Source organism: Rosa chinensis, chromosome 2 (assembly GCF_002994745.2).
Source record: "Rosa chinensis cultivar Old Blush chromosome 2, RchiOBHm-V2, whole genome shotgun sequence".
NCBI lineage: Eukaryota > Viridiplantae > Streptophyta > Magnoliopsida > Rosales > Rosaceae > Rosa > Rosa chinensis.
Window position 1 is genome coordinate 2,709,763 of NC_037089.1, and position 70,133 is coordinate 2,779,895.

Sequence of the window (70,133 nt, forward strand, 5' to 3'; positions counted from 1 at the left end):
CGCGCAAACAACCGCTCCACGGTCCGTAACAACCCACGGGGAACCTGCTCATCATCACCCTCACCAGCGGGTGAATGGTTCCTGCCAGAACGAGATCTGCGTCCGGGTCTCATTACACCTGAAATTCCCATAACTGAGTTACACCAAGATATTTATACCCATAACAACTATCTTACATACTTGATTAGTACGTCAGCACCAAAGAGTATATGATGGGGAACCGCTGCAGTCGGGCCATCACTCGGGAGGTACTGAATACTATCAAGCATGTAAGACAACTATAAGAAGATATCGGCCACAGAATCTAATAACCTAGTGCTCTGATACCAACTGACATGACCCGACCCAGGAATCACCCCAATTACCTGGATACGAGCCTGCGGGGCCCACGTTAAGCGAAATCCTACAGAAAATTCGGCAGAACCTCCCCTAAATATGGGCTACCCAAAAACTTCACAAACCTGGATATGATTACCACATTAACTTCTACTCAACCTACAATATCATATTTACAATCCAAGCACATATATTACATCCGGAAAGTTCAAATCCCAACATAACCTCCGTAAGCAACCACAATCCGAACAACAACATCCATCAAATTCAAAAGAAAAGGCTTATCAGAGCAACACTAAAACTAAGCCGATATCATACAAGGTAGGTTAAGTAATAACCTACGGACAAAAACGGAAGCGCTGATTTCCAAAGTCCTTGAGCCTGGACGCAATCTCTGCTAATCTGAAATCTGGGCATTTGAAAACGAAGGGCCCAGGGGAAAACATATAAAATCCATTAGAGTGAGTGGACAAAACCGAAACGAGATTCAAAACAAATTATGGTATGCTTCCCCATTTCTCGTTTTAACAAAACCATCATGCAGCTAAACCTTATGAAGTTCCAACTCAATCCTTTTCCAAGAAACTCATTTGATGACTAGGAAGGACTGCTTCCTAGACATCTCATGCCATCGGGGAGGGTCTGCCACCCGATGACGCATCGGAAGGGACTGCCAACCGGAGTAGGAGGCGGTGATTAGTTGGGACTGCCAACTAGCCATAGGTAGTAGACGGGACTGCCGACCAGACTATTACCTAGAAGGGACTGCCAACTAGGTAAGATACGCATGCGCCAAACTGGCCTCCTTGTCAACTGTTTCCTTTTAATCCTTTTCTTTCCATAAAATCACATTTCAAAACTTAATACCATGCTGCATGAATTATTTAAATAAAAATAAAGGTCCACTCACAAATGAGTCCCGCAGCTAACCCTGCTGCCTGCCTGTGTCCTCCTCGCTCGAGGGTTCAGTACGTCCTGCAACAACAACCAAATTCAAGTAGAAATAACCAGAAAAATCAAACAAGAACCCAAGAATTCGAGAGTTACTGTTCACGGTACTGTTCATAGTCTCAAACACCCTCAAATCTTCTTCCACCGATCAAAACGAGCTGCAACAAGGTTAGGAACACGTTCAGTACTTCCCCAACAACCAAAACCCCCAAAGAATCCGGCCGGAAATCGCCGGAAACCGGACATCAAAGCAAAAATCCATTTTTTCCCATTTCTGCAATTCTCCTCATAACTCCAAAACCAAAGCTACCCAAGGCGAAATACTTACATGGCTGGAAGGAGAAGGAAGAGAGGATCACGCCGTGCCCAACCTTTCGTCCTGGGATGGCCGGACGGCGATGGAATCGTCGGAGAGAGAGAGAGCTGCGGCGGAGAAAAAAAAAGAAAAGGGGGGGCTCGGGTTCGTCCCGTTCTCTCCTTCTATTTTTTTTTTTTTTGATTCCTTTACCTTCTCTCTCTTCCCATCTGTTTTTTAAGCCCTCCTTCCACAAATAGAAGCTCACAAAAAAGAAAACCATGCCAAAAATGGAAATTTCTATTTTTGGTCATAACTTTTCCGATATAAATCCAATTTAAAAAAACTACGTGTCCACGAACTCGATTTTTCGTATTCTACGACAATCTCAAAGAAATTTCCTAATTTACCGGACTAAAGAAAAACTCACTCCTCGGTCAACCATGGTAAAAAGTAACTAATAGATACGGGGCATTACATACCAATGGGTCGCGCCATTCGTGCAGAGAGCTCTAGGGAGGGGGAGGAAGCTACCACCCGCAATAGGTGCGAAGAGCGGTTAGCGAGCAATAGCGCAGCTAGAGGTTCCGCTGGCGGGGGAGAGTATGGCGGTGGAGAGATAGAGTCTGCTTGGGTTCTAAGTGATGGCACCGCAGTTGACGAGGAGGGAGGGCCGATGACTGTGGTCGCCGTCAACTATCTGAAGCGGGTGTTCTGCCTGCCCGGAGTGGTGAGGTTGCATCCGCCAACCGCTGATGAGAAGGCCTCCATTCTGCCAGTGGGGCACGCTGCCGTGCATGAGGCGATCTTCCGCTAGGGGGTGACGTTTCCTCTTCTACCAAATCTGCAAATCCTAGTTTGCAAGTTTGGTATCTCTTTTGGGCAAGTATGCCCTAATATGTGGCGGTTGCTCATGGCGCTTAACTCACTATGGCGCTTATCCGGTTGCCAGGGTCCAACCGTGGCGGAGGTGCTACATTTCTACGAGTTGGTATATATGAAGCGCCAAGACTGCAGCGGGCAGGTGAATTTGAGTCGTCGCCAGGGGGCGCCCAAGCTAATCTAGAATTTGAAGGATTCCATGTCTCCCTGGCGGGGGACCTTCTGTGTTGCCATGACGGGGTGGGAATATGATGTCGGGGAGAATAAGGGTCCGCCGTCCCATAGGATTAAGTCGGAGTTCCAACCCATTCGAGGTTGGCAGATTTCGCTGATTAACGTTAGCGGTTCCCACACTGCCTGTACTATTTTCTGACTTTTTCCTTTTTTTTTTTTTTTTTTTTGGTATAGCGGCCATGCGCTTCAACTTGACGCATGAGGAGGAAGTGTCGGGTGGAGAGGATCAGGGGTGTTGGCAGAATCGCAATCTGCTTAACCTGCGGTTGCTTACTGGCTGGGAATTGTTGGTCGACTTGAAGTTGACTCGCGCCGTTGGTAAGTGTCGCCCGCCACATAGCGCGTTTTTTTTTTTTGAAGTGTCAATGCTAAGTTGGTGTTGTTTGTTCAGATTCTCCGTCGGAAAACAAGTCTTGCCGCGACGAGTTCCAGAAAGCCATGGATCGAGCGGAGATATAGGGTTTTCTTGAGGGCATGTATGCCGTTGGGCTGGCGGCTCAACAGAATACCGTTGATCCGCAGACGCTGAGCCAGGAAGAGACTCCGGTGGAGATGCCAATGCCGCATCACTCGTACATTGCCTCCGCCGAGGAGCTGATGCCTGTTGAAGGTATTGGGTGAGGGGATGCCGGCGGGAGTCGCGTTAATCCTGCTCTTGGGATGGCCCAAGAGGCAAGGCCGGCGCGGCGGCAAGGGACCCAGAAAGAACAAGCAGCGGCGAGGCAGGAGCCGGTTACCATTGCTGGCCTGGAGCCGCAGTGTCCGCCGAGGTCCAGGAATGTCGGTGCCGTACGGACCGTCGTGTAGGAGAAAAGGCGGCAAAATGATCCCACTGAAGAGGAGGAGGTGGAAGACCTGGTAACCGTGGGGGTTCGCCCCTAGAAGAATTGCAGCGGGAGGTTACCGTGGTGGTCGGTTGGGAGGTGCCCACTGGCGGTTTGGATTCCTTTTCCTCCTACGTCGACTTTCTGACTGATCCCGAGCGGGAGTTTCTCTTTCACCTGTGTGAGAGGCTCGGGTTCGGCGGGCTGGATGGGACCGTCTTCCCGACGGCCCTACAGCAATCGCTGTTCAGCTCGGCCTTCGGGCACTTGTCCGTGGGGTTACACGAGCTGTTCCTGGCGGTCTCAAAGCAGCCCAAGGTTGAGCGGCGACTGCGGGAGGAGCTGGAAGGTCTCTGGGGGGAGTTGGCGGATGTGCAGGCCAAGCTGGCGGAGAAAGAGCTGCGCCTGACCAAGGCTGAATGTGATGCTCTTGACCCCCGTGGTAAACTGAGCGTTGCCATTGAGCAGCACCTTGAGCGGAACGACAAAGTTAATAAGCTCGAGTAAGACATAGTTCTGCTGAAGGAGCAAGTGGCAGCCAAGGCTAAAAAGGTCGACATCCTCCAGCGGGAATTTTCCACCAAGGCCTCCGAACTGAAGAGGCTGGAGTCTGAGGTAGCCCGGGTGGGTGCTGAGAAGGAGCGCGCCGAGGTCGCCACCGTGGAGGCATTTAAACAATATGCGGATTATCATCGTGCCCTGATAGAGGCGGCGAAGCGAGGTGCTGCCGCCAATCTGGAGCTCCTAAAGCAGAAAGGCGTAGTTGATTGGGTCAAAGCGTCCCAACCTGCGAGGTCATCAAGGCAGCCGCCAGTGCATGCGGAGGGGTCTGCCGCTGATCAAGGGGGTGGGATGCACTCTGGCAGCGGAGAGAGTGGGCATGGGCCTTCGGAGGACTCTCAGCGGACTCCCGTGCCTACTCAATTTGAAGTGTCTCGGACCAATGTGCTGGCGGCACACACCCGAGTGGATGGTACCATCGTGACGCCAAGTCCCACCAACGAAGAGACCGCTGACGCCGAACCTAACAATCCCTAAAGATCGCCAGTTCCGCTAGCTCTTTACATATATTGTGTAATGAAATGCCGCTGAGGCCTCTACATGTATTGAACATTTTTGGGCGGGTAGTCCCGACCCCGAATACATGGAAGTATTTGCCTTTTGAATTTTTCAGTGTAGGATTGTTTTTGATGATTGTGTTGCTTGCATGTTGACATACCGCTAGAGTTTTGTCTTAGGCTTTTGTCGATCAACGAAACATTAAAGGAAATAAAATTGTTCCCAAGTGCACGATGTAGCGGACGTGGTTCGCCGAATATTGTTGGCGTTGCCAGTTAATTCTTGTGCTTTGACTGGGTGACAATAGTTTGAATAATTCCTCGTTTCATTGATAGCTGATAGATCAGGGCTTACAAAAGTGGGGTTGCACCTGTTGAGGGACATGCTTCCCTGCACCTAAACTTTCCAGGGTGATGATTGGTTGGCGAGGCTTAGAAGGCAAAGCCACAAATGTTGTTGGCTGAACCTTTGCCACGCTTTGAGTGACGTGACCAGATGAGCTGCTGCTCGATTTTGAGGTCGTTGTCTTGGACTTGTTCTTCGAGATGACTTGAGTGTTCTTGGAAGTCATTGCTCAAACAGATTTGTTTGGAATCATCTTACGGTGAAGGAGATGAGAGGTAAAGAGGTCCCACCGGCCGTGCCAATTTGTAAACACGAGAATCTGAAAACAAACAGAATACAGACACGTGTACAAAAATAATAATTTTATTAATTTAAGTGCGGGTTACAATCTTTGGTAATCCTCTGATTCTATCTCTGATGATGAATTTCACATGCTTCACATCCATGGTTTTAAACATTTGATCACCGGCCTGAACAGCTGAACTAGATTCCTGATCCTTCATTAATTGTATGTGTACTTGTATACGAAATGTTAAGTGTCTTCGTGGTTTTTGATTTATATAGGGAGAAGGTATCAGCCAGATTTCAGAAGCTATATATTGATGTTAACGGGTCAACGTGAAACATGCAGTCAACCAATAAGAGCTGTCCAGCTGTAATACATGTAGTGGTGATCTGTTGCTGATGCGTATTTACAGGCTGTAATAGCTAGCTAGGGTTTTTTCTTCGTTTTCTTTCAGCTACTATAAATACCTCTTGTGTTGTAATAATTTTGACTACTTAATAGGAAAACCCCTCAGATATTTTATCTGAAGCTCTCTCTCTCTCTGTAAGTTCATCTTCTTCTTCCTTAAGCTTTAAGCTTTCAGATTCATGGCAGCAATGTTATCAATTGAGAGCCCCGCCAAATTACATAGAGATCTTGTACGTGGTATTTGACTTGTGTATGGAATCCAGCAGGAGGATTGTAAGATAGCTGTTGCAAACCTACGGTTTCCATTCTATAGTAAATATTAGTAATTATTTCCAGACGTAAATGAATGTGAACCATTCTATAAAAATATTAGGTCAAAAAGAAAAGGAATCGGGGGAACGCGCCCCACGCGCGAGAGAGAGAAGAAAAGTTTGCTTCATGCGATCTCTCCCAGCCGAACTCCGCCGACGCTCTTGCCGCTGCTTTCCAGTCAGGGAGAGGATGTTGGTCTGAGATTGCAGCGGGTTGAAGCGTGGTCCATGGCTGGAGAAAGAAGGATCTATCTTGGCGTGGGGAGATCGATGTCGATCTGTCCTTTAGGGATCGTGGGTGAGGGCAGACGTGGTGCAGCTCTGGGGTACGATTTTCCGGGGGCCAAACCTGGCGTCAGGGCCGTCCCGTGACAAAGTGAGGCCTAAGGCAAAAGTAAGAGAGAGGCTTTCATTGAAAAAAAAAAAAAAAAGAACCTAAAAGGTAACAATGTCACAAAGACAAGAAGAGAAATTTTCATTTGAAGATCACTCTTCTTGCCTTTTGGGATGCAAAAATGTTGATTAAGTTAGTGTATTTAAACTTTTTGAACAATTTTCTTTCAATAGATAACATGGCTAGTCCATTCAATCTTTCTTGTGACATGGTTGATCGTAAATATGATTTTATTAGTTTCAATTTTGAAAAGCTTCTTTCAGCAGAAGCAACTGTAACAGGAATAGTTAATAGTATTCTATAAGCAATCATGGTATTTGAGAAACAATCACATCTTTGAACAAAGTGCAGAACTTCAATTGGTGTTTCTACTTTTCAATCTAAATCTTTGTTTAGCATTTCAGTTAACAATCTTAATTCTAAATGCAGCTCTGAACCATCTATATCAGAAACATTATCATGAGTAAGAAACTCTTCAAGTTTGAGACACTTTACTTTCAAATCAGTATCAACTAATGACTTTAATTGTTTCACATCACATAAAAAACCAAAAACACTTTCATATAATTGAAATTGTTCAAATCTACTGTGAAGGGAAGATATGGCTTGGTCTACTATATATAAAAAATACTCAGTCCTAAAATGTTGGTTCATCATTTGCATTCTCATCAAATTGTTTTTTTCTACAAGTCCTACGTTTTTCACGGAATATAGGTTCTATTTCCATTTCAAGTGCAATCTCTCTAGCTGAAATCATAGCAGATGTAAATCCATATTCTCTATATTTTATAAAAAAAAGAAACCAAGCCTTCTAACAATTTAATAGCATCACCAATATCCATGTCTTTAGATTGTAGCTTTTTACTAACCAAGTCAACAGCATATAGCATATCATACCAAATAATCATGCCTAATAAAAATTCAAAGTTTGCAAAAGCATAGTCTGCTAACATTTCAGCTTCACATTTTAGTGCACCATCTAAGTCATCTACATTTGCTAATTGTTGTAAAGCAGCTCTAATTTGTGGAGCTTGATATCTAATAGCCTTGATACTTTCTACCCGACTTTCCCACCGTGTTGTAGCCAATGCTTTGATTGTTAAATCACTTACATTATCTTCTAAAATTTTCCACCTCTTTGTTGAAGAAGAAAATAATACATATATTTTCTGTACAATTCCAAAAAAAAGTTTTAGCTTTAGGACAAGAGTTAGCCATGTCAGAAAGCACAAGGTTCAGATTATGAGAGCCACATGGTGTGTAGAATGCTCTTGGATTAATTTCTAATAACCTTTTCTGGACACCTTGATGTTTTCCCTTCATGTTAGAACCATTATCATACCCCTGCCCTCTAGCATCATTAATATCAAGTTCTAGTTTGGCTATAACACTTATAAGTTCATCAAAAAGTCCTTTTCCAGTGGTGTCATCTACTCTTAAAAACTCTAAGAAATATTCTTTTAATTTTGTTGGGGTTTTTGATATATTCACACATCTCAAAATCAAATTCATTTGTTCTCTTTTACTAATGTCAGGAGTACAATCAAGAATGATAGAAAAATACTTTGCCTCTTTTACTATTCTTAGGATTTCAGTTTTAATTTCAGAAGCTAAGAGATCTATCAATTCATTTTGTATTTTAGGTCCAAGATAATGACTATGAATTTCATCATCTTTTATACGCCGAAGATGTTCTTTCATTATTGGATCAAACTCTCCAATTGTCTCAATAAAACTCAGAAAAATTCCATTGTTGTCCTCACCTATCTTCTCATTTGTTCCCCTAAATGCCAAATTGTTTTTAGAAAGACCTTTAACAACAGCAATAATTCTTTTCAATACTTTTCTCCAATGAACTTTTTCTTTGTTAACTTGTTGTTGTAGAGCTCTATCAATCGTCTTATTTTTTAAGAGTCTCTCTTCTAACTCAAACCAACTACACATATTAGTGACATGTTGAATACTTCTTTCATGACCTTTAAGCCTGTCACTAAGATTTTGCCAATCTCTGAATCCTTCATTAGCTAACTGACTTCTACTATTCTTTGCATTAAATAACTTGCAACAAAAACAGAATACTCTATCTAGATCTTTTGAATAGACTAGCCATTTTCTTTCACAAATTTCACCATTCGATGATCTGCAAGTATAGTGTTTTGAAGCAAAATGTCTAGACTTTTCATCTTTGGGAAAGTCTAAGTCCTTGTGCCTAATAGGACCTTTTTCTACTAATAAATTTCTTAAGTTTGCATCAATGTTTTTCCATTGGCTGGGATCAAAAATATTTGTGTTAACATCATTGAATTGTGGCACCCTTTCTACTAGATTTGGTTCAACACCCTCTGCCAGATTTTCTTCCACACTTGGTTCAACACTCTCTGCTAGATTTTCTACCACAGTTGGTTCAACACACTCTGCTACATTTACATTTTCAACTACATCTTCTTCTACAATTGGCACTGAATTCTCTATTAGACTTGCTACTGTCTCTTCTACTGATCCTGTAGCTTTTTCTTTGACAGTAACATACTTATCTAGTGCTCCTTTTTGGGATTGAATTAGCTTTTCTATCCTTCTCTTTTTCTTAAGTTTATCAAATCCACATTCAAACTTCCTAGTAGACATATTCAGTACTAAAACAATTAAACAAATCAAACGGCTATTCAACTGTTCAAGGCTTCCAATAAAAAATAAACGAACAGGCATTTCAGATTCCAACCAAAACAAGCAAATTCAAACCAAAAACAAAGAGAACAATTCAACCTTTCCAAAAAAGAAAAAGAACAAATAGAACCTGGTTTTATTAACCACAAACTTTGTGACTTGAGGCCTCGACAGCTTGTTAGAATTGTATCACCTTTCTGATTACAAAATTAGAACAGAGAATGGAATTCAGAAATTGAGGAAGAGAAATATTGCTTTTGTGCATCTATGAGGGTTTGTCAGTGGTTTAAATAGACATAAAAGGATGAAATATTACCGTTTGTCTTTGAAAGAAGCAGAGGGGAATCAGAAATTTCTGAATCAACAGCCAACGTTCCATCTTTGCCCAAATTGGTGAAACTGAGAACAAGGCTTTTGGTTAACTTCTTTTCTAATCCCAGAATGATGAAGAAAGAGGAAATTTTGGGGTGTTTAACCCAATAACACTTACCAATACAAAAGAAAAGGAGGAAATTTGGAGGCCTCATATAGTCACAGGTCTTTCTTCATCGGTCTCAATCATGCGTTGTCTTCAGAAGACTGCGTTCTGGGGTTCTGCGTTTTATTTATTTTGGGTTATCTCTTTTTTTTTTTTTTAGCTTTTATATATATATATATATAATGAGGATTTTGAGATGAGGCCTTCCCCAAACTGAGGCCCAAGGCCACTGCCTTGTCTGCCTTGGTCATGGGCCGGCCCTGCCTGGCGTCACAGCTGCAACTAGGATTTGTGCGATGGCTGAGATCTCGATCTCAGGGTAGAGATGAGCTTGGCGAAGGTTCAGTTCGTTTTTGGATCTAGTTTCGAACGTTGATAGGGTTGTTAGGTGGCATGCGAAGGGTTGCGGTGGTGCGGCGACGTAGTGTTCCAAGGAGGCAGCCTGGTGCAGACGGACGGCGTTGGGTGCAAGCTTGGTGGGCTGCAGCGTTAGGTCCTCGGATGAGATGGTGGTTGGGCCGAGCTTTGGCTTCTGGGCCTTGCTGGTGGTTTTTAATTATTAGTTGTTTTGTTTCATGTTGTTTGCTTACGGTTGTTGTTCTGTTGAAAATAAGTCCCTACAATAGTAGTGTAGGGCTAGTCGGGCTGTGTGCCCGTGTGTGCACTCAAAGTACCTTGTCTGCTCTAGGTAAGCGGCGAGTTCCTTGCATTTGTAAATGGCCGCAACCTCTTAGTGGCAGTAACCTGTCTGCCCTAGGTAGGCGGCGAGTTTCTTACTTGGTCAAATGGTCGCTGCCTCCTAGTGGTAGGGTGAAACTTAGTGTCACTGGATGTATTTTTCAGTGGCAACATGATGGGAAAGTTGTGAGTATGGAAATTATGCTATGCTATAATCGAGTTGCAGATCGAGTTATCTTTCCGTTGTGTCACCGCTGTAAAGCAAATAGAGTCGCCTGTAGAGCGCTCTTTGCTAGTTGGTGCGTATTTGAATACAATTGTTTAGTAGATAGTCATGATATTATTTCAGGATATTCTCTAGGTGCCTATTGTAATCAGGGGTTTAGGCTCAATGTCACCCCCTTGTATTCAACAGTTTCATTAATCAAGGCTTGAAGGCAGCCGCACCAGCCCTTTATTCAAAAATAAATAAAAAAATTGGGTTTCCAGCTTATTAATTAGTTTTTAGTGGAAACTTTGGTGCTATCACCCACTACCTATGTACGAAGTCATGGGTTCGAGTCACCATGGGGGCAGGAGTGAAACCCTTTGATCCTCAAAATACTACAAAAAAAAAAAACTTCGGTGCTATCATATATTGGTCATGACAGTGCTTACGTAAGAAACAATACTTTTAAAAGGAATGAGACAAGTGTATTTGAATCGAATGTACTAATTTAAACGGATAGGATTATAGCAACTCTTATTGATTGAAAAAAAGAAAAGAAAAAACCATTAAAGATAAAGGAACATATATAATAGCTAGCTCTCTTCATAATTACTAGCTAGCAAGTAGTTAGTAACTTTGATCGATGGCACCCCCCATTGTCAAGGACACTCTCTTTTTGTTGTTGTGTTTGTCAACTCTTTCGGAAAGATGCTTGAGCGGCAGCTTTGCATTACTGTTAGCTTCAACAGCAGCAGATGAACTTGGGGTTGGACTCTGAGCAGGAGTCATGACTGGAGAGTTGGTCCAGTTAATGACAACCTTTTGGCCTTTGGCGCAGTGGCCGGCGAAGGTGCCAATGAAATAAAATGTGCCTGAGTGAACAAGTGCAACTTCATCTGGAACCGGTGATTCCCATAGCGGATTTGTGGTGGTACACGTGTCGAAATCCTCGTTTGTCACAAAAGCCACGTGTTGTTCTCCTACTGGAAAGTCAAATGCTGCACACAGATAACAACATTATCACCATGATCATGATATATCTAGATCCTAAAAACTAAGTTAATGGAAAGTGAACTCGAAGTGGCTAGCCAATATTACACTCACTTCACTACTAGATGTTATACTCACTGACTTTCGCACTGATAAAACATCACCATCAAACCTCCCAACCCAGATCGAATTCATCCACCCATCACGCCGTCGACGCTCCTCAAGCGATCCCGGAGCCTTCTTGCCATCTAACCGCCGCTGCCGCCCACCATCGTCAACTCCTCCAAGCGCCTTGGTCAGCGACGCCACAACCCTGCAACCTCTACTCTGACCAAACCATCCATCACCGGACACTAGTCCCTTTCTGGCCTGTCCGACGACGACGCCGCGAGGGCGCGCCGTCGGACAAGGCATGGCTCCGACTTTGCGTTTGCTCTCTCATCTTGAACTTTTTGAAATCTTTATATGGGTGATATAGCAATGTCACAACTTCTCGGAAGAGATCCCACAATTGGGTAACCAAAACATGTTTTAATAGCAAAAATTTGAAAATACTAAAACAAGGCGATCGCCGTTTCTCTCACACAATTTTCATTATGCCTAACATTAATTAAGGATTTACGGTCGAATGTGGTAACCATTAATTCAATTAATCATTTCACAAGCTTGCACACATTTTTCTTGAAAAGTTCATCTTCAACGTTTTGAAATATTTATATGGGTGGTTTGGAATGTCACAAACTCACAACTTCTCGGGAGAGATCCCACATTTGGTTCCGAACATGTTCTAATAACAAAAATATGAAACTTGAAAGTAGCAAATAAGGATCATTAGGTAGCCACTATTAGCAATTAATTTCATTTTTGCATAACGTTGATTAAGAATTTAGAGTTTATATTAGCAACTGTTAAATAAAAAATAAGGAGAAATTTATTAAGAGTACAAATAAATTTGATCGTAAATTCGTAATTCAATCATAATCTTATGTTCTGGTTTCTAGATCACATGATGTACGTACACCACAGATACGGTACAATCACGAACCAAGGCTTCTTGATTTATTGCTAGCTAGCAAGGACTTTTGCTACACGGTTTAAATTGGATTACTTCAGGCCAAACCTTCCTAGTTACCCATCTTTGCCGATACAAACTTGAACGGCCGGGACTTCGTAGATTGATCAGCAGTAGCAGATTCATTTGGACACGGACTTGGACTGGGAGGCAAAGGTGCAGAGGCAAAATAAATGGCAAACTTTTGCCCATTAGCGCAGTGCTGACCAAAGCTGCACGTGAAGTAAAATGTGTCGCTCGCCATAACCATAACTTCACCTGGTTCTGGGGATTGAAATCAGGGATTCTTCATGTTGCAGGCGTCGAAGTCTTCCTTGGTTAGTACAGTGATGTCATGTATTCCTTGTTCAAAGTTAAACACTGCAAGTAGAAACAAACAAGCACGATAGATATCATCGATCAAAAGAAAAAATAAAAAAAATAGAAGAACAATTCATTCAGAGAAATAAAGCACCACTTCACCTAGAGTATCATTCTCCACAAAGTAATACTTGGAAACCCATGAAGCATAATAGTCCGGAGTGGGAAGAACCATCCAACCCATGTCGTCTCCTACAGTGTATTCTGCGCCTTCTGCGATGGCTGCGATTGCTATGACAAGCACGAACACATACTTCATATTCATGGTTTGAGTTGGTTAGTTTCCAATCCTTGTATTTCATTTAGAAATGGTACGTTGAGTAAGTTTAGATGCGGCAGTGTCTGTGAGAATATATTTATTCATGGAGAACTCTTGGATTTTAGGAAGTGGTTCACTGACAGCTAGCCAAATTTCACAGAGATCATCGATCCTACGATCTACGCTTTGTGTTTGACATCCGGCCTGCTGGAAATTGCAAGCTGTGCCAATATATATATATATATATATATATATATATATGTATGTTCACTGTGCTGTGCATTACTAGATCCAAAATTAATCATATTATCGATCTGAATAGCCTCGAGCTCGATATTATAGTTATGTCAAAAAACTAAGCTATACTGTAGGCTATTTCATGAATAAATTTAGGGGAAATTACTGGTCACATCCTATACTTTGGGTGCATCGACAGTTTAGTCCCTAACGTTCTAATTTTAACAAGTAACTCCCTATACATTCAAATTTCACACAGTTTGGTCCAAAATGACCACTTTACCCCTCACTTCCTTTTTTTTTTTTTTTTAATTCTTCTTTTTTTTTTTTTTTTTTTTTTTGTTCTTTTTTCTGCTTCTCTCTCACTCTGTCTCTTCTCCCGCCAGCCCTCCCTCTTCTTCCCTTCTTCTTACCCTCCCTAGATAAGAGCCAGCCAGCCCTCCCTCCCTATCCAAAAATTCCACTTCGCCCCTCTCGCTCTCCCCCTCCAAACCCTAAAATCCCTCCCCACCGGCACCAAGATCCAGACGCTCCCCTCCAGCAGCTCCCTCGTCGTCACCTCGCTACCTTAGGGCTGCAGACTCTCGCTCAAAGGCGTCAGGGTCACAACCGCCGCCTCGCCTATCTACGCCGACTAGTTCCTGATCATTCTCGGAGTCGAGGACTTCTTCGACCCGAATTTCCATGCTCCCGCCCCGACCCGAATTCCGGTAGTCGATCTGATGTGCGGGTCGCCTCGTCGAACGGTACAAGTACGATCGGGTTTTGGACCCGGAGAATCGTACCCGGAACAACCGGAGGAGGCCGATTGCAGTTACTATCTCAAGACTAGGATTTATGGGTGCGGCTCGAGGTGTCGGTACAATCACCCCCGTGATCGTATTGCGGTAAATTCAATACGCCCTTTTTTTCACTGCTTCAATTGCTTCTGTTTAGGCCTGATTAGATTGTTTTCGCCTGATTCTGAATGTGCTTGTTTGGTTTTCTGTTCTGTTTTGGTTTGATCTTGTCTGTTAGTATGCAGTAATGCAGATTTGATGACGTTTGCTTATGATATTGATGTAATTTGATCACTGGTTCATTGGATTTTTAACTCATTGTGGGAGAAATGTTTCGAGTTTTTGGGTTTTTTTTAGGGTGGTTAATAAGATCTGTGTAGTTAATGGCTTCGTTTCTTGATTTGCAGCTCATAGGGTTCAAGAACCCTCCGAGTTCGTTGACCGCTTTTGCTCCAGTTGACCAGGCGGTGGAGAATCCTCTACTGGACCCGTCGATCTTTCTACAACACTCGTTGATGGGTATCATGAGCATGTCAGAATGCATCTTGGTAAGAATGTAAGATGGTTGCCGAGAGAGATAGAGAGAGTGAGTGAAAGAGAAGCAGAAAAAAGAAAAAAAAAGAATTAAAAAAAAAAAAAAGGAAGTTAGGGGTAAAATGGTCATTTTAGACCAAACTGTGTGAAATTTGAATGTATAGGGAGTTACTTGTTAAAATTAGAACGTTAGGGACTAAACTGTCGACGCACCCAAAGTATAAGGTGTGATCAGTAATTTCCCCATAAATTTATTATTCTAAACTGGGGGTTAGTTACCATTTAAACTCTGCATATTTGTATTTCTAGCCTGGGTGTTTTTCACTAGCAATTGCAGGCTGACCGAACAGTTACAGTTTCGTTTCATATGTAACCAAAAATAACATTTTAACTTGGTCATGATATTTGAGAAGTGATTTAAAATCACTACGCACAGATCACTTCAACACCTAGCACCAATCAAAATTGTTTTATTTGATTAATCACCAATAAAAAATTAAATTATTAAGTTGCATGCAAATTAGTAATGTTAACAATGTAGCCTCTCTGTTTATAATTCAAAGAAATACATAAAATTAAACTAGCACGGGGAAATGCAATATATAAAGGGGGTGTATAAGCCCTGCTAGAACAGAAGAAAACGAGCTATTAGGCCAATGGACATAAAACTTAGAGCAGGGAGTGCATCATGAAGCTTAAACGAAGACGAGTTCTGTGGTGAAGGTGCTCCTGTTCCACCAACTAGGGTTGGCTTCAGGGTCGGAGCTTTACATCCAGGAGCAGCACCACAAGCTCCTGCTCATGTTAGTGGTGCTGCAGTGACGTTTTGAATGGCTAGCTTCTGTCCGTGGTGGCAGTGGTCGGGGGAAGTGCTGATAAAGTAGTGATTGTCAGTGGTCTTGATTTCGATCAATGCCGGTCCAATTGTTGCATACATAAAAGGATTAGCAAAATCTTCTTTGGCCACTACTGACAGATCATCTCCTCCAGCTGCTTCAAAGTACGGCAACGTGCAGAGAAAAATCAATAAGACCTGGCAATGATGATCGATGATTATAACTTCGCTGTCATAAAAAGTTGTTCTGATGATGTTTCAGTTAATCATCATTATGATAGTTACGTATGATATTCATTTTCCACTCAAAGAAAAAAGAAAAAATGAGACTACAGAATGAAGTACCATTCGACGTCGACATTGGCCAAAAGTATATGAGATCACAAATTAATCGAAAGTCTTGCATATATTTGCATCATTTAAAGGTAGCAAAGAAAAAAGAAAAAACTGATTGCCAAGCGTAAACTGAACGATGATCATATAATTAAGGTTTCTGCAGGATCAACCATATACATGGTACAAACTACAATGTATGGTACTTACTAGAATGTAGTGCAACTCTTCTTGAAAGGAAAAGAAGTAACAAATAAATGACTGCAGATCTCTTTATAATTTGAAATTAACTACTTAGATGGCACCCCCTAATTTCAAAGACACTTTCTTCTTGTTGCCGTGCTTGTTAACTCTGTTGGAGAGAAATTTAAGTGGCAGAGCGGAATAAGTGGTTGCTGTTGAACTTGGACATGAAGCAGGTGCCGCAGCTGAAGAATTGGTCCAGTTTGTGGCAACTTTCTGCCCTTTGGCGCAATGGCCGGCGAATGTGCAGATGAAATAAAATGTGCCGGGTTGAACAATTCCAACACCAACTGGATCTGTTGTTTCCCATATCGGATTTGTAGTGGTACAACTATCAAAATCCTCCTTTGTCACTAAAGCCAGGTCTTGTCCTCCTGATGAAAACTCAAATGCTGCACAAGAAAGGAAACAACCATATTATTATCATCATCGTGGTTTTCTACATGCAGTACATGCAAGTGCATATGGCATAAATGGAAGTTCTTAAAAACCTAATTTTAAAAAGTTGTATGAGACATGCGTGTGTTGAATATGTTTGCTCAATTAGATGTGAACCCTAAAAAGCAATCGATTAACGGGGTATTAATTCAGAGATGTAATACTAGCTAGTAATACTCCTTATACTATCGACGTTGATTTCAAAGGTATGCTCGGCCGACCAGGCTGCATACGTGCCGGCTCCACCAGAAGGAATAGCCCAAACCAACTCATACTCATGATCATCTGCTTCTGTTCTATGTAACGTTGCTGCCAATGCTATCACAGCAACTAATAAAACAGTCATGTCTTTCCCCATCCCAGTATCTAATCAATTAGCTTCACTGTCCTTAATTGTTTTACTGTGTAGGAAATTGGTAATGAGGACTGAATGTGCCTGACTTTATAGAGGGAGAGACCTCTCGGATTTTAGAAAAGCAGGCGTCTGAGTGACTGTCGCCACCTCCCATATTGGGAAAGCAAGCGGCTGAGGGACTCCCGCCAAATTTCACAAAGAACTATGTTAATGCATTGTGTATGACACCCTGAAATTGCTAGCTGCTAGCTATATGGATCCGGAGATCGATGCCAATTTTTAATTCATACATATATAATGCTAGATGATAAAGTAATCTGGGGTTCACATCCAAAACCAATTGGCAATGGATGGAGTGACCCAAACCCTTATAAACCCATAGGCAATGTCTCATTTTTCCCATGTGGGATGTATATAGATGTATATATATTCTCAACACGCCCCTGCACGTGTGGCGAATTTTCAAGCCATACACCTGGACAACTTGGGTGACGTAGAGTCCGTGTGGCCGTTAGGCATGCACACATGGGTAACCTGGCTTTGATACCATGATAAAGTAATCTGTGGTTCACATCCAAAACCAATTGGCAATGGATGGAGTGGCTCAAACTCTTATAAACCCATAGACAAGGTCTTATTTTTCCCATGTGGGATGTATATATATTCTCAACACTAGAGTCGAAGTTAATCATGTCAATCGTATAACAAGGACTAGTTATGCTAATAAACTAATATAATTAACGATTCTGAACATTTCAGTCAATTGATTAAGCTCTTGCTTACAGGCGAACTTATTAGGTCTTAGCACGCACATAACGCGTGCAGGAAGAGTAGCTACATTACTCTCCATAAATAACCAAGGGTCATTTTCATGCATCGAAGGAAGGTAGGAACTGGGGAATAAACAAGGTGGATTCGCTTTCCTCCGTGGAAACTGTAACCAATAACCAAAATATATATGTAATCAAGTAGAGACATTTTTGTAAACAGTGTTTATTAGGGTTTCAAAAAACTGCATTTCTATGAAGCATTTAGACAAGGTTATGAGTAAACGTACAAATGATTTTGGGTAGAGAAAACGCTTTGGACTAGAGGAGAAAGGTTCTGGATAAATAAGTATCGTTCTAAATGATTTAGAAGAGTTATAGCTAGGGCTGGCCTGAGTCGGTTCTACGGTTTTAAAATCAGAACCCGGAACCAGAACCGAGAAGAGATAATCGGTTCTGGTATGCTGATTTTTGTATCAAGAACCGAAATGGAACCGAACCGACCATTCTCGGGTCGGTTCCTCGGTTTTTCGGTTCTAGTCGGTTTTCCTGTTTTTCGGTTTCACACTCGGTTTTTCGGTTTTTAGCTCCAAGTTCGGTTCGGTTCCACTTTCGGTTCCTCGGTTTTTCCATACATACAAACTGTTTTTCAGCCTTTTCTAGTCTCCAGTTTCTAGTTTTCCTGATTTCCATACATATATTCAAATGATTCAATATTGCAAATACCATTCACTCACAAAACTCAATCTACAATCTACATATTCAACAATCAACATCAACATAACAAATTAGAAATTCAAAGTCTCCTACTGAAACAAACCTAAAATTGAAATAGTTCAACATCAACATCAACATCAACAATCAACAATCAACAATCAACAATCAACAATCAACATCAACATCAACATCAACATCAACAATCAACAATCAACATCAAACTGAGCAATTCAAAGTCTCAAACTGAAACAAACTAACTAAAATTGAAATAGTTCATGAATGATTCAATATTTCTTCAAAGTGCATTACTGCAAACAATCAAACATTTCCAGCATGGCTTCCTCAGTTCCTCTTCATCAATGCAACAAGGCTTCCGGCCTTCCATATTCAATACCAAATCTGCATACAAAATAACAAATCTGCATTCATTAGTGTTCAATGAAAAGAGAGCTACACAGAATAAAAAAAAAAAAAACAGATTAGGTTCTTCTATATTCACAGATTAGAATGCACTGTGGCTTAACTAAGCAAGTGAGTTGTGAGTTCTAAAGTTAAGTCTTGACATAAGAAGTGGCACTTCTTAAACATTTCCGAATAAGGCCATAAAGCATGTGGTCCTCGACACTTTAGGGAAAAACAATCTACACAGTGAGCTTGGTCGATCCTCAGTGCAAACAGTTTTACTCTCTACAGCTAAGTACAAGTGGATTTGATCATGGACAAAACCCAATGAAAGTTGTATACTCAGTGCTATTGTATTCCAAAACAGCCATGTCAAGTAGCCCTTGAATACTTCACAAAGACAAAGATGAAAGGACAAGATGTTTATTAAATATTTTCCAAGCTGAACAGAAAAATGGTCTGATCGATAAGTTTATTCACACACGTTTATCCACTATGCAGAAATAGAACAAGAAGAATGTAATCATACTCACTTCTGAAGAGATGATTTTCAAGACTCCCACGGGTCATAAACTCATAAACGAGCAACCGTTGATCATCTTCAATGCAGTACCCAATAAGCTTTACAAGATTTGGATGGTGGAGCTGTCCCAGAAAGTCAACCTCAGCCTGCATCAAAGAAATGGAGACTTGTCATTTCCCAATTTTCACTGCCTATACAACAATCCTTTATCAACAATAACCTACTAACCCAAGGCAGATCATTTTTGTCTTTGAATTTTCTTGAGGTCAAAAGACTCAAAGAAATTGGTCACACTGTCATAGGGTGATGGAAATTGGAAAGCAAAACTTTTATCAGCAAGTGGTTCTCATAAAGATGTTAGTTTCAAGAGCAGGCACTCGCCCTTTAAATCTTTGAGAACTAAGGAACATTAGTGTTCATCTTTAATAGTTTTATAATATAATTTGATAGTAGAATAATATATATTTTGAGACATTCCAAAACTGTAAGGAGAATATAATATTAAAAATAAGGAGAGGGAGAGAAATTAAGTTTCTGTACTTATATATATATATATATATATGTCTGGGAAGAGACAGATCAGTGCACTAAAACTGAGAGAATGAAATAGTTTATTAGAATAAACAGAAAAGCATAACTAATTGTTCAAGTCCATGAACAAGAAATTGAACCATTACCTCCACCCCTTGAATCTGTGGCCTAAGGGAGTGATCAAAGATGCTATGTAATTAAGGAAGTTAAGCACCCACAGTAATGGGCAGCCTATGCCCTACGTTTAATCAAAACAATGGGAGTCTTCCACATCCCAGAATACTAAACAAATAAAATGTGAGATGTGGTTATTTCTGGTTCATAAAGCAAGTGAACTTTGTGATGATAAATGACAAGCTGCCTTGAGAGAAAGCAATAATGCAGTGTGTCTTTCAAAGGCTTGGTGTTTTTCCATAAGTGGGTGTTTCAATACATCTGATGCATAACGTATAAGTTCATAATTCTATTTACATAAAAAGTAATTGATACTCCTCAAAGTGGTTTTTGATTCTAATTTGATTTGATGCAAGCTAACTGGTGTTTTTCCTCATGATTTCCAGCTCGTGATGCACATCCCCCAAATGCATATCATATTACATCCCTACCCACCACAATTGTTATATGATCTTTGTGAATTATCAAAGTACCAACCATGACCAAGTAATTGCCTAATCAAATCGAATAAATGGGTTGCCAAATTAACCACATAGGATTCCAAATCGCACCAAGTAAGCAAAAACCATCAAAAATTGAAAGTTTGAAACAAACAAGAACAAAGTTTGAATTTTTATACCACAAATCTTTAGAGGCAGAGCCTGCACCTGCACCTGCACCTGCTTTCCGGACTCCAATAGTTGTCGGATCTCGGACTCCGATAGCTGCACGCCTGCACCTGCTTTCCGGGTCGGCCTCTGACTTCAAGAAGAGAGACTGAAACTTGAAGAGAGAAGAAGAAGAAGAAGATGAAGGAGAAGGAGAAGAGAGGGAGTGAAAGAAAAGCATGAGACTGGGGTCCAGACTTACATTGATGGTGGTCGAAGACTAGGGTCCAGATTGCATCAACCAAATCGCAAATCGAAGACGCAATGGTCTTGCTCGTCTGGGCGATCGTCCGATCTTTGAGTGCGATCGTCTTGGTCGTCTGGGTTTTGAATCTTTCGATCGTTTGGGTTAGAGAATGGAGTGAGGGCAGAGAGTGAGGCAGTGAGCGTCTGAGGCTCTCTGCGATAGAGGGTTAGAGACTTAGAGACAGATCAGATGTTAGGGTTTGATGACTTTGATCGAATGGATAGGAATTAGACACATCAGATGTTGGCGCCGGATCAAATGAGAATGAGTCTATTTTACAGAAATAAGCTCGGCCCTAATATCCACTTATACACTGACATCTGTATTTCGGTTCCAAAGGGGTTTTAAAAACAAGAACCGAAACCGAACCGATAACACTTCATTAGGAACCGAACCGAGAAAAATGCAAATACATATGCTCTAAAACCGAACCGAACCGAGTTTTTCGGTGCGGTTCGGTGTGGTTCCTTCGGTTTTACGGTTCGCCAGGCCAGCCCTAGTTATAGCAACTTCAATCTGCAACAGAAATAAGTTTTAATTGCCACTAATATGAAGTTTAACTTATATTTTGTAACATGTCTTGATTGGTTGCATATAACACATAGTTTTCCATGAAAAGTTCAATTTCATAAATCGGTCGGGACTCTTTTGGTGGAATGCTAGTGATGTAGCTAGACATGTATAATCGATGACAGGAGTTTGTAACCAATGAATTACGGCAACTACAATATGAATTTTTTTTAGTTACCAGGCTTTTGAAGTTGAATAACTTTGATGAAAAAGCTAACGTTAAACTATACAACTCGGTGCTCTCAAGTCAGCTTGAATCAAGGCCATTATATATATTTTGTTGGCAAGTGAAACCCATGACTATCTAGTAGGAGTTTTGCTCGTGTAAGGATCAATTTTCTCAATCATTTTTTGAGAAATTATAAGAGATAAGTAAATTTTACGGTTAAAATTAACTACACAGTTTTAATTAAATTGTTATTATATTAGTAGTTGAACTTAATACATGTGGCTGAAATTCATTATCTCTTACGGACCCTTAAAAATCATCCCTTAGGTGAGCACAATTAATATTCGGCATCCCAGAGGCTTTTCTTGTCTAAAAACAATGTTTAGGGTTTTAAACTAGTAACTACTAACAAAGAAGAAGTTGCGCTAGAAGAACCAAATTTTCACCAAAAAGTACCAATCTTTTGCTTTGTAATATGAATGTGACGAAAGTTGGTCTTTGTATGGTTTAGCATTACCTCCATTTTGGTTAAAACACCAAGCTTGCACACACTTTTCATGAAAAATTCATCTTTAACCTTTTGAAATCTCTATATGGTGGTTTGCAATGTCACAACTTCTCGGGCCGGGAGAGATTCTACAATTGATTCCCAACAACATATGTTAATAACAAATATTTGAAACTTGAAAGTACCAAAGGAGGGTGGCCACCGTTCGCAATCAATTTCATTTTGCATAACACAAATTAAAGATTTAGGCCGCGTTTGGTGGGTCGAGTAGACAAGATTGGATTTAAAATTTCAAATTGGATTAGACTAGATTAGATTGGATAAGAGATGCTAACTCCAAACCAATCTTGCGTTTGTGTAGTAAGAATGGGAACTGGATAAGATTTAAAAAAAAAATTAAAAATTTAAAAAAAAGACCTCATTGAGAAAATTAATCTGGAGCACGACGATGACAATTTCAGAATCAATCGATCCTTCGCTTTGACAATTCTAGACCAAAATTGAATAGATTTGGATCAAGATTATGCAGTCATTCACAGCGGCGCTCGGGGAGGTGCTGTTGGTGGCTCTCACGGAGGTGGTGACGACGGTGATCAAGGAGGTGGTGGCTGAATATGATCGAACATCTACGAATCGATTAATTCCAAGAGAGATTTACCTGAGAAACAACAATAGGAGGTCCAATGGCTGCAGAGGGCCAGAGAATTGTGACGGAGCATAGGAAGGTGAAGGTCGCAGAGGAAGAGAGAAGTTCTACATTGTCGATGAGGCTGAAAGACGAAGAAATAAGTAGCAAGATTTAATTTATCACACCATTTCAACAAGATTTTTTATCCATATCTGATTGGATATAAAATTTCCAATCCTAACACATCTGGGCATCCAAATATCTCAAGTGATCTGATTGTATATGCGTTTTCCTATCCAACCTTATAGCAGGCAAAACAAACGCGGCCTTAGAGTTTATGCTGGCAACCGTTAATTTAAAATTAAGCAGAAATTTATCAAGAGTACAAACATATTTGATCGTAATTCAAACAATCTTATTTTTTATTTTCTGGATCACACGATACGCCATAGATATCGTACAATATAATCACGACTCAACGCTTCTTGAATTATTGCTAGCTAGCAAGGACTTTTGCTACATTGTTTGAATTGGATCACTTCAGGCCAAACCGGCCTTCCTAGCTAGTTACCCTTCTTTTCCGTCACAAACTTGAACAGTCGGGTCTCCAGAGATTGATCAGCAGCAGCAGATGCACTCGGACTCGGACTGGGAGGCAAAGGTGCAGGGGCAAAATAAATGGCGAACTTTTGCCCTTTAGCGCAGTGCTGACCAAAGCTGCACGTGAAGTAAAACGTGTCGCTCGCCTCAACCGAAACTGCACCTGGTTCTGGGGTTTGAAACAAGGGATTCGTCATGTTGCAGGAGTCGAAGTCTTCCTTGGTTAGTACAGTGATGTCATGCTGTCCTTCTTCAAAGTTGAACACTACAAGCAGAAAAAAACAATCATGACAAATATCATCATCAAGACACTAAAAAATAAAAAAAATGGAAGAACAATTAATTCAGAAAAATGAAGCACTACTTCACCTAGAGTATCGTTCTCCACAAAGTAATACTTGGAAACCCATGAAGCATAATAGTCGGGAGTGGGAGGAACCATCCAGCCCATGTCGTCTCCTACAGTGTATATTGCGCCTTCTGCGATTGCTGCAATTGCTATGACAAGCACGATCACATACTTCATATTCATGGTTTGAGTTGGTTAACTTCTACTCTTCTAGTCCTTATGTTTCGTCTAGAAATAGTCGAGTGAGTTTGGACGAGGCAATGTCCGTGAGAATTTATTCATGAAGTGGTTCACTAGCTGACACCCAGCCAAATTTCACATAGAGATCATCCTAGGATCTATCGCATGTGTTTGACATCCGGCCTGCCGGACATTGCACGCTGGATGTGCCTGTATATGTATGTTGTGCATTACTAGATCCAACTTAACAGCGTCGATATTAGTTATGTCAAAAAAACTAACCTATACTAAGTAGGCTATTTTTTGGTAATTGTTAATTACCTTTTAAACTCTACATGCTTTTACATTATACACGCATGATGGCTGTTCAGCCGTTACAATTTTCGTACGCATTGATCATGATGTTTGAGAACTGACTTGAAATCCTTACGCATTGATCGCTTGAATGCTTCAATAAGCAATATAGCACACAATTAGAACTTAACATTAAGAGTCGCGTGCAAATAAACAGCGAGGCAAATTGATAACGTTAATAACGTAACCTTTATATTTACAGTTCAGAACAATACATAATAATAAGCTAGCACAGGGAAATGAAAAATATAAGGGGAGTATAAACCAGCTAGAACAGAAGAAAACGAGCTAGGAGCAGGGAATGCATTATGAAGCTCAAAGATTAAAATGTCGATTTTTACATATTTATTGGAACTTTAAAAAAGAAGAAGGAAATATTGGGGATATTCTATTTTCTTTTTAAAGAGTCAATTTATTAAATCTAATGTCAACTTTATCTAATAAAAAAAGGGACTCTAGGTACAATGAGTTACTTTTTAAAACATGACTTCATCTAGTTTGTTTTCTTTTGCTGAAATTGCTCCATCATGAATTCTCCTCATCTAGATTTGTCTTGAGGGAATTTCTCCTCACCTGAATTCCTCTCCTCACTCGGATTTCCCTCAAAGGGAATACTCCTCACCCAGATTCGCTTTGAAGAGATTTCTCTTCATCTATATTTGCCTTGAAGAGATCTCTCCTCACACAGATTTGTATTTAGAGAATTACTTCTCACCTAGATTTTCCTTGAGATGATTTCTCCTCACTCAAATTCGCCTTGAGGGGATTTCTCTTTATCCAAATCTATCTTCCAATGTTTCACTTCGAGGTATTTTTTCCAAACAGGTTAATTTGCCTCTTTATTTGGCCATATCCTTGGGTATTAAAATTTTACACCCCAACATAACCTCCATATGCATGTTCAATGATGTATGTTTATTTGTGAATAACTAAGATTTTTTTCTATTTTTTATTTTTCCATCAGATTGTACAAATATTTCTTTATTTTATCGGGATATATCTTATATATTGAGGATATTTGAAGATATCGGAGAAATTTCACAGAAACGGTAGAAGATAAAATATTTTCCTCCTATGATATATCAGTTTCTAAAAAAAAGGAGATATCGAGGGATATCTCGAAAATATCGCAGATATTTCAGTTCTTGAAACTTAAACGACAATGAGTGTTGTGGGTTCCCCTATTTCACCAATTAACTGGGGTTGACTCCAAGGTCGAAGCTTAATTTAGGTCTAGGAGAAGCACCATTACCATGAGCAAGAGCTTGTACGTTTTAAATGGCTAGCTTCTGTTCACGTACGGTGGCAGTGGTCGCCGATAGTTCTAATAAAGTAGTGATTGTTAGTGGTCTGGATTTCGATCAATGCCGGTCCAATTGTTGTATACATGATAGGTCCAAGTGTCATTACAGGAATCAAAATCTTCTTTGGTCATTAATTATAACAGTACAGCCAGATCATCTCCTCCTGCTTTAAGGATGAACACTACAGTACTAGTACGGAAACGTACAAAGAAAAATCAATGCTTGTCTTCATTAATGACTACTCATTTCATATCTCATACATTGTTGATGTTGGATATCAGCGGAAGCCAAAATATTGAAAATTAATCTTTGAGTTGGGAGATATGATACATAAATGACACACAATATGAGAGATGTACAGTCCAAAGACGTCATGTACAGAGCTCCTCTTTGTTGGATAACAGCGGAAGCGTAAATATAAAAAACTAAATTTGGGGTAAGGAGATATGATGCATGAATGACACACAATATGGGAGATGTACAGTCTAAAGACATGTACAAAGCTTCTAGAGAGGAATATGGAGGAGACTCAAAATACCTGATAATTAATAAAGTATAACACTTCTACAAAATACTCCTCTACACCTTACTCAACTAGACTATCCTACTTATATAGGTCTACACTAGACAATGCCATAAGTATGACAATTACAACGAACATAAGTATTAGACCTTTACAATTACCTTAAACCTTCCTAACTCTCATAACCTATGAAGTCACTAACTCTCACCATTATTCTCATCATAATTCTCACTATTATTTTCACCATAACTCTCAACATAATTCTAAATTAATGTTATTTCTGACAGTACGTTGATGCTATGTATCATTTCAATCATATATTTTCACATTAATTATAAATAACTATAAAATTTGAGATAGATTCGTTTTAATATAACGCCACATTTAGCTTAAGTAACACACCTTAATTTGACGTTGCACGGACGATTTATCTAATTAATGAATAAATTAGTAGAGAATTGATGAAACTAAAGGGATGGTCAGGTGTAAACTGAATGATCATCATGTTATTTGGGTTTCTGGACCAAGTGACCAACCATATATACATGGTACAATGTATAGTACTTATTAGAGTGTACTGCAACTCTTCTTGACAGGAAGAAAAAAAAAGACTGAAGACCTCTTGAACTTAATGTATTATATGGCACCCCCCAAGGTCAGAGACACTTTCTTCTTGTTTCCGTGCTTGTTAACTCTTTTGGAAAGAAATTTAAGTGGCAGAGCGGAATAAGTGGTTGCTGTTGAACTTGGACATGGAGCAGGTGCCGCAGCCGAAGAATTGGTCCAGTTAGTGGCAATTTTCTGCCCTTTGGCACAATGGCCGGCAAATGTGCAGATGAAATAAAATGTGCCGGGTTGAACAATTCCAACATTAACTGGATCTGTTGTTTCCCATATTGGATCTGTAGTGGTACAACTGTCAAAATCCTCCTTTGTCACTAAAGCCAGGTCTTGTTCTCCTGATGAAAACTCAAATGCTGCACAAGAAAGGAAACAACCATATTATTATCATCATCATGGATTTCTACAGTACATGCATGCATTGCATATGGCATAAATGGGAGTGCTTAAAAACCTAATTAAAAATTTATATGAGAAACATGCGTGTATCGAATATATTTGCTCACTTAGATGTGAACCCTAAAAAGCTAGTTCTGAGATGTAACTAGCTAGTAATACTCACTTATACTATCGACATTGATTTCTAAGGTATGCTCGGCCGACCAGGCTGCATACGTGCCGGCTCCGCCAGAAGGAATAGCCCAAACCAATTCGTACTCTCTATCCGCTTCTGTTCTATGTAACACTGCTGCCAATGCTATCACAGCAACTAAAACATTCATGGCTTTCCCCATCCCAGTATCTAATCAATTAGGTCCACTGTCCTTAATTTTCTTACTGTGTAGGAAATTGGTAATGAGGACTGAATATGGTGCCTGACTTTATAGAGGGAGAGACCTCTCGGATTTTAGGAAAGCAGGCGGCCGAGTCGGATCTTGGGAAAGCAAGCGGCCGGCCGAGTGACTCCCGCCAAATTTCACAGAGAACTATGTCAATGCATTGTGTTTGACACCCTGAAATTGCTAGCTGTGACATATATGGCGTTGTAGATGCCAATTTTTAAATCGATATGTAGTGCTAGGTGTTAGAAATAGAGAGAGTCTAGAGAGAAAAGAGAGAAACTCAGATATTTCAAGAAGAAAAGGAGCGGCATTACCAGAAGATAAAGTCGTACAAGATATTTATCCCTATAGCTGCACTGCACAGATGAGAGACATGTGGCAGACTGCTGTAGGACACTAACTAATTAAGCATGAACTAACCCTAATTAGCAAGACTAATTAACCACTGATTACAACAGAATTGTAACAACTTTTCTAACTGATCAAGCTTAAATGAACAGTGCTAATCAAGGAGATAACTCTCTGTTAACAGCCCTCCTCAGCTTGATGCTTAGACATGAGCTTCAAGCTGACACAAAGATAGTTGTGCTGTGGTGAGCAGAGCCCTTTTTGTAAATAGATTAGCAATCTGTTCTTTGAGGCTACAAACTGAAGCTTGATTGTTCCAGCCTGCTGCAAGCTATCACACCATATATGTACTTCAGCCAGGAGGAATGAGTGGCGTGGAGGTATAGAAACTTAATTGAGTATTCTGAGAGTTGTTACTTGGCCATTGTTTATATCTGCAAATTTTGTCAATGTGTCCAGGCCTCCTGCACAATTGGCATTCCACATATGAGCTCAAGGCAATATTCAAAGGCTGAGAGTTCCTATGGTAACATCTTTGTGCAGAGTATCCCGAACGATTGGGTTGCTGCTTCATGAATCCTCCATTGTGCTGAGAGCCATTATTTAGCTGAAATGCATTGGTTTGTTGTATTTTCTGTTGCACTTGCTGAATATCTTGATAGCTACCATTGTTCATATGATCCTCAACAACATCCTGATTGGACTCCGTACAAGACATTTTGGCCTTAAAAGAACTACCAACAAGGTTGTTATCATGAGTTCCCATGGGCAAAGGACCATCTTTTTCATAATCTCCATGGTCTGGACTTGAACAAACAAGAGCCTCTGCATGTTGTTCTGTCCTATTATTCACATCAATAGTATCACCATGAGATCCAGATCCTTTAGCATTCTGAGAGTTGTTATGTAGTTGATGCGAACCATTATAGCCTTGCACTCCATTGCCAATTTCATTACCATAAGACCTCTGTATACCTTCACTTTGTGCAATGAAACCAGCAGATTGAGGGAAACACCCATAAACATTTTGCTTTGTAGTACTAGTGCAAGATGCAAATGGTTGTGAAAAGCCACGCTGCTGCAAAAACCACAGGTTGCAAGACTAGGAGTGACTGCAATAGGTGATGAAGTATTTGTAAAGTATAGAGGCTGAGAGGCAGTGTTATGATTGGGAACAAAACCTCCTCTTGAGTCATGATTGCTATTGTGCATTGAGTAACCACTGTGTTGCTGAGTAAAATCAGTATTGGGTTGAGTGTATAGCCCAGTAACAAAACTGTCAGTAGTACTATTTCGACAATGGTTCAAGTGCTGTTGTGAATGACCAAAGTGTTGTTGCAGGACATCAGCAGATTGAGAGGGACTCGAAAATTGCTGTACAAAGTCTCCTTGAGACTCATTGTTAAGCACAGTATTTGCAGCATATATAAAATCCCTTTTAGGAATAGATGCAGTAGCATAACAGATTCCATTAGACACAGCAGGAGCCTTATGAGCATCACTCATTGTATACCCCAAATTAGACATGGACTGCACAGTATACCCAATAGAAGAGGCAACACTACTTGTAGGCATCATAGGCATCGTAGCATTAGCATCATATTTGTCATTTGTAACAAGAGTTGGTGCAGAAGCATACCTTGGCAAAGAAATAGACTTGTCAATTTCATCAAGTTCAGCTTCAGCAATGAGTAAAAGAGACCCTAATTCTTGTAATGAAATCGGGGTAGGCTTAGCCCTGATTATAGTCTTCATGGTAGTATAGTTTGATGGCAAACCAAGAAGAACAGAGACAATTATGTCTTCATCCGTCATATGAATCCCTACATTAGCCAACTGATCACAAGCTATCTTCACTCGATCTAGGTAGTTGTCAATAGAGTCTGAACCTTTTTGAAGTTTGTAAAAGTTGCTCTTGAGTTGCTCTTTGTTAAACCAAGAAGTAGAGGCATACCTCTCTTTGAGCAAACACCAAAGTTCCCTTGAACTAATACTTCCAACAACAAGCAAAGTCATCACAGCATAATCGTTTTGCTTCCAATTAATGTACTCTGTTGTTATTTCAGATGTGCATTCGTTTTCTTCTGTGATCATATATTGAGAAGGACAAGGAAACGAACCATCTATAAATTTCATTAGACCACAACCTTTTAACATTGTCTAACAAAAACTTCCATGTGACATAGTTAGAGCCATCTAAGTGAATTGGAATCAAATTGCAGAAGTTGGACATTAGACAATTTCTTAAGTCAATATCGGTATTCATGATGATAGGCAATACAAATCAACACTCAAAATTCACCACTGATGATCTCAGATGACTAGATGAACATAACCGAAATCCAACAATTTCCAGCTTATGCAATGTGTAGCAACTTCACACTAGTAACAGAGATAAAACCCAGCAAAATAGCTGTATGATCTTCAACAATTTCTGATATGATCTTGAACAAATACTGATGAGAAACTAGGATTTTAGACTTCCATATCTTCCAAAATCACAACTAGATCTTCCACAATCTTCAATTTCCAGTAATTCAACGAGAATTACACAAAGCAAGTACTGAAACATCTATGAACAAATTTAGGGCTTTACCAAACTTCAATCTCAAGCAAATCACAGCAAAAACTCATGAATCTTGTACTAGACAGTAGGCATACTACTTCCATCATAGAATCAACACTTTGAAACCAGAAATCAGCAACAAATTTCAACTTTCAGAACTTCCATAATTCCGGATCTAGAAACAAAATTGAACTTATCTCAAACTTGAATTTTTATTTGATATTGTAGAAATCAACACCGCAAGAACTAGAAGAGAACGATCGCTTCATGATCTTCAAGCAGCTAAGCAAACGATGCAAGACACTGGTCCCAATCGAACCTGGCTCTTGATGCCATGTTAGAAATAGAGAGAGTCTAGAGAGAAAAGAGAGAAACTCAGATATTTCAAGAAGAAAAGGAGCGGCATTACCAGAAGATAAAGTCGTACAAGATATTTATACCTATAGCTGCACTGCACAGATGAGAGACATGTGGCAGACAGCTGTATGACACTAACTAATTAAGCATGAACTAACCCTAATTAGCAAGACTAATTAACCACTGATTACAACAGAAATGTAACAACTTTTCTAACTGATCAAGCTTAAATGAACAGTGCTAATCAAGGAGATAACTCTCTGTTAACACTAGGTCAATGAGCTAGAGTTGATTGATTAAGTGCTTGCTAAAGTCCAATTCGCACGGTGAACTCGGGTCTTAACACGCACATAACTCATGCAAGAAGACTAGTCATATTACTATATATAAATAACAAACGAGTCATTTTCTGTAACTTATAACAAAACAAACAAACAAATTAATCTACATATAATAAATGAGCATTGAATGTCTAATGGGTGGTGCTAGCATACCACGTCCTAAACTTGTCTTAGGTATGACAAGGGAAGGTATGTCTCCGTGCCATTTTTGCTTGAGTTGAATGAAATGAATGATTTGGTTCCAAAAAAAAAATCTACATATAATAAATAGGGTATTTTCACTATAATATTTCATGTTTATTTGTGCATGAACCATTATATTATATTATACTCTGTACTAAAAGGCAAACCCTAAAACACTGTTCATTACCATTCAATGAATAGTGGTGGGATGATTTTGCCCCTATATTTTGCAAGATTTACCCCTCTCTCTCTCAAAAACCATTTTGTTGGTAGTCCTAGTCAAGCTAAATAATTAAGGCAAAATCAACCCCGCAGCAACGCTGAAGCTTAGCAACTAGTATATTTATACTATTATTAAGAAAAGAGACTTTGTTAGCCAAAATTAAAAAATTTGACAGAAATGACCCTGAAATATTAAAAAACTTTGACAATTAATTAAATCACAAGGGTAATTATGACAATTACAAATTATATTTTTATTAAAAAAAATAAACAAAAAAAATCCCACAACCCACTTTTGTCTTCCACTAACTTCTCTCTACAATAACTGTTTTAATCCATTATCTTTTTTTCTTTCTGAAAAAAAAAAAACACTTGCACATGCAGAGCATTCATGTGTGGAGGAAACTAGTTTACTATATATTAAAGGAGGGTTAGTGTTCATTTCTCCTGTCCATTTAAAAGTGGTTTTGGCTGGAAGTGGAGTGACGCTTTTACCCCTGCTTGAAATTTTTTTGCAGCTTTGCCACTGACTTGGAAACATCGGATCTTGTCGTTGATCTTCTCTTTCTTCTGGAGTCGTGTAATCATCTTTTATCAATTATCAAGAACGATCGAGAGATAAAGAAATCGGTCGTGTTTTTCTTTGCTTTGCATGAAGAGATAGATAGAGGTATCCGAGTCAAATTCCTCAAGCGCTAGGGTTCCAAAGTTTGAACCCTTAATCCGGTAATTGTGTCACCTAATTCTCAGGTCTGATTGTTTTGTTTAAAATTGTGGTCTTTGGATGGAAATTGGGAGTTTCGGATTTCTGGGCTTTCCATTTTTTGTTTGTTGCTGAAATTGGGGTTTGGGTTTGGTTTATTTGATCCTCCATTGTGGAAATTGAGAATAAGGGTTTGATTTTTGCTTCATTGTTTATGGTTTGGGTGATAAGGGTGTTTGTTTGATATGTCAACTGGTGATGTCAAATTTTGAAGGCATCAAATTATAGAGTTCTTCATCTGAATTGTTAGTGTCAGACATGGTATCAAGATCTCAGTTCTGGGAGTCTTGCAAAAGAAAATCTTATTAAATTTTCGACTTCTTTGTTTGTTTGCAAGATATAGGTTAGAGCTAGGCAGAATGGTAGGATGTTGTTTCTAAAGAAAATGATAGTAAGTATGATAATCATTAAGGAAGTCATTGGTGATATTTACTCTATTACTAGACATGCATGTAGTTAATTGTTAATTGTAGTGATTCTCAGAGATAATAATAAAATTGCTCCCAAAAGGCCTGGAAATCTGGTTTCAATTGTTCCCAATAGGCTTGGAAATCTGGTTTCTTCACAGAGGGTATGACCTTCTTCACCAATTTCAGTTGCTCTGTTTGGAGAGTTCAGTATTGCATGTAAAATCCTTCTCTAAACTCAATCATGCTTTGTTCTCTATTTATTTAACTCTTAAACTAAGGAGATATATCATTTGTGTTTATCTACTCGATGTGTGGTTGTAAATAGCATCATGGTCTCAGAGCATATTGCATGATTATTTTTATTTGTTGTAAATAGGATCATGGTCTGAGAGTTACACATTTTGTTGAAAGAAGTTATTGTGTGTTTGTGCTCTTGGTGTGCCTTTTTGGTTAAGTTCAGTTCTCAAATACGTATGCATGTCTAGAAATTGATTAGTCAAAAATAGGTATATAAACGCAGCAATACCTCAGAGTAGGTAATTTCAAATAGTTTTTATATGTTTAGATCCTGTTTATACTTCTCTGAGTGCGGAGTACCAACAACAACTTCAACTGTTTTTAGACTAACAGAAAATAGTAGGCACAAAATTACTTACTGGTCTCTCAATCCCTTTGAGAACGAGAGGATCACATTCAATAACATTATATCTTCTGCTACTGTTCCTGTTGAGATAAAAGTCTGCATCACTAAAACTGATTTGGGAGAGAAGAGAATCATATAAACTTATTAATAAGATAGACAAACAATACTTTGCATCTTTGCTCACAGTTCTAAAAATGATTAGGATATCTTTTCAATTTACTTTACAAATTGGTTTCCAGTTAAAATATAATTAATTTCTTTTTATTCATCGAATGCACGCTATAGTATCATGCTCTATTTTTATTGTATTTCTTAGACTAATTTAGTCCATGGTTTCTTAGGCTAACTGTTTTTAGTTTCAGTGTGATTCAATTGGTTTTAATCATTTGTTCCTTATTCAAGGTCTTTAGCTTTCAAAGATAAGTCATGTTGAGTAGTGTGAATTTATTGCTGCTATTATTCAATTAGCCATATTTGATTGTGTGTGATTGATTTCTCATTATAGTTTGCATAGTTGTGGCTTTTGGGGTTTCAGAGGGGAGAAAGGAAGAAACAGAAGAAAAAGGGGGAGACGGGAAGGACAGAGGAGGCAGAGGAATCCAAAAGAGGAGAAGAACGGCTCTATTGCACAAATTCAAGGTACAAATTTATACACCAAATTAATTTTTATGCTAATTGGTTATGTATCATAATGATTAATTTCGGGTATTGTGATGGGATTTGGCCTGATGGGATTGTACACATTTGGTAAAGTGAAAGGAAGGAATGTGAGGAAGTGATGGGCACACATTTGTTTGGGTTTTGGTTCTGCTTGCATCAATCCCTCAAGTAAAATTAGAATTTGGATTCTGATATTTGCAATTTTTTTAATTTTCTTTATTTATTTGGAAACCTGATTGATGAACAAGAAATCCAGTAATTGTTTTTTTTAGGTGGTGCAGAACTGTGGTTTTGGTAGTGTTTTTTTGTTTGTGAATTTTATGTAGTTCTATTTAAATCTTAATATGCATATATAAATATGTAGCAAAGCCACTTACTTCCTAATTGAATTGAATGAGAAGTAGTAAAAGACAATGGTAAATTACATATACCATAAGTTGTACTCAGTAATTGAGCATTCTTGACAGAATGGTAGCACCAGAAACATGGAGGATAATAACAAAGCAAAGTTAACTGAAAATCTCTACACAGCAAAGATCTGGAAGCAGCTGCAAAGGCTACTAAGGAATCTTATGTAAAAATTGGAAAGCTGAAAATCGTGTACCTCTTTGGCAAGCTAAAAATTGATCAGTTTAGAGTAAGTATTAGTTCTTGCCTTTCTAAATTTCAGCATGAATTTGGCTTGCCACTGTATAGATTTCTTTCTAAATATTCTAAACATAGCTACTCATGTGAAGTGCTTTTGGGTAGATGCATAGCTAGAAATCTGTATTGGCGACAGGTTATTTTTGTCTCTCATGTTAAGATTGACTTTGGATTTATGCATTTGGGCAAATTACTCATCTGTCTAAATCCCTGCTAACTATGAGTTCCAAGTTCCTTCAATCATCACATTGGGAAATATATGCCGATTTCAATAGTTCTCTGACTATCTGCAAAGAATTACCTCATGACTTAGAATATTACATACAGGATTACCTAAAAATATCATCTATTTCTCTTTCACATGGTTGACAAAATTGATTAGACTCTAAACTTTTCTATTTGATTCCCAATTAGAAATCGACTTCTTTTTTTTTTTGAGTTTTTTGCAGACATGAATTTTTTGTTACTATAGCTTATTGGATTTTGGTAATGAAAATAAAATCTTTGGGCAATTCCAATGGGCATGTATCTTTTCTGGATTCTTATATAAATATTAGCTCATGATTTAGGGAATGAAGTTATTTTTGAAAGAAGTTGAGGGAATACACAAACAAAAGAATTTCAAGAAGACACTTTTTGGCTAATTATATTGTTTAATCAATTATATAGGATGGAGGGGAGAAACTTGGCCAATTTGAGATTGCAAGCATGGTGGAAAAGACCACTGAAGTTAGGAGATATGAAGGAGGAATTGCAAAAGTACACTTCAATTCAGGAAAGAAAACTAAACCCGCAGCATCGCCCGGGAAGGATTATCTAGTACTAAAAATAAAATGAGGGTTAATATTCATTCAATAGTTTTATTCCCATTTTGCCCCCTAATTTTATTTGCTCTTTGACGCTTTTGTCCCTTATATAAGAGGTAAAATAAAACCTAATAACCTAAATTATTTTATCACATAAAAAGACCATTAATTATTTTATTTTTTTAGGTTACAACCAATTAAATATTTTATTCTTTTTTTTAAAATACCAATCAATCTGTCAATACATCTGCATACTGATTTACCTATTGATTTAATTTATTAAGTAATAAATATAAGTTTTGCCTATTGATAACGTTGAGCGGACCCTGGAGAGAAGAGGAAACCCATTGTAGTATATGAAAAGTTTTCAATCAATTTTTGGATAGCATACATATTAATTTGATATTTTGATATCTGTAGAAAAGTGTGGCGGGTCTGGACTCATCAGACCTATTGACGGTCCCTGAGCATATAAACCAACAAATGATACATTAGAGGATGATTAGTTCCAACTTAAAATGTAGGATATTTTGGCGAGGTCTAACCTTTTTTTGTTTTAATTTGCATGTAAAGAGCATCTTTTGTTAGAATATCCATTTCTTTCGAAAAATGTAAATACAAAAGTTTGGTTAAAATATAAGCTCCCGCTCAAAAGTTTCATTTTTTAAATTTGTATATGTTCAAGCCATGTTAAAATACCAGCTTTCCTAATATGCAAAACGATAATATATTTAGTTAACATTTCTTATATTATCATTGCTACTCTATCTTTTAGATAAAAAATACAAATCCGCAGCATCGCTCGCGCGAGCTGCCTAGTATAATACGAAAATACTTACAAGCATCTTGGTCACAAAAATTTCAAAATTCGTTGACTTAACTGTTTTGGCCGGGGGTAGCCAGATAGATCATTATAGTTTTTATTTTGTTGAGGAAAGATCAACCACTGCATTAGTTGTCATCTGACTTGCTTAACTCCGGGTGAACTTGAGTAACAATGATCATATTAATTTTGTCATATTTTTGTTGACCTGGTAAGTTTGTGCAGCTCTTAGGAATTGAGCATCACCAAATGCATCCATCAAGGCATCATTACTATTGATCAAACTCTCGTTCCAAAATAATTCATGTGCTGAACCAAAGAAATGCATACAAGGGGGAACAATTAATATATCAAGTTAATATACAGACTAGAAGAGGCAGAAAAGAGCTACGGCAATGGACATGAAAACAGTAGAAATGGTAACAACATGAGAAGAGCTGCCTGTCGAGCCCTTTGGTGGTGGTGGTGCTGTAGTGCTTGACGTGCTTGGTGGTGGCGATGTTGAACTAGGAGGAGATTTAGCTCCAGAAGGAGGAGGAGATTCGGACTTGGAAGGAGGAGTACCAGTACTACTTGAGGCAGGAGCAGGCGAAGGCGCAGAGCCGGAATGGCTAGTTGTTACGGTGATTGCTAACTTCTGTCCTTGGTCACAGTGTCCAGGGAAGAGGCAGATAAAGTAGTGATCGCCGGTGGCATTGAGGGTGTAGTTGGCTGGTCCGTCGTACTTAGGGTTGCTGATGAGGTCAGTGACGTTGCACTTTTCGTAAGCATCCTTTGCAACTTCAGCTACGTCGTGTCGTCCAGTAGTGAAATTGAACACTGCACAAAACAAAAGATCACAAAGAATTAATATTCGCTAGCTATAGTAAAGAAAATTAACCCCATTGAAAATTGTTGGGTCATCTGATTTGTGCAGAGTTAGCAAACATGAATATGCCGGAAAATACTCTGATGGTAATAATGATAACCAACGAGCTAAGTACTAACTTAATTGAGAAGATTGGTTCTTGAAAATGAACTTCAAATATATACAAACTTTCAAAATTGATGATCTCCTAATTTTCTTAAAACTTTAAAAAGGATGATGTTCTCTTTAGAAGTTTGCTAATCCAGTACTTATATGTGGAGATAGATGGCCTTGATTAGCATAGCTTCGGAAATAATTACCTAGAAGGTCGCCAACTTTGAAGGTCTGATTGGCAGCCCAAGAAGTATAGTAGTTGGCACCAACTGTATTATTCCAACTCACTTTGTGCGTTTCAGCTTCTGCGGTTTGTAGCACAGCTGCTAAAGCTATAACAATTGCAACCACAGATGTAGTCGCACTAAGTTTCTTAGGCCCCATGATCTCAATGTAACTTGGAGTGTTCACAGGTTGCCTCTAGCTTCAGCTATTTGGTATTGTGGTGTTCTGGGTTTCTTTGTGAATGAGCTATATATAGAGTGAGGTACATATTGCACCTTTGGTTTGGTTAGGGGTTGAGCAGCTGTACTTGTACAAGAACATCAGCACGTGCTACCAAAATTAAATATCTGGAAAATTAATTAGTCTAATAGTACTGCAACATTATTAATCATAATACATAATACACAACTAATGCAGAGAGATTGGATCCGGTCAGACTTGGCAGCTTGACATCTGAAGAGGCAGTCTTCATCTGCATTCATAGAGATAAAGGTAATGTTTAAGTCTAATTACTTACTGATTTTACTGTTTACTATTCACACTAATATGCTCTTTAACATTTTAACCCTTCACCTTTGTGATAGGTCATGGGATGGAATTGGCAGTAACTTTGAATGGATGAGTGAAATTTGTTCATTGATTCTATCAGACCAAATCAATAAAATCATGTATGATTGCCAACAAATTAAGCATACTGTAGTATAAACAAATGAATGAACCTACTCCTGGTAAAGCATAATAAAATGGGATACATGAGAAGTTTCTTGTTGTCCACTTGTATGACTTGTTCTTTGGCAATTATACATACATATCTTTCCCTTATTAGTTCTTGGTGAAATAATTATTTGAGGCAACATGTTTGATTTAAAATATAAAAAGAAGAATTTAAAATCTATATCATCTTCTCTGTCTTGGGGAGGAAATACTGTTTTTTCATAGAGCTATGAATAAACAATAGAACTTCTCCATGCCATCTGGTGGACTAGACCCAAAAAATAAAAACGCCTAATTTGATTTCCTCAGTTGTGTTTGAAGACTGTTTCTACTCCATAAACAACACTCTTTTCCCAGTAGCTACTCGATGACAAACAACAATCTTGTGAACAAACAAGACCAATCAATTCAAATGCATATTATCTATTTCCAACATAAATATGAGCCCCCTAAACTATTAAAAAAAAGTGCCTTATAACGTAGTTGGAAAGCATGCAAGGAGAAAATAAGAAATAATTAAGTAAAAAAGTTGTAAGAAGCAAAACTGATATACATTTCCTCGGAAGAATAAAGCTAACAAAGCAGTAATAGCATATATTTTCAGAACTCCAGAATCCATTTTATGTTTGTATTTTGAAGACATGATAGCCGATCTCTCAACTCTGACCGGTGCCATGCTCAATCATCATCTAAGAAACAGAACAAATGCTAGCGCAGAGATAGGTAATAGGAAGTATTGGGACCGAGACCAGGCTTGAACTCTACTATCCTGTAATAGTAATAAAGAAGTAACCCAAAAAAAACTGATTAGATGAGGAAGCGCTTTCAACAACAATGTGCTAAGCTAACAAGAGCTACTGAAATTGAAAGCATGGTATAGAGCAAAATCTGTGCATATAGGGAGGATCACAAAAACCAAGTAATGCTGTTTCGATTCTAAAATTTAATTTCCTTCATATGCTTCCTATGAATCTAACACTTCTACTAGTTCCTCTGTTTGGACATTGGCAGACCAAGTGCAAAGGGTAGTGACAATTCAAGACAAAGTAATGCAATTTTCAATCTTATTTCATTTCTTTTTTGGAAGACTTTAAAGTTTAAATCAAGCCAACCCAATCTCCAAGACAGTATTAGAGCATTCAAAGTGACATAATTCATGGGAAGTTAGGAAACTAGTACCTTTAAAGATGAAAGCAATGAATCTGCAGATGATACAAGTCCATGAAACCCAATATCATATGAAATGGTTCCATCAGGCTTGAACAGTCCAAAATTTCTCTCAGAAGTAGCGCCGGGTTTCAAGTCTTCGTTAAATATGGCAAAAATGTACGCCTTCACTACAAAATGTGGCCGGAGAGGGGTCCCTTTCTTCTTTGCTAGCCTTTTACGTAGATTATAGTTATATGTCCTTGCATTCTCTACTGTAGCTGCAGCTTCATTGTCATCTCCACGGGAAGCCCACCCTGTCTCTGTAATAATAACTTCCATCTTTTTCAAACCAGCATCTTCCAAAGCTGAATAGGCTGCATCAATCTGAGCATCAAGCATATTATCATAATGAAGATCAGTTTTTTGATCATAAATCCCCTGTGTTTTCTGAAAAAGAGCATAGTTGATATCAATATTCTCTGGATCACTCATGTAGGCAAGGAATGGGTAAGCATTTAGACAGAAGGGAGAACCAATTTCTGAGAAGAACTCCAACAGTGGCTTCATGTACTGCTGCTTAACATTATCCTTAAATATACAGGAAGAGGGAGGATATGAATTAGCAAAAACAGCCTGTGAATGTGCTGTGGTAATCTGAACTACATCATCTAATTTTAGCATCTTTGTTGCATTATAGATGTTTTTAACTGCACCCAAAAGAGCTGCCCACAATTCAAGATCACCCCCACCTAATACTTCATTACCCACAGCAATCCCTCGGATGTGTGTATCAGGAAGAAATGCCTGCACATTTTCTTTAACCCAATCCAGTGCGTGATCCTGATTGGCACTCATATCTTTCACGTATCCATTTGGAAGCCCGACCACTAAGTCAAGCCCAGTCCCGCTAAAAGCCTTGAGAACACTGTGATCAGCATCATATATCCTGACATTCTTTATCTTTGCTGCTCTAAGAAGTGTAGCAACTTCATCTGGAGAAGGAATGTTATCTGCAATTCTTCCATAATTTATTCCGTATGCTCCAGTGAATGCTTGCACATTCACAGAGGCTGGAAAGATCAGAACAGCACCATCAACCATCAGTCATGTGGTCATGAAAGATAAAAGCAAGATACTAAGTGCCACATTAAACTAACATACAATCAGTCCACTCAACCACAAAGATTGGTAAAGAACCAGTTTAGGTTTACTTCACTTCAACGAGGTTCTCCTTTTATTAAGAAAAGGGCTTTCAGATCTCTTCAATTGTACAATTTCAGGAAAGCTCACCAGTTCAAGTAAGATCATCAAACTAAAAGTTTTCCTTTAATAGCACATGAACAAGTAGACTTTGTTTTACTTTTCTCCTTCAAACATTCTGATAGATTGAAAAGACTGTTAATGATCCATCTAATTCTATACTAACTTTGGAAACTAGGAGTAAGTCAACTGGAAAATAAACTGAATGCTCATACACAGACCAAGAACCTATCAAAATTTGGCAAAGAGCCACAAAAGCTTTGATCTTGCATATACTATCGCTTATACATATAAAACAAGATGAAAACCTGCATTAAATATTTTTTCCAAGCTATCATTCTATCAAATCAATACCAAAACAAGGTCTGAATTTTTTTTAATTAGTCTGAAACAAATTAAAAAACACAAACCTAGCAGTCAAAATCTCTTTCAGTAATGAAAGAAAAATAGAAAAACAACTTCAGATGGTCACTCAAAACGCACATATACAGACCCGATTCACCGAATATTATTCAACATCAATTAACCAATACAAATATCAAATTGTGATCAATCAATCAAAGTCAAGATGCAAACCCAATTGCCAAAAGAAACCAACTTTTCCACTATACTCAATCACCTACCTATACACTGTTCTACAATCATCCAATTCAAGAACAAAACAATTGAAACCCAGAAACCAAATCACTTCAACAACAAAAATCCATGGAGAAAAAGGATTGGGAAGTTACCAATTAGAGAGAAGAAGACCACGAAGACATGGACAGAAAAGCAGAAGCTTTTGATTCTCATGGTCTCTGAACAAAAACCAGCAACAAAGGATTCAATCTTTGGTAAAGATCCCAACTTTCGACCAAACAAGGCGCAAAAATGACAACTTCAGAGCCTTGAATACACAGTGCTCCTTCTTCCTTAGGCATGCCATAAGACAATGGCAAAGACCCTTCACTGGTTTTCTTGCATCTCTCTGTTTCCTCACAGAGAAACCAATCAGAGATTTCAGAAAACTGGGTTTTGGGTTTTGAGGAGTCTTCTGTTTGGTTTTAATCTTGGAATTTGTTTCTTTGTCCTGTAAGTGACGATTGCTCTAATTGGTCGGTTTTGTTTTGCGCTCTCCTGCTTTGCCCACCATATGGACTCTTTAACTTTTCTGAACTTCCTTTGGTTGGTTCGGGCTGAAACTCCTCACCTGACTCACAGTCCACGAATAGGAAGACGACATGTTTTGAAAGTTTGAATAGAGTGTCTGCCTGTATTGGTGCACTCTCACGCGCTTGCTTTATGGTAGATTTTTACACGCTTTACTTTCCAAACTTCCTCAAAATTACAAAGCATCAAATTTCGTTTCTAAGTTCTAACGATATAAAGATGTTATCTTTTAACTGTCAATGAACCGCACAATCTTATAAACAACACTAGTTGTATGACGAATATGTTAGGCTTGTGTGCTTTTCAAAACCACCTACTTTCTTGTTCTTCTAATGATATGTTTAATTTCTTTCCATTGCAAACCCTTATTTGCATAGTGGGTTTCATTCATGATGTTATCTTCCTCCATTAGGTTTACCAAAACCATGCATGAATAGTGATGGCAAAGAATGTGACATGAGAAATGGCATGAATCATTCACAAATTACGAGAGTTTTTGTGTGTCTCATTTCTTTTGGATCATTAATTTAATTGTCTAAAAAAACATTAAAGTGTACATCGGTTTCAATGCGCGTGAAGAAAACGTTTTCTCTTTATAAACCGTCTTAGACCATTCCTCTTTCAGTCTTTTGGTCTTGCATTACTACTTTTTGGATTACTTCATCGCATCAGTTTCAGTATAATGTTAGAGTCAAGTAAATGAACATTTGTTTCAGTAATTTAGTATAATGATACTACTTAGAACCAGAATGTAGTAGCAAAAGTTCTTTGAGTTCACTCGATTTGTTTTATAAATTCGCAAAATATACAATACTAGAGAATGCGCTTAAGTTAGTTCACCTATGTACATCCATAATTGACAATTATCTATACTCGTGAAGGACTAATCCATATTCTATTTAGAATGAGCTTTACATTAAAAACAAATAAAAATAAAACATTATTTATTTTCCGGACCACTGGAAATTCTCTCCTCCAATTTGAGTATTATGTATCTTCTTTCTATATTCTTTCATAGTGGGCATCTAGCTATAGATGGAAAAGTTTGATCAAAGAATCTCATGGAAGTTGGAAGGACCACAATTAGCATGCACTTCATGTTTTCATAACACTAGTCGACTTGCTCAGTCCTCAGGGAATATCAAAGCTAGATCATCTGCCCTGAGCTTGAACTTTCTGAGAGATACTTCCACCAACTTTAATAATTGGGGACAAAAATACAAAAGCAAAACTTATTATATGTGTCAATGCCTCATTAAGTTTCTCATATTTATTGCTTTTCTTTTCTTCCTCCTTATGTGTAATGATAGAGACGCCTTTAGAGTTATTAGAAGGAAGACAAACCTTAGCCCTTGGAGTTCATGTCGACATTTGCATCAGAACTGAATAATTGGAACCAATAAAAAGGTTCTTGTAAAAGTAGAAGATTTTTAAATATTGGTACTTTTGAAATTGAGAGGAAAAAAATTGCGTACAGGAATTCTCTTTTCTATGCAAGTAAGGAGAATTTCACAGCTTTATTACAGAATGTTCTAACATGGTTGCGTCCCCAGATCGATTTAACTTGCATAGTGAACAAGCAAAGATGGAAATGTCCTATGGGGGAACTAAAGAGATCAAAATCGAAAGCTAAAAGGGCGTTCTGAAGCCATAAACCCTAAATAGTCCCAGGCTCCCAGCAGCGACATCTTCAAATCGAGTGGCCCAAATTTACAGGAGCTAGCATCGGCGTGAAAAGGACTTCCGGCATATTTACATGGAACAGTTCTAGCTTGTCTATTTTTTAGCTGTGAGAAACTGATGATAATGTTACAGTTCCTACTCTTTACATATTAATCATAGAACACTCTAAAGCTAGCTGACGTCCTGGAAAGAAGCACAGGATGATTTACTTAGACGACAAGGGACTCTGTAGCCTCAATTAGCCTAGTGTCTTTTGGGTTTTGTTTCTTAGCCTGTTAAGTTCTTTCCAAGAAAGAATCTAAAAGCCATTCAATTAACTATCAGATCAGTACTGATCATAATACGCGTATGTTAGTGTGTGTGTACAGGCCTTTTAGCTTATGGAATGGATTTCCATATTTTGACCACTTTTCGATCACATATTCACATGTTAATCGTTTAGTTTTTAGGTATATATAAGTTGATCATCTCTGTAAATGTTTAGTTAAATTAATTATCGTTAAGACATCTAAAATTGCAATTTATATGAATGAATTGTGTAAACGTGAAATCATTTGGTTATTATTATTGCATATATATATATATATATATATATATATATATATGATCCCACTAATCTGCTAGATTATTATTGCATATCTGACATGAGATGGTTCTCTTTAGAGCTGGTTTAAACCTTTAAGGAGAAATCATTTGGTTATTCCGGTAATGTGAAATAACATTATAACAAAAAGTAAGGGAACACAAAAAGATTGCTATAATTTTTATAAACGGAGAAGAAAGTAATTACTTTAGGCATGCCCAATTAATATGATCCACGCATGGGAATCTACTTTGCCATCGATCCACTGTTTTTATTCGACTTATAATAGTACGTCATAGCATGGCCATGCACGGCTGTCCTTTTAAATCTTTGTACTACTTTGATTACAACAAGGAAATGCTTCAGCCTTCTCTTTTGATTATGTGAACAAGATGTTACTTACAAATGAAGTGTGCAACATTATTTCCAATTCCACTGGTATCAGAAACTCGTTAAGACAGTAGCAATGGCCTTTGATTAGAGTTATGCTTCGATAATTAGAAAAGAATTGTCGATGAAGAGTTGTAATTATAATCCATGCGCATGAATAGGAAGTTATTTTTATCACATTGGAGACCAATTGTAACTTCTGATTGCCAGGGGTGTCCGCCATTGCTGTTTGTTGTCTGCGCTCCGGTAGCATTTCCATGAGGTTTATGAAAGAATATCTCACTGGGCTTATGTTTCCTTCTTTGCTTTCTGAGGTTTTGTCTTGGGCCTCCTCCATTGTAATCTGGGTTTCTAGGCTTTTTAATAACGTATCTCACTATAGGCTCGTTAACTGGGCTTGTATTTGTAAATCTTAATGGGCTTTTTGACTAAAAGACCCTTGAACATTAGGAAACTGACCGGAACAGAAGACGACACTACCAATTTTCAGAAAGGAACCTATTGAATAATGTCATGAATCTGTCCAAACTAGCCAAAAGGCAAGTAGGCAACATCCCAAATCTACAGAAACGTACTAACCACATCAAGGATAAAGCACTGAAGAGGAAAGGAACAGGGGCACTTGTATTTTCTCTTGCTAGGCTGATGATGGATTTGAGATGCATGTTGGCTGCGAATATGATGATGGTTATCGGGTAATGCTAGTTGTGATTTGTGAAGATGAAGATGGAATGAGCTACCTCTCCCTCTACATCTTGATATAGCTGTGAAGATCGTGATAGAATGAGCATGCTGGATTTGATTCAAGTTTACAAAAAGTTCAGCCAAATTAATAGGACACTATCAATCACAAGTACCAACTCTAAAACAAACAAGTAACAACTCTCAAACAATCAGAAGTAATGACTAAAACAAAGCCAGTAAATTTGGGGTTTACAGAATCACCAAAAAAGGTGAGAAGCCGAGAAGTAATTTAAACAATAACTATATCCGTCATTTTATTAGAAGACATATGCTTAGGGTGTGACGAAAATGTGAGCAGGGGAACAACCAAAATGTGGCATAAATCTTGATCATATCAGACAGAAACACTTGCAATGTTGGTATCAAATGCCCACACCACAGCCAATTTTTTTTTTTTTTTTGAGAAGAAGAAACTTTCATTGATAAACAAATTAGATAGATACATCAGCTTGAAGTACATCAGAGAGCTATTGTGGCCCGTCTTCTATCCAAACTTGAAATGCAGGAAACAAAAGCGCGTTTCTAGCTAAAACATGCGCTGCCTGATTACATTTTCTAAGACAATATGTACACATAACAGAGGAAAAAAGACGAAACAAGTGTTTAACCTCTTCAATTAGCATCCCCTCCACACACCACAGCCAATTGCTGGTGAAACTAAAGCCTCAACATGAAGAGCTGTATTTATTATTTAATCGTTGTTCCTCATGAGTCTCAACAACAGTTGTAAATGTATTTCTCTTTGGGTTATACAATGCCAACACATCTCTATGAAGAACTTCACCATTTTCTAAAATACATAAAATAATGCTTCACAGTCTCCAGAGTAATCCCTATAACTCTATCACCAACCATTTCTGAGAGGTTTATGGCTTTTGCAAATTGTTTAGTGGGATAGGTCTATTACTAAAATAGCCCTAGAGCGGTGGGAAAAACTGACTGGATGAGAAGGAGTGACCCTTGCAACCTTATCGTGAAAATTTCTGTGTCATTTCCAATACCTCTGGATTTTCCCACCAGAAAATTAAGCTAAAGCCTAAAAGAATCAATCTTTTTCAAAGAAAGAAATGGCCACAGCCTCTCTCTCTAGTGCACACACATTCCTCTCTGTAACAACATTAAGTTCTTCCCAGAAAGGCAACACCAGGAGACACTTGACCTTTTGCAAAGCACACAGTGACTCATCACCAGCGGCATCTCCAGCTCTGACCAAGAGAGGCCTCTCCATCAGCTTTGCCACCAGCCTTGTGTTCTCAGTGGTTGGTGGAGGCTGCTTCATTTCCAATGCAGCAATTCTAGAAGCTGATGATGATGTGGAGCTTATGGAAAGGGTTAAGAAAGATAGGCAGAAGAGGCTTGAAAAACAGTTGGTCATCAGCTCTGCCAAAAAAGAAACAGGTCAAATTTTGTTACTTTCTCCTGTATTCAATTATGGATTATGATCAGTGATTAGGGTTCCCCTATGTGTTGTTCTTGTTAATGGGTTCTTGATGATGTAATAACATTTTGTATTCTCCAGTTTAGAATAGGGAACTTAATTTTGTTTGTTCAGTGGAAATTTTGATTAGTGCTTATTGAATAGTTCTGTATGATTCTATCACTTCTGGGTATTTTGGTCTAGAATCTAGTTCAGCAATTGAACATTCAAATTTTAGTCTTGAAAGTTCTTGCTTTCATTGTTCTAGCTATGAGCCCATAAGTGTTTTTTTTGTTAATGGCTTCTTGATATTATAATAACAGTTTTGTATTCTTCAGGTTAGAATGGGGAACTTATTTTAGTGAAGTTCAATGTCAATCTTGGTTAGGGCCTATTGAATAGTAATTCAATCTTGGTTTGGTCTACACTAGCAATTCAACATTCAGATTTTAGTAATTTAGTCTTGAGAGTTCCTGCTTTGATTGTTCTAGCAATTGTAATTCAACAACTTCAGAGTTTGCAGCACTTTGCGCTTATAAACTTCAAGCATGCATACTAATCAAATTTCTTTTCATTATATTACTTTGCCAGTGTAATTCAGTGGTTCTTTGTGGAACTGATTGCATGGTTTGGTTGACCTGATTTTCTCGAGTTCAGCCACAATGATGGCTCTGTGACAAGCTCAAACCTTACCGTAATGAAATGATGTGTTGCAGGAGATCTACAGGAACTGGTGTTCAGGCTGAGCAAAGTAGGCCAGGCCATCGATGGTAACGATTTGTCTACAGCTAGTTCAGTTCTCGGGGATACAGATTGGGTTAAGAAGGCCAATCTAGCTTTGAACAAGGTCATCCTTAGTTTATAACATTAGTACACAGGATATTTTAAGTATGTTCTTTATAAAAAAAAATGTGATTTGTCATAGAGAACCTCAATCATCAGACTTATAATATCAGAAACTATCATCTCTGTTTGTTTTGTTCTTTTTGTATATAAATGTATAGCTTTCTGACTTTTTTCTGTGTACCTTCTCAACAGCTGAGCTCTAGTCCTGAAGAGCAGACAGAGGTGGATGCATTCAATTCCTCACTAGCTTCATTGATATCATCAGGTCTGTTGTTACTTCATCAGGAAAACTTGCTCAATGAGATTATTCTTAGAGATGTGCCATGAATTTCCACATCAAAATGTGGCTTGAAACACCAGTTTCACCATGACACCTAGTATCATACAGCTTTAGTTAGATTTTGCATCATTGAACATATTTTTTCTAGCACAGTTGAAACATGGTTTTCGTTTGCTTATATGGCTTATGTAAGCTTTTGCCTTGCAGTTACAAAGAATGATGTAGAGTCCTCCAAACTTGCGTTTGTGTCGTCTGCCAGTGCAATCGAGAAATGGACAGCATTAACCGGGCTAGTTGACCAGCTTAAGGGACTTTAAACAGACAGAGGATTACTTACTTTCACCTAATTAATTTTTCTATGAGAGGAAAACTGTTAATCAGCCGTCTCCGTTGAGTTTGGGCTACAACAGATTTCACTAAGCACTACCAATTTCGATTGCATCATTCTTTATACATTGTTTTGAACCGAACTAGTGGAATTTCTCGGTTTTGTATACATTGCTTACCAGCCTGTGCGAAACTTGACCATCATGGGCGGCTGTAATACGTATAGAATCAAAGAGATCTCTTACTGGTTGTTGCTATGGATGTCGCAGCATTTTATGATTCCAAGGCATTTAGTAATCCCAGAAAAATCAAGTAAAAGAAGGGATTGTGAAGTCAAGCCGACTTATTAATATCACTGCATAACAGTATTACACCACCAGTATTTTACACCATAATGTTACAGAGGTCACTGCCAACTACATTCTCTCTAGTACACAACAAACGATGGTACAGTCTCTCTAATACACAAGAAAGGATGGTACATGGTACAGCCTAATCTAATGATCTATTGTCGGATGTTTCAATGAACAATCAGATAGCTAAAATTAACAACACTGAAACTAGAGATATTCAGAGAAATGTGGAGGGGGTCAGAATGGTGGAAGAGAAATCGGAGCCTCATTGCCATCAGAGCTAAACCTTCGCAGCCTCATTGCCGTTGCTGCAATTGTCAGTCACTGCTGCTTCAATCTTCTTGCCTAACTCATGAACACCTGAACTCTTATGTTCCTCATCCTTCCCTTGTGCTGCTTCTTTCTCCTTAGTTTCACTTTCATTATGTTTTTCTTTTTCCTCTCCTTCTCCTTCATGTTTGTCCTCATGTGCGGTAGCTATGTCTGCTTTGCCCTGATCCCCGGTCACTTCCTTTTCCTGCGCCTCAGACGGTGGTTGCCCGACCTTTTCTTCTACTTTTCCTCCTTCCAAACCTTTCTTTTCATTTTGTTCTCCAGAGCCAGAACCCTCAACTTCCTTCCCATCATTGGTTCCTACATCAACTTTAGCTTCTTCGGGAGGAGCTACTTCTGCCTTGGTATCTGCATCTTGTACTTTATCCTCATCTTGGTTTTCCTTCACATCAGCCTTTTCCATCTCAGTATCGTTATCCTTCACAGCTTTATCAGCATCTTGCACATGACTAACTTTTGTCTCCTCAGTTCCTTGAGAGGCAGCTTCCTTCTCTTTGCTATCCTTCTTCGAAGCTGATGTTTTTCTGCTTCGCTTCTTTGGGGGATCACTCTCTGGGGATGGAGTTGCCTTGACCTTCTCACTGATCCTAGCCGATCTCCTTGGGGTCTCACCAGTGCCCCAATCAAACTCCGACACTGAAGGGCCACCAGGGTGTGCCTTCAGGTATTGTTCCAGCTGTTTTTTGTTGGAGATCTCCTCTCCAGTTGGAGCCGTAAATATGATCTCATTTTTCTTAGGAGTTCCACTTTGCTTGGGCACAAACTGCATATTAACACAGACCACCACAAACTTGTTATATTGACATAACACACTGGCAGATAGATAACGAATCATCAAACAGTATGTAGTGTTGTTGGGGGGAAAAATTAAGAAAGTCTTGCTAGGAGCATATGATTGTAAATTTCTGGACGACACTCACTCTGACCTTAATTAAAATCACGAAAGGATCTTTCGAAATGGTATAAGGTAACTACTGCCTTACTAGCTGATAACAGAGGCAGTGCTCATGAAACTTCCAAAAATCATCAGACACGGAGACCTTATAGTTCAAGCCTGGTACTAGCCCAAATTGAGACTCCAGTATCAAACCATATCAGATAACATCTCTACTTTTGTAACACTACTGCCAACAAACCCGATCCCAAACTTCATGTGAGATAAATCAGAAATACAATTCTCTAAAAGATCACCCCCAAACGAAATCACAAAACCTGTAAATCCCAACTCATTCAAAATCCAAACCTCAAAATGAACTCCCCTGTAAAAGTAGTTTAGTTTACCAGACATATGGACAATGAAGAAAACCATACACAAAGCAGAGCTCCAAACAAATCCGAAAAATATGTGATTTCCACAGAACCTATCAAGACCAACACTTCTGACCTAATAGAACACATTTCGATACACAAAAAAACCCAAGAACAGCACAATTACTGAAAATTCAACTCAAATTGAAACGAAAACCACAAACCCTAAATACAACCCTTCACCATATCATCAAATTCCACCATATAATCCACCAGAAAAAGAAGACAAACCCAAGTGAAATTTCATCAAATAAACACGAATTAGACTAAACCAACTACCAATTCAATTCAACATTTGAAAAAGCCCTAAAATTTTAACAGAACAGAGAGGAAGCAAATATAACCTTCTTAATCCAACCAGAAGGAGCTGGTAGCTCTAAGGTCACAACCTCCTCCTTCTCCACTGAGCTTGCCATTTCCACTTTCACCTACCAAATTCCAATACAATCAAACAAACAAAAAATACTTGAATTTAATTTATACCCAACAAATAAAAATCCAAACTTTTTCGAAACAGAGTAATAAAGATTCTTACTCTGCTCTTGAAATAAATAAAAAAGCCTCAAAAATTAAAGATTGAAATTGGGGGAAGAGGAAAAGAGGGCAGAACACTAAATATGAGCGAACAGACACGTTGTTGAATCAGAGGATTTGTGTGCTTCCCAGGAGCACGAGAGAGCTGGTCTGTGATTCTGGTGCTGGGTATTTTTGAACCGTCACGGTGGTTTGTGGGGGTGACAGGTGTACTTGATTGACGGCTTGGATTGTGTCTGTTAAAATTAGTTGGGTTTGACTTCAGGCGGCTGTGAGTCACCGCCAGGGCTTGTGACGCTCGAGCAGCTCGCTTCTCGATTGGTTTGGATTTTCAACCATTCATTCACTGTGGTGGTCGAGAGATGGTGCAAGGAGCTCATGTTTTGAATTTCGAAATCTCTGATGAGTTAGACAAATCAAAAAAATTGGGTCTACTGCATTTAACAACACGGTTGAATCACTAGATTTGTTTCATTGTCTATTCAATTCTCGTTACATGTATAGTTTTAAAATATATATAAGCATACCAAAATGTAGAGGAGGTGTTTTGGGAAGATTGATACATTACCAATCTACTAAAAACTTTCTTCAATTAGAAATGTGTTTAAGTGTCGGAAAGAAAATTTCATACGTTATACTGACAGGTCTTATTCATCAATTATCTGCACATTCAACTCACCCAAAAAATGTTTATACTTTAGACTTTCAAATTCTTGACCAAAACAAAAGAGGATATATTGCATTCAATACGAAGGTTAGACCATTAATTTTGTCTGATCGAACATGGTCAGCCTACCAGATTTGTCTAAACATCCATTCAATTTTAAAATACTTTTATACTATAATTTGCTGGGTGGATGTCCTATGCTGCACAACCAACCTGCTAAAAGCTTTCTCCAACTAAAAATGCGTTCATGTATTTGAAAGGAAATTCAAATCCTTAGTAACATGTAGTCACTCCATTTGATTGACTTTATTATAAATTTTTGAGATAAGTACTTGGGAGACCTTGGTTTCCGTTTAAGGTGGTTGGACTTTGGTCTATCTCACAATGTAATAGTAACAAAACAGATTATCCAAAACCGACTACCTTATCCGGATGGAGCGGATCCAGGACAACCCATCTTTCTTTTTCCCCATGAAATTAAAATTAAATACATTCCAGAAATTTTCCTAAAATTACAGAAATAATTTTCATAACTCGCAAATGGCAAGAGCTGTGTTTATTGGTCGTTATTTATTTCGCAGTTGCCACCATACTGTTTTGGACAAAAAATATTAAATACGTTGATGAGCTTCTTTGGTCCACATTGATAAGGAAACTTTTGAAACCAGTAGAGGCAAGTTTGGGCTAGTGGGCTGGAAGATTGAGACTGGAACTGACTGCGGCCTGGGCTACAAATTCAAAAGTTCAATGATGATTTAGGATCCATCTATTTTTAGATGGGGCAAGATCAGCTAGAAGGTCTTTCTAGAGTAAAATCATTTACCTTCACATTATTGTTAGGCCAGCTAACCAACAATTTATAATTCACCAACTAACAGATGGTCGCATGTGAATTGAATTCATGACTTTCTCCTTGCCAAAACAAAAAATGGGTCTAAAGTCTAAACCTTATCTGCACTCATTTTTATCAAAATTCCTAATGCCATAATCTCACATTTGATAGAACATCAGCATAATTGGAAGCCAAACCTTCTCAAAACTAGAATCATTTGCATGAGCGTGGATATGACACCATTACACATGTACATCTGGGCATGCACATTGTCTATAACATCATCTACTTTCATTTAAAGCATAAACTATGAAGCAAGTTAATATACGAGTTTATTTATCTTAATTTAAAAATAAAAAAACTTAACGGACTAGGTGTTTATGGGTCATACTTTAACATGTGCCAAATAAAATATAGTCAAATTAATACTCCGCATTTGTGACACATGGACCTGTTGACAACGCCTAGTCGCCTACTACACTATTTCTTTTCTTTTTTTGTTACAAAATAAATTTTCATACACTATTTCTTTAAGAGAGTTGGAATATTCCAATAGAAAGAATCATTTGTTAACAGTAATTACCCACGTAGTTAAAAACCAAAGCCCGATGTAGCATAAAAATGGGCCTAGCCCATATTGTACTCACTCAATCAAAGAGGCCGGGTAGTCGGGTAATTCTTATTTAGGTAAATACCGTAAATTAGGTCAAGATTTTTATGTCCAGCTTCTGATCTGTTTGAACTGAGCAGTCGCGCTCAGGCTCTCAGCCATCCACACGTGAGACCCACCACCACCACCACCATCATCATCATTCATGGCCATGCATCCAAATTACCATCTCGAACAGCATTGAGAGGTTTCACATGAAGAGCATGGCTAGGTTTTCATGGCTTCTCTGAAAACTGACCTATGACACGGCGTTGCATTTTTCTGAGGGTACTGCTCTGATCTATCATTACAGATCAGACATATAAGAGATGGAATTGGGTATACATTGTTCTTTTATGAAAACGTACTGTCCCGCATGTGCAGGTTTTGGTCTAGTTATTTCTGGCTGTGGCCGGGCGTGTGTGTATTAACTCTTTGCTTTGGACGTAGGTCCCCTTTGTATTAGTACTCTAGCTATGTATCTAGCTTGATTGATTCATTGCCAGACCTCAGACCCTTCAAATCATCGAAAAAATTTCCGATCGTTGTCAAACATGTAAGGGGTGCAGGCAAGCAGAAGATGCGCAATTGCCCGTGTTTAGTTGCTTGCAGAACAGATACAAATTTGACGAGTCAAAGAAGTAGACTAGTTAGACATTGGGATTTTGGACTTTGTTGCTAATATGTAAGCTATGAATTTCGTGGGACATAAAAATTTACGGATTTAGGAGCCAACTTTGTATTTAACTAGGGTGGTTAAGTTGGGAAATGATCGCACAACAGTGAATTTCATTGGTCTGTTGCCCAAAGCAATGGTGCTTGACTTTGACATTCGGGTGGACTCGGGGCTAAACGGTGGGCAAATAGGCTGAGAGTAAAGCCAAAACTCATTCATTAATCGTTTTATACTCTTTTTTGTGTATTCATTTATTATAAACTATTTCGTCTTATGTAAGAACTATGTTTTAGTAATTGATACTAGGCATTGCAGCCCGCGCGATGTTGCGGGTATATTATGGGCGATGATGCGTGTATATTATTAATATGTTCAGCTTAATAATACAATATTTACAAATATTAAATACATTACATACCTACAAATGGTATTGTTTCACATTTTCCAAAATCTGATGTCTCAACCAATTGGTCATAGTACTGAACTAAGTACTATGGTAAATAAGTGAGGGCTTAGGCTGGTGATTAAGAAATTGTAGGGGTCGATTCAAAAAAGAAAATCCCTGCAAAAATACTAAAAACTTTCCATTCCATATCAATTGGTCTAGTCCTTTAAGCTCAACCAGTTTGCTGGAACTTCTGGAATGTAAGCCTGCAAAAGTGAAGTCAGGAGACCTTATGAGATAATTTTCATATCCAATCATAACACTATACATTATTCAAGGTTTACGTAGAAGGACCAATAAAGAGGTCAGATACTCGTTAAAAGTTGTACAGCTAGCGGATACTTGATCAATTTTAGAGATTGAAAGAAGTTGAACATGTTATCAGTGCCATTCAATAGGGTTGCCCAAATATGTTTTCACTCATTAACACCATTTTAAAATAACCAAAGACATTCTTAAATGTAAGAAGAAGAACCAATTAAAGACAGAACTACACTTACCAGGAGTGCCTTTTCACAATTTTTTACCCTAATGTCAAAAAAAGGCAGAAGTTCTTTCATTTTTTCTTTCTTTTTGAAAAATTTCACCACAAATTATCTAAAACTTTTGTAAAGCTCTCTGCCCTATACTTGTTAAGAAATGCTTAACAATCCATAAACCTGGCAAAAAAAAAAAAACAATCCATATAAAGCTATTAGCTCTCAATTTTCCTATCCAAAGACAAAGTCTGGATGCATATAAATTGAACCTTCACAGAAATCCTATTATATCCAAAATGATGTTCAATAAGATTTTGCTGCTACTACATACCAAATTCTTTTATTTTTGAAAGGGCCTATACCTGATTAAGCTGACCATTTCTGTAAGTCGTTTTAAATAAGAACACTAAACTGCTAAACCCATAACCGTACATTCCCCAACATACTGTGAATATGTTGTACACAGCATTATTCATGCAATCAATGCAATAACACATTTCAGTTTCAGTGTTTGTTTTGTTCTGAAGCCTAAAGGTAGAAATAACAGGCATGTGAATTCATAAAAAAACATTGAGAAGTGAACAATTGATTTAGCTAACCACAAATTAATTGGAATAAATGCTAACACTTCCCAAGAAAGCAAAAGGCATCAATCCAAAAATTAGAAACCAAAGTACATAGTACTGTTAACTACGCTGTTAACTACGCTTGTTTGTTGAAATCCCAACCAGATGCAGACATTGTTATATTACTAAAATCAAAACAGAAAACTGATGGGTATCTTCCTGTTAGTACAAAGAATTAAACAAATCTGAAATGGTTATTTAATTTAGTTTTATTAAGATGCTTTCAATATTTTTCTAAACAAACCTATGTCTATTAAGCTTCCATTTCTAAACAAACCTAGAACTAATAATTTTTTATAAGACTCTCAAACAGGGTCATTAAAGTCTTAATTGCTGACCAAAAATTACATAAAACTGATCAGCAAGTTTCTTGGACCAAAAGCAAGAAATGCAAAAGAAGCCTAGCACCAAAAACCTGCACTTGAACACAAAGAAAATGCAGAATAGTTAATGAAATCATAACATTAATAATAGAAAACTGAGCATATGGTATTAAAATTTGCATGAATTTCCAATTCAGTAAAAAGGAAACCAATCTGATTCAGATCTAAAAACTGAAACTGAAACTGAAACTGAACCATAGCCAATTCCAAATTCAACAGGAAAAAGGCTCACTTAATAGCATATTATAAAGCTAAAAACAGGTGTAGTCAATCAATAATATGGAGAAAAAACACAGACACACTACAATCAATAACATGCCCAATTACAAAGTGCCAATAAATTTTGATTTGTAGTCTCTAAATGCTTCATTTTGCTTAATCATTTTTTTTTTATTACAAACCCCAATTACAAAATCCCAATAAATTCACAGCAAGACATAAATCATATTCAACTATTTGTGGAAGTAATTGCAAGAACCCTAGCTAAACCTCATTTTCCGCTACATTCATCCAATACAGAATTAAAGAACTAAAACCTTTCAGCACTACTGAAATAACCCAATGATTGATTCTATAATTGACAATAATTGAGTGCCCAAAACCCAGAATTTAGCACAATTGAAACACCAAATCAAAAACCCAGAAAAAGAAATACAACCTCAGACAGCTTGTGTTGATAGTGCATTCATCCTTATCGAAAATCCAGAAGCTCCAAAATTAATAACAATTTCAGCAACCTCTGCATCACCCAAACCCCTAATCAGAGACATACAAAGATTTAGAGTGAGTTTGCACATACAAACAAAGAAAACCAGTCCCAACCTTTCTGTAATCCACACAAAATCGAAAATCTCAGTGCAGAAATTATCAATATCAAAACCCAATAACCAAATTTGCAAACCACCAAAGAACAAAAACCCAGATACCCAATCCCAAATTAAAGCCCAAAAACCGAAAAAAGATAAATCGATACTGAATGTTTCAAATTGAAGAACAAATAGAGTGGCTACTTACAATGTAGAGAAGCCATTTATAGTTAATCTTTTTCCTGACGCAAACAGGAAGCAAGCTAGCACTTGATCGTTTCCAAGCTATTATTTGCGTCTGAACTCTCTGTGAATTCACAAAAATTCATAATTGAAATTAATCAAAATCAAAGTCCATTATCGCTTCGCACACCTTGAGCCCAGACATTAAGCTCATACAATCAAATTCATCATTCAGATGATCCCAAAAAACATGCAAACACAGCAAACCCATAAATTACAGGGGAAAAAACAATGCCAATATCTACAAATAGATCGGGTTTTGATTCCGAAAAAAGAAAAGAAAAAATAATACCAAAACTCTTGCGCAATCAAAACAAAACCCTGAGAGCCTCTCATCCCCCTCTTCTGCTTCTCTGCGTTCTCTCCCTTATTCCCCAGTTCTATTCACTCTCTTTTTATCTCTCTCTGTCGAGCGAACAACCCATACCAAAAGAATGAAGATGTGTCCTTCTCCAGAGCAAACACGCAGAGCAAGCCATACCAACACGGCCTCACTTGCAGCCAACACCTGTAGGAGGCAATCAAGCAAAAGACCAAAAAAATGCAGGGCATAAACGTCAAGTCACTGTTCATTTTGTTTGTCTTCTAGCGAGTTGGGTTTTAGTATAGTTATAATTTAGAAAGAAAAGGACGCGACTCTGAAGATTTTGTGATGGAGAGGAGGAACCAACATTGGACGAGGAACAAAATCTAGTTAACGAGAGGAAGAATTTTTGTTTCGGCGATTATCTAACCAATTATCTCTAAATTAATTAAGGATCGAAACCATGACGGAGATGGCTGGTGCGATGTCAGATTCTTCCTTGCTTTGATTGGTACACGCACATCCCTCAAAATAACTTTTTATATCTTCTTGTTGGTGAGCTGTGACTTGTTAGTAAGTTTATAATTATAAATATTATAGGTTTAATTCTCACTGATATATGTAAGGATGGAGTGAGTTAAAGGTTTAAAAAAAAAAAAAAAACTTGATATACAAATGAGTAGTTGGTTTAACCAGGTACCTATAAACCATAAGACTATATGACTTAAGCAGACAGTACCTACGTTCATACATTTATGTGTATATTTCATCCGAACTTTTCAATTTCCAAGGAAAGAAAAAAAGAAAAAACTCTTTCTATGACGAGCCATCACCATCGCCTCCGTGGAACAAGGGTCCACCGGGATTGTCTCGAACAATACTGCCATTCTTGAACCGTATGCATGAACCAATTAAGATTTTGTGTTTTAAATGTATCTCTGGATCTTTGTGGTACGTAATTGCTATCGAATAGTGGCCATGTATGCAATTTGATATGTTTCGGCATCTATCTCTCAATGGAAATTGATGATATATATGTAAAATTTGATATAAAAAATAATAGAGGGATCAAACCGAGTGCATATATTCATGAACATCACTCTTTTTCACTTGTAGGGTTGAGACTCAACTATAGAAAGTCGTCGAGTTAGTGGAAATGGATCTCAATTCTCACTTGATTAAAACTAGACCATTACTTAACTCACTCCTTTTCTATTGGTTTTTCCTTCTTTAAGAAAAGCAAATTAAGATTGATAGGAAGACATGGGAAGCTAGTTAAAAGCAAACCCTCAATCGTCTCGATCTGATGTTGCAACTATGTCAATCTTAAAAATTGAATGATTACCTGCACAACAAATTAACTTTAAAAAGTTGCTAGTTACGTACAGTTTCGTTTCATAACTTCTAAAAGTTGATTAATTACTAGTTATTGGTTCATTTATATTTATATCTATACTATTATTAAGAGAAGAGGCTTTGTTAGCCAAAATTTGGCATATTTAACTCTGAAAGAGTAAAAAACTTTGAAAATAAATTAAATCAGAAGGATAAATAAGACAATTATAAACAGATTTTTATTAAGAAAATTAAAAAGAAATGATTCCACAACCCTCGCTTTTCTCTTCCACTATTTTCTCTTTGCAATAACTACAAGTGAATCTACTTCTTCTGCAATAACTACCCACATTTTTAAAAAATAAAAATAAAAACAAAAAATAAAAAAATTTCGTACACATACAGAGCATGTGATTGCAGACTAGTACTATTATTAAAAGAAGAGGGTTTGTTAGCCAAAATCTAAAATTTTGACAGAAATGACCCTAAAAAATTAATAAACTTTTAGAATTAATTAAATCAGAAAGATAATTAAGACATTTACAAAATATATTTTTATTAAAAAAATTAATAAAAAAAGTATCCACAATCCACTTTTCTCTCCTCATTATCTTTTCTCTGCAATAATTAGCTCCGATATTTTATTTTTAAAAATAATAATAACTTGCACATGCACATGCAAAGCATGTGTAGAGAAAGACTAGTATCTATAATTGGGCCATCCAGGATAAACATTCGTGTTACGTTGCTAATTCCATGCAAACTACTCTTATTAATTTCTCGTACGTCTTACCTTTATATTGGTCCCCCAATTCTAATACATCCCCTTAATTTGCGTTATTAGTGATCTCAATTAAAAAAAAAATTGACCATTTACCCTAATTTGAAGGACTTTTTTCCCCCTTACACCACCCACTTATTTTCTTTTTTTTTCACTTACCCATAAAAACTCTAATCATTTCTTCCCTAATACCTAATTAATTTTTTTATATTTATTTTTGAGATTATTTTGCCCTCACTCATTTGTTTCATAAAGAGAGAGAAAATGAAAGAGAGAGAAGTCATAGAAGACTTTGCCAGAATCCGGTTACCGATCGTCGGAATCTCGTCACTGGTTACGGGACTTCGGTAACCAGAATCCAGTCACTGATCGCCGGACTTATCCGAAAACCTCGCCGGAGGTCCCTAAAGAGGTCATCAGAGATCTCATAGGTCACTAGAGAGGTTTATTGCCCCCTAATAAAACCTTTGTTGCCCCCCAAAGAGATCTCTGACGACCTCTTTGGAGACCTCCAGTAAGGTTTCATAAACCTTTGTTGCCTCCCAATAAACATTTATTATGGGGTAATAAAAATTTATGAAACCTTGTCGAAGGTCCTCAAAGTGGTCGTCGGAGATCTCATAGTTTGCCGGAGAGGTTTATTGCCTCCAATAAATATCTATTGGCCCCAATAAATATTTATTACCCCCAATAAACCTTTATGTCGCCAGAATGGGAACTAATCTCCTTAAAATTAAACAAATAAAACTTTGATTAAGAAAAAAAATGAGAAGACTACATCAATTCAAAAGATTTATTGGGGGGCAATTAACGTTTATTGTTCCCCAATAAAATAAATGTTTTATTAGGAGACAATAAAACATTTTTTTTCTTTTTTCTTTCCTTATAGGCCTTCTAGCCCCATTTTACCAAAAAAAGGAGAGAGAGAAGAGAAGAGACGAGGCCTGAATTCAACCTGTTCCTCTTCCTCCGGCGACCCGATCTTTAGCAGTAAGGTCCAATTTCTTTATCTTAATAAACATTTTCACACAGACAAAGTCATCATGAAATTGCTAGCTATACAAGGACTTTACATGAAGGTCATGCATGTTTCAAAGCCATACAAGTTCTGTTTTGTTTACAAGGAGGTCATGAATGCCGGCGAACCTGAATCTGACGACAACGGTGACAGAGAGAGAGAGAGGAGAGAGAGATCGAGTTGAGAGTGAGAGGAGGGAGGGCCGGATCTGATTGAGGTGACGAGCACCGGTTGTTGACGTCCTCCGGGAGATTTAGCCCAAAGCCTTGTCCTCCTCCTCAATGACACCCTCTCCGCCTCCAAACGTGCTGCCTTATCCGTTGCCGGTTGGAAGCTCAGATTCTTAAACAGGATTCGAAACCCGAAAGGGAGAGACGACTCAGACGATGACATCAAAGGAGTCATCAGGAAGGAGAGGTTAATGTCGCTGGTTGCGGGGTTTGCGTTGTCGCTGGAGTGAGAGGCGATGTTGCCGTGGAAGTCAAAGTCAGCAGAGAATTTGAGTGAGAGAGAGAGAGAGAGAGAGAGAGAGAGAGAGAGAGAGAGAGAGAGAGAGAGAGAGAGAGAGAGAGAGAGAGAGAGAGAGAGAGAGAGAGATATGAGAGAGTGACATAAAATGTAGTTTATTAATTAGGTTAAGGGCAATATTGACATTTTACTTTAAATTGGGTTAGTAGGAATAAAATTTTATTGATGGAGTAAGTGAGAATACATTTGCTCAATTTTATACTTTGGATCAAGTACCCTAAAAAAAAACTCAAAGAGGTAGCTAGCTAGCTACATACATTTGTCTTTTCAAGTTTGGAGTACTAAGAAGTTAGAACTCATCATGATCAATGTCTCCTAACTATGTAGTCTCGTATGGAATGTCCAAGTCGGACTCCCCAAAAGATGGGCAGCCCTAACCCACTTGCCTATACATAGATTTGACGACTCCTAGATTATTAAAGATGTGATGTGTGTGTGTATATATATTTACAAAGAAGAAATTAAACAATATCATTGGTGAGCATACCGTACGCTAGCTAAGTAGTTGATTAACTTCGCATATCTTTTTGAGTTTGACTCAATTGTATGATATAGTTTAAAACTTTAATTATTCATACATTAGTTTAATTTTTATGAAGAATAAAGCCGAATCAAAATCTTTCAATGATACATCAAATGAACATACTGTATTTATTTACATCAAAATATATAAATTTATTCAAATAACTAAATGATTTTGAATTTAGTGAGAATTTTTCTTTTCTTGATCAAAATGATCCACCCTTCAAGATTTTCTCCTATTGAAACATACAAAGAAAAGGGAAGAAAAGTTGTAAATCTAAAATAAAAAGTGATCTATGTACATTAATCTTAAAAGTAGGGGAATTATAGTTAGGTTAGAAAACAAATTAGGATGAGAAAATATATGTCGTCTCATATGGCTATTTATTAGACGAGAGACAGCGAAAGGGACACGAGCCAGACAGACACCGCACAGTGCTTTATGGAGTCGGCCAAAATCGACAATAATTAGATCCTAATAATGTTTCGGGCTTTTATCATTTTCTTCCCATCCTAGCTCATATTATCTTTCGAGTTTTGTCCACTTCGATACTATGTAATACAACTCGTTAAACGCTACCAGCTCTATCTTGTAAGACTATTGCATGTACAAAGTAACAAAATGTAGAACATGCATCTAATTTTGGATAGGTTGCGTTTTGTCATACAGACATGTCTTCTTTTGAGTAACACTGCTATATCCGTATATACGTGTATATATGTGATATACTATACATATATTAGTTATTAAGCTTTTCTCCATTTGAATTCAATAACTTTACTATATAATGGTTCAATCACCTTCATTCATAACCTAATACCTTCAAGACGGTCTCCGTCCGTCCTTACCTCACTGAGACCTTCCCACCATGTCATCCATTGACGACGTCGCTGCCTCTTTTGGCTTTGGCGGGAAATCGATCTCTAACGAAAATCTTATTAACAGTGTTAGCTTAGTTGATTAGCTTAATTAGCTTAATTCTCTTTTCTCTAAAGATCATACACAAAGCTATCAAATCTGGGCGTGCTCAACGCCGCTCTAAGCAGTCTTACTTGATTGCTAAGCCTGTGGCGAAATAACCTGCTGCCTTGAATGAATTGCGACTTTTTTTTAAAGCGTGGATAAGGGTTTCACGATACAGGATCGTGAACAGAATCCCTTTATGCTGGCATTTGATCTGCTTAGGGATTGGAACAAGGTGCTACGTGGTGGACCATGGCGGTTCAATCATGCTCTGGTGGTTCTGCAAGAGTATAATGGTATCGCACCTCTGCAGGCTGTTGAAATGAACTCTCTCTATTTTTAGGTGTGCATCATTAACATCCCACCATAATTTGTTTGAGGAACTTGATACGATTAAGGATATTGCCTCTGTGGCTGATAAGTTCATTGATCTTTATGAGAAGTTTTTTGAAAATATGGGAAATGTTAGGGCTAGGGTTTTACGTGAACTCTCTAGACCTTTTTTCTCACAAAAAAGAGAGAACCTTACTGCTTGCTCCAAATGTGGAAGCTGAAATCTCCTTTTTCTTTGAGAATCAGGTGGGAAAGTGCAACTTATGCCATTTAATTGTTCATGAAGGAGATCAATGCTCTCTTAGCAGATCATCTTCCAGGTTGGAACTAGTTCTCTGGAAAAAGGACTTGAAATTGGAAGCTCTTCTCTAGGGTTTACTGCCAATAAGTTCATGGCATGGATGACGCTTTTAGGTTTCAGGGCATCCAAACCCCTATTTTACTTTCTGTTAGCAGATTACTATTTGGACCCCGTGAGCTTTACTGTACGCAAGCCTATTGTGCCGCGTGAAAAGCTTGTATCCTCGAAGGCCAATGCAGACTCAATGGCACTGATTCCAGTCACAAAACCAGCATACATTGATGATTCTTCTACTACAAAGGTAGCAGCAAATGTATCTGCTTCTGAATCGGCAACTAGGGCTGTAGGTGAACTTGCACAAGAGCTTGCAATAGAGGAAGCTGCTGCATCAGAATTTGCTTTTGAAAAGCTATTTGCTCCTACAACAGAGTTTGCAGCTGTTTTGCCTCCTATATGTTGGCGTGAGTCATACTTACCTTATTTATGTAGATATTCTGTAATATTCCGTGATATGTAATATTATGTAATATCTGTAGTATTATTAGGTTTACTACTGACCTTAGGAGTAGTACTTGTCTTATCAGGCCCAATTGTAATTTGTATATAATTCCTTCTTGTAAGGTGAATGATACATCTGAGAGTTATTCAGTCAAAATTATCTCTTGTTTTTCGTTATCTTTGACTTGGTATCAGAGCAGAGATCCGATCCTGGACTCTGACTCATTGTTCTTTGATCCTTGACCCTTGTTTTTTTGTGCTTGGATTTGTTCCTTGTCCTTTGATCCTTTCATCACCGTTGCCTTCTTATATTTCCAAGTACTTTATTGTTTTTTTTTTCCTTCCGCTGCGTATTCACCATGGTGAAAGATCAAGACGTTTCAACCGTGATCAAGCAAGATGGAGATGGTGAGACTTCTCATGGTTCCAACCAAATTTCTGTCTCTGTTAAAGATGATTTAACTGGAAGTTATGGAGGTGTCAAACTCAATGGCTCTAATTACCGAACCTGGAAGAAGATGATGGAGGCTCACCTTTGTGGAATCGATAAGGTGGGCTATGTTGATGGTTCGATTACTGAACCACCAATTGCAGCCAACAATTAATCAAAATGGAAGACTGCAAATGGCTCGGTAACCTCTATTCTTTACAAATCCATGACTGAAGATGTTTCACAGATGATTATGGGGTGTAATACAGCTGAAGAAATCTAGGAAAGCCTTAAGGAGATCTACTTTAACGGAACGGATTTTGCTGAAGTTTATGAGTTGAGTACTCAAGCCTCCCGTATGACACAAGATGGAAAACCAGTTGCCATGTATTTTGCAAAACTAAAGGGGATTTGGCAAGAAATTGATCAGATGCGCCCATGTCGCATGAAGTGCCCAGATGATGTCAAGATTTATAAAGAGGAGCAGGATCTCATGAGAGTTCATGTTTTTTTGGCTGGCCTAGATCCAATATTTGAGAATGCAAGGAGTGAATTGCTTCGCCGGACTACCACACCAACCTTGCAGCAAGCCTTTGCTTATATTCGCAAAGATGAGACCCAGAGGGCTGGAACTAGAGTAGTTACTTCAGAAGTTGCAGGCCTTGCAATACAATCAAAGCCATCCAATCCCTCAAGCAATCGGTCACTCTCAAGCAATCGGCCTCCTGCTTCTCTGCGTCCCTCTCCTCAAGGTCCTCCTCCAGGGTTTTCCTCAAATCTGACTTGTAATTACTGCAAGAATCCAGGCCACATCAAAGCAAATTGTTACAGGTTAGTCGGTTTTCCAGCAGGCTACTTTGATAGGCCCCGACCTCAGGACAACAAACCCAAGGGAAAGGCTGCTGTTCATCTTGTTCAAGACCAAGACTACTATGTTGTGACAGAACCAGATTACACCAACTTTGCTGGTAAGGATACCGCATCCGTAAGTCACGGTGGTAATGGTAAGATTGGAGTTGCTTTAAAAATTTCTAGCTTTACTGGTGGCAATACTTGGATAATTGATTCTGGAGCATCTGACCATATGACCTATGATCGTAGTTTCTTTCTTTTTCTCAATCCACCCTCTATTTCCTCTGTTGTCAATGCCAATGGTGATTCTTTTCCTGTTTTAGGAATAGGGTCTGTTTGCCTCACCCCTTCTTTGACACTACATGATGTTATTTATGTCCCTGATCTCTCTCATCATCTTATATCTGTGCCTCAGCTTAATACTCAATCTCGGTGTTCTGTAACATTCTTTCCGTTGTATGTGATTTTTCAGGACCTCCTCACCAGGGAAATAATCGGCAGGGGTTATCTGAGGGGTCGACTATTTCATCTGGATTGCATGTTCGCCGGAATGAAGCCGGAGAAGGCAGTCCAAGCAGCGTTGATTTCGACTGGGGTTACTAATCGAGTTGAAGAATTATGGCTATGGCATCGGAGATTGGGACATCCTTCCTTTAGTGTCATGAAGAAATCTATGCCATCCTTGTTTCTGGGCATTGATGAGTCTAAGTTGCACTGTGAGTCATGTGTCTTAGCTAAAAGTCATCGTACTAGTTATCCTTTGAGTACTACTAGGAGTTCTTTTCCTTTTGAGCTTATTCATTCTGATGTATGGGGACCTTCCCGTGAGTCAACCTTGTCTGGAAAACATTGATTTGTTTTGTTTATTGATGATTATACCCGTCTTACTTGGGTCTCTTTATTGAAACACAAATATGAAGTCTTCTCTGCTTTCCAAGAATTTTTTGCTCTTGTTCAAAATCAATTTGGAGCCAATATTAAAGTCTTTCGTTCTGATAATGGGGGGAGTTTGTCAATTCTCAATTTCACCAATTCTTTCATTCTCATGGGATTATTCATCAAACTACTTGCCCTCAAACCCCTGAACAAAATGGGGTGTCAGAAAGAAAGAATCGTCATGTTCTTGACATAGCCCGGTCTCTTCTATTTAGTGCTCATATGCCTAAGTATCTTTGGGGAGATGCAATTCTCACTGCTTGTCATCTCATTAATAGGCTACCTTCCTCTGTTCTCAATGGTCAAACCCCCTATGCTGCCCTTTCAAATCATGTGTCTGTCCCTTCGTTTTCTAATCTCCCTGCTCGTGTCTTTGGGTGTGTTTTGTTCATCCATGTTCCTAAGAATCAAAGGTCTAAACTTGATGCCAGGGCATTAAAGTGTGTTTTTGTGGGCTATGGTGTTAATCAGAAGGGCTACAAATGTTTTCATCCCCCTACACAGAAAGTTTTTGTTACCATGGATGTCACCTTTTATGAGGATGCATGTTACTTTTCTCCCATCAATCCTTCCCTTCAGGGGGAGAAACACACTTTTTTGGAAGAGAAGTCTTGTGGGATTGAAATTCAGCCCATTGAAGCTAATGTCACTCCTGCAGAAACAGAAAAGGCAATTTTCGAACAGAGCATTACGAGTTCCGAAACAGAAAAGGCAATTGCCTAACAGAGCATTGCGAGTTCCGAAACAGAAACGGCAATTGCTGAATCGTCTACCCTTCGCCATGCAACTGCCGAATAGAGCATTGCGAGTTCCGAAATAGAAAAGACAATTGCCGAATCATCTACCCTCCGAGAAGGCCAAGCTCCTCCACCCCTCTTAGATACAGATAACCCTTGTCAACCAATCCCTGAGGAGCGTCCCAATCTTGAGGTTAGTGGTGTTTCTTCTAACTTTGATATTGGTGATAGTGTGCATGTTTTGCCTCCTAGGTCCACCCGTGGTAAACCACCTCGTCAATATGAACCAAGTTTAGATGTTAAGTCTAAGTATGCCATAGCTAACTTTGTATCCACCCACCGGTTATCCAAATCCCATGCTTCTTTTGTGAATCAAATATCCTCTGTATGTGTTCCCAGTAAAGTGCAGGATGCTCTCAAGGATCCCAAATGGTCTCAAGCAATGAATGAAGAGATGGAGGCATTGGAGAAGAATAATACTTGGGAGTTGGTGCCACCTCCACAAGGAAAGAGAGTTGTTGGATGTAGATGGGTGTACACTATCAAACACAATGCAGATGGTTCAGTGAACAGGTATAAAGCAAGACTTGTTGCAAAGGGATATACTCAAACATATGGCGTGGATTATGAGGAGACCTTTGCTCCAGTAGCAAAGATTAATACTGTTCGAGTGTTGATGTCTCTAGCAGCTAATCTAGATTGGCCCTTGCAACAGTTTGATGTGAAGAATGCCTTTTTACATGGAGAGCTATCTGAAGAAGTCTATATGGATCTACCACCAGGATATGAGGCAAGCACAGGAGGTAGATTTGTGTGTAAGTTAAATAAGTCCTTGTATGGACTCAAACAATCACCACGAGCTTGGTTTGGAAGATTCTCTCAAGCTATGCGTCGTTTTGGGTACAAGCAGAGCAACTCTGACCATACATTGTTTCTGAAACGCTGTGAAGGTAAATTAAACTGCCTTGATTATTTATGTTGATGATATGATAATTACTGGTGATAATTCAGAGGAGGTTGAAAGATTAAAAGATCTGCTTGCATCAGAGTTTGAGATGAAAGATCTTGGTTCTCTTAAATATTTTTTCGGGATTGAGGTCGCCAGGGGGAGTTTAGGAATTTTCTTGTGCCAGAGAAAATATGTGCTTGATTTGTTGACAGAGACAGGAATGCTAGGGTGTAGACCTGCTGATACTCCTATTGAGCAGAATCATAAACTGGCTGAGTGCCCTAATCAAACTCTTACAGAGAAGGCTCGCTATCAGAGGTTAGTTGGCAGATTAATCTATCTCTCACATACTCGGCCAGATATTGCATATGCAGTTAGTGTTGTGAGTCAATTCATGCATAATCCAAGTGAAACTCATATGGAAGCTGTGATCCGTATTCTGAGGTATTTAAAGTCTGCACCTGGAAAAGGCTTGATGTTTTCAAAGCATAGTCATCTGGATATTAGTGGTTATACAGATGCAGACTGGGCAGGTTGTGTTACTGATAGAAAATCCACTTCTGGTTACTTCACTTTTGTAGGTGGTAATCTTGTTACTTGGAGAAGTAAGAAACAAAAGGTTGTGGCCAGGTCAAGTGCTGAAGCAGAATATAGAGGTATGGCTCATGGAGTTTGTAAATTACTTTGGTTGAGAAATTTACTTCGTGATTTGGGATTTAAACCCAAACGAGCCATGAATTTGTATTGTGATAACAAGGCAGCGGTGGATATTGCTCACAACCCAGTTCAACATGACAGAACTAAGCATGTTGAGGTTGATAGACATTTCATTAAAGAGAAGCTCGATGCTAAGCTTATCTCTTTTCCTTTTGTCCACTCAAAAGAACAGTTAGCTGATATTCTCACAAAAGCAGTATCGAGTAAGGCATTTCATGACTCACTTGACAAGTTGGGCATTCGTGATCTGTATGCGCCAACTTGAGGGGGAGTGTTAGCGTGAGTCATACTTACCTTATTTATGTAGATATTCTGTAATATTCCGTGATATGTAATATTATGTAATATCTGTAGTATTATTAGGTTTACTACTTACCTTAGGAGTAGTACTTGTCTTATCAGGCCCAATTGTAATTTGTATATAATTCCTTCTTGTAAGGTGAATGATACATCTGAGAGTTATTCAGTTAAAATTATCTCTTGTTTTTCGTTATCTTTGACTCTGTATATTGAGAAACCTCAACCTGAAAAGAGAAACAGGCCTCCATCATCTGCTTCATCTCCAAAAAAAATGAAAATCTTATTGCTGGAGATGTTTAACAAGGTGGTACTACATGATGCACCAACAAAGAAGCTAAAGGGTACCAGAATTCCCTAACAAATTCTCTGCTGGGTCTCTTGGATTGATCGAGGCAGCTAGCAGCATATATATCGGTACATACCCAAAGATATGATGCCGAAAGTGAAAACTAAACCAAAGAAGAAGAGAGGGAGACCACTTGGATCCAATAACAAGAACCCTCCCAAATCAAAAAGAGTTGCTGAAGCACATGTGACCTACCTTACTCATCTTACTAAGCCTCTTAGCCCGACTGAGAAGGGCAAGGAGAAAATTTAGGTTTGTTTTATGGTTTGTGACTTAGCTTATTTGCTATGTTTTATCTATAATTTATAGGCTCATTTGAAATAAGAGTGAGCAATGAATGTAACAGTGAGTGGTGCTAGCAATCTAGCATGCCACTGTTCTTACTTGCCCGTTATTTTAGTAGTGGAATGTACTTTAGTTAAATAAAATTAACTTTTATTGATTAAAAAAAAATCACGTACATTCAGAAAAGAAGTATAATGATCATCATATATTAAGCTCCCATTCAATTTGAATATCTTGACAACTTACGAACTATAAATATATGTCTAAAATGACCGATCATATACAAAGTTTAATTATAAAATATATATCGAAATAATAGTTTCGATTATTGAAATATGATTTATGTTGTCCCGGTTCGACAAATACTAAGCAACCCAATACTATTTCCATGTCAATATTTTGAGTGGAGAAGGCATGATGGCATGTAATATCAACCCATTATTAGGTCAACTAGGTCTCAAATCTCAATGTATTAATCTATAATCGTTTGGTTGATATATCTGTGTGTGTGTGTATATATAATATTAGAATATGAGATATTTCAAGTGTCAACAACCTTTAACAAAGGACGTCCTAGAGGAATCTGTAAAGATGGGACTAGATCCGTAACTCAAGTCATGGTTTTGGAGTATGATCCCTGCGAATTGTTCTTGGGAATATATAAGTTTGTAGTACGGATGGTATTTCTTCAAGCTAAAGACGCATAAAATAACTGGCCATGACATTGTGCGACCCGGTTACAAAATGCTTCGAAGGGTGTAAGCAAGACTTCTTATATTCGTCGAGGGAAAACGTATTGCATGTAATGTATCCACTGGTATGTAAAGCATGTGTATGCATTTCTCTATAACATATACATACTATAAATGAGTATAAGTCGTTATATACATGTAGGCTTGTGTATGCAGTTACGTACGAACATGATTTTAGGTTTGGTAAACTCATTTGAGTAGGATCTCTAAATTTACTCACTTGACCTTATTTCATTATGAATTATTAAATGACATATATAACCTCTTGAAAAATGACTATTAAGAACATGTTTTAGAAAAACGAGAATTGAGAGAAAATTGATGTGTCTTCTCATTGATAATAGGGGTCTCTTTATATAGAGGATTACAATGCATAGAATCCGAATCATATAAGGAAATGTAATCATACATTGAATAGGAATATCTAGATTCTTCTAATTAAACCCTATTACCACTAGGTCAAGTAACCTAGGGTTTGGGCCAGACACACAAATAGAGATTTACTTGAACACTTCTCCTTGTGTCGCCCAAACGTGGTGCTTTTCTTGTTGCCTCGCTAAAAACCTTGCCGAGTAACAAAAATCCAGTGGGACAAAAATAACCTCGGTCGAAAGGGAAAAAAAGCACAACACACCCTTCACGTTTCGAGACCATACATGTAGACATCTCCCCTTGATGTCTGCATCTCCCCCTGATGACTACGGTCATTGGAGTTCGGATAACTTCCGCAAACGATGCTACCAACATGTTTCTCGAAAGTGGAATTTAGGCAATAACTTAGTGAGCAAGTCTGCCATACTGTCCTCGGATCGAACCTAGTTCACTTGATCTTGAGGAGAGTCTGTTGATGCTGATTATGCTTGCTGTTGTGGCTTTTGATGTAGCCTTGCTTCATTTGTTCAAAACGAAAAACATTATCCTAAATGCTTGTAGGCTCATCTGTGGTAGACTTCAAACCACAATTGTTCGAACATGCGTAATTATGGATCCAATCCATAAACATTCATGAACCACTTTGTGAAGAGAAATAAT

General features: G+C 38.3%; 8 protein-coding genes and 3 long non-coding RNA genes across 12 annotated transcripts; 3 read left to right on the forward strand and 8 right to left on the reverse strand.

The window, feature by feature from the left end:
• Window positions 1-9,118: 9,118 nt before the first annotated feature.
• Window positions 9,119-9,579, reverse strand: LOC121051654. The gene is made up of 3 exons (XR_005806377.1): window positions 9,480-9,579; window positions 9,306-9,388; window positions 9,119-9,186 (listed from the first exon to the last, which is right to left on the reverse strand). It is a non-coding gene; the product is annotated as an uncharacterized LOC121051654 (long non-coding RNA).
• Window positions 9,580-11,127: 1,548 nt separating this feature from the next.
• On the reverse strand, window positions 11,128-11,757 carry LOC121051831. Its single transcript, XM_040515264.1, has 2 exons — window positions 11,458-11,757; window positions 11,128-11,351 (listed from the first exon to the last, which is right to left on the reverse strand). Exons 1-2 carry the CDS (start codon window positions 11,755-11,757, stop codon window positions 11,334-11,336), a joined length of 318 nt encoding a protein of 105 aa, XP_040371198.1. The 3' UTR covers window positions 11,128-11,333.
• An 11,291-nt stretch (window positions 11,758-23,048) lies between these two features.
• LOC112189054 (umecyanin) lies at window positions 23,049-23,982 on the reverse strand. Its single transcript, XM_024328317.2, has 2 exons — window positions 23,641-23,982; window positions 23,049-23,536 (listed from the first exon to the last, which is right to left on the reverse strand). Exons 1-2 carry the CDS (start codon window positions 23,801-23,803, stop codon window positions 23,235-23,237), a joined length of 465 nt encoding a protein of 154 aa, XP_024184085.1. The 5' UTR covers window positions 23,804-23,982; the 3' UTR covers window positions 23,049-23,234.
• Window positions 23,983-26,504: 2,522 nt separating this feature from the next.
• On the reverse strand, window positions 26,505-27,566 carry LOC112190442 (umecyanin-like). The gene is made up of 2 exons (XM_024329870.2): window positions 27,165-27,566; window positions 26,505-26,958 (listed from the first exon to the last, which is right to left on the reverse strand). Exons 1-2 carry the CDS (start codon window positions 27,334-27,336, stop codon window positions 26,618-26,620), a joined length of 513 nt encoding a protein of 170 aa, XP_024185638.1. The 5' UTR covers window positions 27,337-27,566; the 3' UTR covers window positions 26,505-26,617.
• Window positions 27,567-31,888: 4,322 nt separating this feature from the next.
• LOC112189255 lies at window positions 31,889-35,461 on the forward strand. The gene is made up of 4 exons (XR_005807563.1): window positions 31,889-32,127; window positions 33,723-33,856; window positions 34,345-34,514; window positions 35,192-35,461. It is a non-coding gene; the product is annotated as an uncharacterized LOC112189255 (long non-coding RNA).
• A 925-nt stretch (window positions 35,462-36,386) lies between these two features.
• Window positions 36,387-38,333, reverse strand: LOC112187040 (cucumber peeling cupredoxin). Its single transcript, XM_024325660.2, has 2 exons — window positions 37,319-38,333; window positions 36,387-36,970 (listed from the first exon to the last, which is right to left on the reverse strand). The coding sequence occupies exons 1-2, from the start codon at window positions 37,494-37,496 to the stop codon at window positions 36,519-36,521; spliced, it is 630 nt and encodes a 209-aa protein (XP_024181428.1). The 5' UTR covers window positions 37,497-38,333; the 3' UTR covers window positions 36,387-36,518.
• A 215-nt stretch (window positions 38,334-38,548) lies between these two features.
• Window positions 38,549-41,665, reverse strand: LOC112187039 (glucan endo-1,3-beta-glucosidase 11). The gene is made up of 3 exons (XM_024325659.2): window positions 41,192-41,665; window positions 39,231-40,270; window positions 38,549-38,820 (listed from the first exon to the last, which is right to left on the reverse strand). The coding sequence occupies exons 1-3, from the start codon at window positions 41,250-41,252 to the stop codon at window positions 38,737-38,739; spliced, it is 1,185 nt and encodes a 394-aa protein (XP_024181427.1). The 5' UTR covers window positions 41,253-41,665; the 3' UTR covers window positions 38,549-38,736.
• A 4,283-nt stretch (window positions 41,666-45,948) lies between these two features.
• Window positions 45,949-48,136, forward strand: LOC112187101 (thylakoid lumenal 16.5 kDa protein, chloroplastic). The gene is made up of 4 exons (XM_024325748.2): window positions 45,949-46,407; window positions 47,143-47,273; window positions 47,465-47,537; window positions 47,760-48,136. The coding sequence occupies exons 1-4, from the start codon at window positions 46,077-46,079 to the stop codon at window positions 47,867-47,869; spliced, it is 645 nt and encodes a 214-aa protein (XP_024181516.1). The 5' UTR covers window positions 45,949-46,076; the 3' UTR covers window positions 47,870-48,136.
• Window positions 48,137-48,207: 71 nt separating this feature from the next.
• On the reverse strand, window positions 48,208-50,708 carry LOC112187100 (methyl-CpG-binding domain-containing protein 11). The gene is made up of 3 exons (XM_024325747.2): window positions 50,409-50,708; window positions 50,218-50,301; window positions 48,208-49,328 (listed from the first exon to the last, which is right to left on the reverse strand). The coding sequence occupies exons 2-3, from the start codon at window positions 50,287-50,289 to the stop codon at window positions 48,513-48,515; spliced, it is 888 nt and encodes a 295-aa protein (XP_024181515.1). The 5' UTR covers window positions 50,290-50,301; window positions 50,409-50,708; the 3' UTR covers window positions 48,208-48,512.
• Window positions 50,709-53,607: 2,899 nt separating this feature from the next.
• On the reverse strand, window positions 53,608-56,819 carry LOC112189783. Of its 2 annotated transcripts, none has more exons than XR_005807206.1 (4): window positions 56,506-56,819; window positions 56,179-56,277; window positions 55,823-55,903; window positions 53,608-53,882 (listed from the first exon to the last, which is right to left on the reverse strand). It is a non-coding gene; the product is annotated as an uncharacterized LOC112189783 (long non-coding RNA). The 2 variants fall into 2 exon arrangements; XR_002932086.2 differs by lacking the exon at window positions 53,608-53,882 and adding an exon at window positions 54,375-55,196.
• Window positions 56,820-63,585: 6,766 nt separating this feature from the next.
• On the forward strand, window positions 63,586-64,932 carry LOC112189935. The gene is made up of 2 exons (XM_024329331.1): window positions 63,586-64,212; window positions 64,552-64,932. Exons 1-2 carry the CDS (start codon window positions 63,586-63,588, stop codon window positions 64,930-64,932), a joined length of 1,008 nt encoding a protein of 335 aa, XP_024185099.1.
• The last annotated feature ends 5,201 nt before the right edge of the window (window positions 64,933-70,133 follow it).

Coding starts and splice junctions, on each gene's coding strand:
- LOC121051831 (XM_040515264.1), bottom strand. CDS start 11,757: ATGCCTTGTCCGACGGCGCGCCCTCGCGGCGTCGTCGTCGGACAGGCC.
- LOC112189054 (XM_024328317.2), bottom strand. CDS start 23,803: ATGAATATGAAGTATGTGATCGTGCTTGTCATAGCAATTGCAGCAATC. Junction 23,537..23,640: donor TGTGGAGAACGATACTCTAG/GTGAAGTAGTGC, acceptor TTCTGCTTGTAG/TGTTCAACTTTGAAGAAGGA.
- LOC112190442 (XM_024329870.2), bottom strand. CDS start 27,336: ATGGGGAAAGCCATGAATGTTTTAGTTGCTGTGATAGCATTGGCAGCA. Junction 26,959..27,164: donor AATCAATGTCGATAGTATAA/GTGAGTATTACT, acceptor TTTCTTGTGCAG/CATTTGAGTTTTCATCAGGA.
- LOC112187040 (XM_024325660.2), bottom strand. CDS start 37,496: ATGGGGCCTAAGAAACTTAGTGCGACTACATCTGTGGTTGCAATTGTT. Junction 36,971..37,318: donor CAAAGTTGGCGACCTTCTAG/GTAATTATTTCC, acceptor TGTTTTGTGCAG/TGTTCAATTTCACTACTGGA.
- LOC112187039 (XM_024325659.2), bottom strand. CDS start 41,252: ATGAGAATCAAAAGCTTCTGCTTTTCTGTCCATGTCTTCGTGGTCTTC. Junction 40,271..41,191: donor GGTCTTCTTCTCTCTAATTG/GTAACTTCCCAA, acceptor TGATCTTTCCAG/CCTCTGTGAATGTGCAAGCA. Junction 38,821..39,230: donor CATTGCTTTCATCTTTAAAG/GTACTAGTTTCC, acceptor TTACTATTACAG/GATAGTAGAGTTCAAGCCTG.
- LOC112187101 (XM_024325748.2), top strand. CDS start 46,077: ATGGCCACAGCCTCTCTCTCTAGTGCACACACATTCCTCTCTGTAACA. Junction 47,274..47,464: donor CCAATCTAGCTTTGAACAAG/GTCATCCTTAGT, acceptor CCTTCTCAACAG/CTGAGCTCTAGTCCTGAAGA. Junction 47,538..47,759: donor AGCTTCATTGATATCATCAG/GTCTGTTGTTAC, acceptor TTTGCCTTGCAG/TTACAAAGAATGATGTAGAG.
- LOC112187100 (XM_024325747.2), bottom strand. CDS start 50,289: ATGGCAAGCTCAGTGGAGAAGGAGGAGGTTGTGACCTTAGAGCTACCA. Junction 49,329..50,217: donor CTTCTGGTTGGATTAAGAAG/GTTATATTTGCT, acceptor GTTAATATGCAG/TTTGTGCCCAAGCAAAGTGG.
- LOC112189935 (XM_024329331.1), top strand. CDS start 63,586: ATGACACAAGATGGAAAACCAGTTGCCATGTATTTTGCAAAACTAAAG. Junction 64,213..64,551: donor CTGGTAAGGATACCGCATCC/GTAAGTCACGGT, acceptor GTGATTTTTCAG/GACCTCCTCACCAGGGAAAT.